The sequence below is a fragment of the Oncorhynchus clarkii genome, chromosome 12 (assembly GCF_045791955.1).
Source record: "Oncorhynchus clarkii lewisi isolate Uvic-CL-2024 chromosome 12, UVic_Ocla_1.0, whole genome shotgun sequence".
Classification (NCBI taxonomy): Eukaryota; Metazoa; Chordata; class Actinopteri; order Salmoniformes; family Salmonidae; genus Oncorhynchus; species Oncorhynchus clarkii.
In genome coordinates, this window is record NC_092158.1 from 62,127,723 (window position 1) to 62,199,811 (window position 72,089).

The 72,089-nt window shown below is 41.9% G+C and overlaps 2 protein-coding genes and 1 pseudogene across 2 annotated transcripts in view; 1 reads left to right on the forward strand and 2 right to left on the reverse strand.

The window, feature by feature from the left end:
* The first annotated feature begins 4,011 nt into the window (after positions 1-4,011).
* Positions 4,012-29,029, forward strand: LOC139422495 (transmembrane protease serine 9-like; annotated as a pseudogene).
* Positions 29,030-29,759: 730 nt separating this feature from the next.
* LOC139420977 (fructose-bisphosphate aldolase A-like) lies at positions 29,760-41,836 on the reverse strand. The gene is made up of 8 exons (XM_071171422.1): positions 41,672-41,836; positions 40,294-40,412; positions 36,111-36,374; positions 35,705-35,865; positions 35,259-35,342; positions 34,590-34,764; positions 32,214-32,413; positions 29,760-30,340 (listed from the first exon to the last, which is right to left on the reverse strand). The coding sequence occupies exons 2-8, from the start codon at positions 40,403-40,405 to the stop codon at positions 30,245-30,247; spliced, it is 1,092 nt and encodes a 363-aa protein (XP_071027523.1). The 5' UTR covers positions 40,406-40,412; positions 41,672-41,836; the 3' UTR covers positions 29,760-30,244.
* Positions 41,837-69,758: 27,922 nt separating this feature from the next.
* The window catches only part of LOC139422497 (zona pellucida sperm-binding protein 3-like), a 4,653-nt gene continuing 2,322 nt past the window's right edge, over positions 69,759-72,089 (reverse strand). The window contains exons 2-8 of the mRNA XM_071173657.1: positions 71,487-71,657; positions 71,307-71,410; positions 70,937-71,028; positions 70,602-70,780; positions 70,171-70,259; positions 69,995-70,086; positions 69,759-69,888 (exon numbers count right to left, since the gene is read on the reverse strand). Of these exons, the coding sequence (XP_071029758.1) occupies positions 69,773-69,888; positions 69,995-70,086; positions 70,171-70,259; positions 70,602-70,780; positions 70,937-71,028; positions 71,307-71,410; positions 71,487-71,657 (843 nt within the window). The 3' untranslated portion in view covers positions 69,759-69,772. The remainder of the gene's footprint in view (positions 69,889-69,994; positions 70,087-70,170; positions 70,260-70,601; positions 70,781-70,936; positions 71,029-71,306; positions 71,411-71,486; positions 71,658-72,089) is intronic.

The following is a 72,089-nucleotide window of genomic DNA, read 5'->3' on the forward strand; positions in this document are numbered from 1 at the left end:
TCCTGGTTACTTTGACTGCATCCACTTCTCCCAGCGCCTTCTTTACCTAGTGACTTCAAAAGGGTTTCCCAAAGGAACTTCAATTTTAGCACTTTTTGTTTCATTCTTGGTCTTCACTGTTCACTCATCTTTCTCACTAACTGTTGTCGACGTGCTTTCAGCTTCAAATAACACTTCTGATTCCACCATGTCAACTTCCTCCATCCGGCTCAAAGTTACATTCCTTCATCAATCAAAATCGACACAAAACACAACAACAGCCCACTTTCTAGGACTAAATTAAATAAATTACATTGTTAAATACATGTGAGAATTGCTTTAGGAAATGCAGTTCAAATGTACAGTTTTGAATTGAGTGAAGTCTGACGGTAGTCACATTTGGATTTGGTCCTTTCTAATTTGCCCATCTAGCGACTATTACCCCCTGGCCTCCACCTAAAGCAACCATTAACATACAAAATGGAGGTGAAAAGAATAGTGTGTGTGTGTGTGCAAATTGTAAGCTACACACAAGTCATTGTGTCTGTCATTTGGTTGGATGGTAACTGGAAGAGCTATGGGTTGTTGGTGACTACTGTCTGTAGTTCTGCTGGTCCGTGATGCTGCAGGTGAGGTCAGAACATTATTTATCAAAAGATAATAAATAATTATTTTGACTTACAGTACCAGTCAAAAGTTCGGACACACCTACTCATTCAAAGGTTTTTCTTTATTTGTACTATTTTCTACATTGTAGGATAATAGTGAAGACATCAAAACTATGATATAACACATTGTAACGGTTTTGACTTGAGGTTATTTTTTTTTATAGGGGTGCCAGGTAGGTTGTGCCTACCAGAGAAAACATTGGTCTCTCCTTTTAGTTTGGGAGGGAATGAGTCCCATCTGGTCCGTCAAGTCTACACCATACAAAGGACTTATGTAAACGTCAGAAGGGAAATCAACTTTTCATAAACCCTTAAAACATTGAAAGAACTTCAAAAACAACTATTCTTTTCCGTGGGTTGTATTAGCAACATCAATGGATTACACACACATAATAATATAACACAATGAGTTCTGGTTCCTCCAGAAATGTCCTGTACCTCGGGCCTAAAAAGAGTCCCGCCCGGTAAGGAGTTCAGTGAACTCAAGTGACTTGTCACGCAATGTTGGTCCGTTCATTCCGTGTAGCGTAAACCCAGTATTAAATCATACAATCAATATAACCATTTTACCACAGAACTTTAAAGCGTATCTGCTCTTACTAATTCCTCAACTACATCTAACTACATAAATCATCACCGTATATATCATATCAAAACAAATGAAATACCGTATACAAAAAAGGTGGTAGTCAGTCGGTCAGTCAGACAATCCAATCCGCCAACAGATCTCCAGCGGAGAAAGGCCACGAAGAATAGAGAGGAGTAGTCCACGGACGCAAAGAGTGGATCCGATCCTGGGTAAACTCTCAGGCTACAAAACACACGTTTAACAGCAACAAAACAACCGGAATAGAGAAGCTTCGGGAACACATCCTCAGTCACGTCTCCATCACAAACGCCACTTTTGCGCAGCTGATGCTGGCTATTTAATTGGGAATTAAAGGGCAAGCACCCTATTGGAAGGAGAAGCACTGAGACGGCTCAAAATAATTCAGGGCCGTCACAACATGGAATAATGTAGTAACCTAAAATATGTTATACAAATCAAAATATATTTTATATTTGTCACGACTATCACCGAAGGTGGCTCCCCTTCCCGTTCGGGTGGCACTCGGGTGGTCGTCGTCACCGGTCTACTAGCTGCTACCGATCCCTTGTCCCCTTTTCGTTTTGTTTGGTCTAATTGGTTTCACCTGTTCCTTGTTTTGGGTTGGGGTTATTTAAGTTCAGTTAGCCCGCCTGTGTTCGTGCGTGCTTGTTTGCTGAGTGTCCTGTCATTGATTTTCCGCTGTGCAGCGTATGTACCGGTGTTGTACATTTTGGAGTGTTTTACGCCTGTGTTCGGCGTTACCCTCTTTTGTTCGCTGTGATTGTTCCGGAATAAATGGTTTGTCCTGAATCCTCTGCTCTCTGCGCCTGATTCCACACCCATCACTCTTCGAAGCCTGACAATATTTGAGATTCTTCAAAGTAGCCACCCTTTGCCTTGACGACAGCTTTGCACACTCTTGGCATTCTCTCAACCAGCTTCACCTGGAAGGCTTTTCCAACTGTATTGAAGGATTTCCCACATATGCTGAGCACTTGTTGGTTGCTTTTCCTTCACTCTGCGGTCCAACTTATCCCAAATGATCTCAATTTGGTTGAGGTCAGGTGATTGTGGAGGCCAGGTCATCTGATACAGCACTCCATCTCTCCCCTTCTTGGTCAAATAGCCCTTACACAGCCTAGAGGTGTGTTGGTTCATTGTCCTATTATTTGTTTTTCAACCAGATGGGATGGCGTATAGCTGCAGACTGTTGTGGTAGCCATGCTGGTTAAGTGTGCCTTGAACTCTAAATACATCACAGACAGTGTCACCAGCAAAGCACCCCCACACCATAACACCTCCTCCTCCATGGTGAACGGTGGGAACTACACATGCGGAGATCATCCATTCACCTACTCTGCGTCTCACAAAGACACGGCGGTTGGAACCAAAAATCTCAAATTTGGACTCATCAGACCAAACGACAGATTTCCACTGGTCTAATGTCCATTGCTCGTGTTTCTTGGCCCAAGCAAGTCTCTTCTTCTTATTGGCTTCGTTCAGTCGTGGTTTCTTTTCAGCACATAAGGCTCCAAAGTGGTGCAGTGGTCTAAGGCACTGAATCTCAGTCCAAGAGGTGTCACTACAGACACCCAGGTTCGAATCCAGGCTGTGTCACAACTAGCCGTGATTGGGAGTCCCATAGGGAGGCGCACAATTGGCCCAGTGTCGTCCAGGTATGGCGAGTGTAGGCCGTCATTGTAAATAAGAATTTGTTCTCAACTGACTTGCCTAGTTAAAATAAAGGTTACATTTGACCATGAAGCCCTGATTCACAGTGTCCTCTGAACATCTGATGTTGACATGTGTCTGTTACTTGACTCTGTGAAGCATTTATTTGGGCTGCAAATTCTGCGGCTGGTAACTCTAATGAATTTATCCTCTGCCGTAGAGGTAACTCTGGGTCTTCCTTTCCTGTGGCGGTCCTCATGAGAGCCAGTTTCATCATAGCACTTGAAGAAACTTTCAAAGTTCTTGAAATTGTCCAGACTGACTGACCTTCGTGTCTTCAAGTAATGATGGACTGTCGTTTCCCTTTGCTTATTTGAGCTGTTCTTGCCATGGATTTGGTCTTTTACCAAATAGGGCTATCTTCTGTATACCACCCCTACCTTGTCACAACACAACTGATTGGCTCAAATGCATTAAGAAGGAAAGAAATTCCACAAATTAACTTTTAACAAGGCACACCTGTTAATGGATATGCATTCCAGGTGACAACCTCATGAAGCTGGTTGAGAGAATGCCAAGAGTTTGCAAAGCTGTCATCAATGTAAAGGGTGGCTACTTTGAGGAATCTACAACAATAAAATATATTTGGATTTGTTTAACACTTTTTTGGTTACTACATGATTCCATGTGTGTTATATCACAGTTTTGATGTCTTCACTATTATAGTAAATAGTAAAAATAAAGAAAAACCCTGGAATGAGTAGGTGTGTCCAAACTTTTGACTGATAATGTACATATAATAATGCAGGTTAATTGTTCTTAGGCCGGGATTCAGTCCATGGAGCGCTGAGCCATTTAAAGGTAATTTCTGCCTTGCCTGGTTCCTCTATATAGTAAACACAAACTCTGGTTGAAAACTAGAAATGTCAGTGGACACTGTTTCTTTAATTGAATAGCTTGAAATATCACCTCATCTCTCTTTTTGAGAATTTGCATTCTGAAAATAAAAGAAAACATGATTTTATCAGCAACCCAGATGAGCAGCCTGCTATCATTGGAACTGTTAATCAGATTGCACATGTGTAACATTGATGTAATCTAAGCATGGACGTCTATGAAGCTGGACATCAGTCAGTCAGTGTCTATCCATCAAACAGCCGTCTGGTTGGTTGGATACTGACAGGAAAAGCTATTAGTTTTTGGGGACTACTGTCTGTACTTTTGCTGGTCCAAGATGCTGCAGGTGAGGTCAACAGAAATGTATTAATTAAAAGAGCATAAAATCGTTTTTAGCTTGCTTGGTCCACAGTAACTATTACATTCATCAGATAGTGACAACATTTTTTTTACTGGTGTTTTAATTTGAGCATCATTAGCCTACATATTTGGGCATGTACATAATTGTTTTGCCATCCACTAGAACAAAGAACTTCAAGCATATCTCTCTGTTTTGGCATTAGTGACCACTAAGGGCTCGATTCAAACCATATGCATAGCTCAGATTTAAATGTAAATGTATTTCCAACTGAGACGACATATGTAGCATTTACCGTGGCATGAATGCAGCTTCTGCTAACGCGGGAACATTGCCTTAAAATGTATTGCACTTTTGTGCAGCTCTTCAGCGCTACGAATATCACCACTAAATATAAATACATATCACCACTATATCCTCTTAAAGGGGAAATCTGCAGTTGCTACATCCAATTAGGACTTATAAATTAAGCGGATTCTTGAGTTTGTAACCCATCAGAACCCAAAGCTTATTTTACTCCAATGTTTTGCAAAGTAAATGTAAACAAACATTATATAGCCTCAAAACATGTTTAAAACTGTAATTGTGATATCATGGATGGTCAGTCCTTGCATCCAGAGCTCTGCCTGTGAATTTGAAAGTGGTTACAATCCTCCAGCCCAATCCCTCCACTTTTTACCGAGACAGGGGTGGGGAGGATCACTTTGTTATTATTTCAACTGCTCAGATGTTCTGGTGCGGTGGCACTAATTTCAGAGTTCTGACAGGAGCAGAGTATCAAATGCAGAGTGTTTGTACATGAAACAGTGTCACAGTCTGGCATTCTTTCCACCCTCCATCACCTCCCTCTCTAGAATCGTTTGTGCCCCAGGCTCGGAGCTCTATCGTGGGGGGAAAGGATGCTCAAAAGGGCAGCTGGCTGTGGATAGTCTACCTTTTAATCACGGATAATACAGGCTCCTTTAGCTGTGGCGGATCCCTCCTTACTGAGGAATGGGTGCTCACCGCTGCACACTGTGTTGACCCTTAAGTGTGTTTGTGTGTGAAGGAGGTTTGCATGTTGAACTCATTATCGTGTCTGCAACCAAAATGACGTTTTTTCCATGGTTGTAATTTTCTTAACGTGTCTACAAGCAGAAAAACAGTTTACCAACTAGAATGACATCATTATAATTTCAAAGGCCAAATTTGCTTGCTAGAATAGAACCGAAAGATCTGTATGAAATATATCAATGTCTGTGTAATGTTTCTATCCAACCTGGACTCAGGGGTAGACATAACAGAGTAAACGTAAATCTGAACCATGCCGATTAGTATGTTACGTTTCGTATGGTATCTATTCATTTGTGGATGTCCATCATCCATTTCGTATGATATGATACAAATGACAATTCATATGATATGTTAGGAATTGCAATTCGTACAATATGTTACGAATTGCAAGTCCTACAATATGTTATGAATTTTCTAAATGTTTAGTAGCAAGGTAGTTAAAAAAAGTAGTAACTAGTTGCAGAGTTGCTAATATGATAAAATGCTAAAGTTGTCCGTTATAAGATTCAAACACACCTTTGGGTTAATAGACATTCACATTACAACCATCCTACTTTCGTTTTTTACCTTAAGTAACCCATCTTATGTAACCATATCAAATGTAACATATTCTAATTTCAGTGTCCTGGATTTAAATGTACTATGTTACACCTAGTCTATGAGACCAGGCTGTTTTATCTTTCTGCATGTGTATTAGGAATGACAACCCTATTCCAGACCAATCCTTAATTCGTCTGGGGACACACAGCCTGAATGAGCCATCAGTGTTTTATCGAACCATCTCACGCATCGTCAGTCACCCACAGTACCAGAAACAGCGTTTGGCCCTGCTGCACGACATCGCTTTGGTGAAGATGAGTGAAAAGGTGTCCTTTTCCTCCCTGGTGAAGCCCATGTCCCTGCCCAAACCGAGTGATGCCTTTGGCTCAAAGTGCTTGATCGCTGGCTGGGGCGATGTCGGGAACAATGGTGAGCAAACACACAGCAACACCGATATATACAAACACTCACAGTGCCAGGTTCTAAAGCATAGCTTTGGTTGGTTTGGTCTTGACTGAATGTCAGCATTCAATTCTGTGGGCGACATTTTAGTAGTGTAAAATGATTTACCACAAACCTCATTATAAAGCTGATGGTTCCAGCATTGAATGCTGACTGGCTGAAATGCTGATTGGTTATGACCCCCCAAAATGTTTTACCTTTCTAATTATGTTGGTAACCAGTTTATAATAGCAATAAGGCACCTCTGGGGTTTGAGGTATATGGCTAATATACCACAGCTAATGGCTGTATCCCAGCACTCCACGTTGTGCATGGCCGGGGTATATTGGCCATATATCACACCCCTTCGTGCTTTATTGCTTAATTATAATCTGGCAGTGTGATTTTATAAACTTTTATTTACTCAGAGGAACTCAATTGAGACCAGTTTCTTATTTACAGTGGTGCCCTGAGGACCCCCAAAAAACACAATCAATACAACAACAAAAAAGATAAAAACAAGTTATAATTAAGTTATAATAAGCAATTGCAACATTTGCACATTGTTAAAGAAAGATTTCCAAATTAAATCAGAATGCCAGATTATAATAAGATATACTGTATTTTGTGCACTTTACACAATGTATTTTGTTTTCATCCAGCTTCTGTTTGTAGTTAGTGAGTATTTCTCCCATAAATTCTCCCTCTCCCTGCCCGTTCACTTCCTCCCCCACCAGTTTCTATCCTACATTTTACTCTTCTTCTTTTTCCCTCCCTCCAGTGGAATTGTCTGGTAATAGGACCCTCCAGGAGCTGAAGTTGCCCATCGTGAAACAGAGCACCTGTAAGAAAAAGTTTCCGGGCCTCACTGACAACATGCTGTGTGCTGGCTCCATGAAAAAAGGGAAAGGCTCCTGTCAGGTGAGTCTTCTTTCCTGGTCTCCTGATTGGTACATATACATGTTTTATACAAACACGGACCCTCCCTCTCACACACTAGTGATGTGCCAGTCCCCGTGGGGCGGGTGGGTTTAGGGTCATGAAATATTGTTAATTGTTCAATAAATGTTCAAGAGGGGAAAAAAAGGAACTGTACAGAGCATTTTCTATATTTTTGGGTAAGAGTCAGGTAAGGGTCTTAGATTTTCGCTTTATCACATAATCAGCTGGTTGTGGATGGGTTATTAGCAATTGTGGGTGGGTGCAGGTGAACAAACAGCTGACCCACACACACTCTCTTTCTCTCTATCGTTCTCTCTCACGTACACACACAATTACTTGAATGTTGTAAATGTATTTTTGTGTTGTTTTTCTTTGTTCTACAGGGGGACTCTGGTGGGCCATTGGTTTGTCGCTCATCTGGTGAGATTGTCCAGGTGGGAATCATGAGTTTTGGGAATACCAATGGCGGTGCTTTGGAAGGCTTCCCTGGAGTCTACACCAGTGTGAAATGCTACATGGACTTCATCAGCGAGACTATAACCTCAGACAGACAGGCTTCTGCTGAGGCTTAGGTCACCATGAAACACTGTCTGTTTTACAGTCCATATCCCCCTCTCGCTCTGTCTTCCCTTTCTCTTCAGTTCCCTATTGAGCCAAAGTCCTTACTTGAGATGCAGATGGAAGTGATTTAAAATGACAAGATATTGGTATTGATTGTGAATTACTTAGTGGTTTTATTCTTTACCAGACCTTTAAATTATTTTCCAATATATTTCGAAGTATTTAGTCAACTCTTCCTTGAAAATACAAGATGTTGAATCTGTATTTGAAATATTTATTTGAAATATTTAAGTACTCTATGCATTTGAAACCAGGTCTGTTTGAACACAGGGGTATTTGGAAATGATTTGGAAACAAGTAATTGAAAATAGTTTAAAATATAATGTATAGAAAATGATTAGAAAATATACAGAAAATACATCTTTAAAATATAAATACTTTAATAAACATGTATTTGAACCCAGGTCTGTTGTAAAAAAAAAAATGTTCAATGACTTACTGGCTATGTCCTTTTCAATAGTAGCTCCTTAGTAAACTGCAAGCATCAAAACCTTCTGTTTTAATTTTTGTGTGAGAGTGTCACAAAATAGAAAGTGACTGGTTCTAGAATCTAGGTTGAGCGGTGTGAAGCAGCGACCAGAGCTAAGGTCCTCTCTTATCATCTGGGCCAGGGATTTCGATATCAAAGTATACAGCAGGAGAGACAGGGGACATCCTTGTCTGACATCCATGATCTCTACATGCCAGGCATGTGCACAGATAGGGCTCCACCAGTGCTCAAGCCTTTTGCCCATACTATGAGTAAGGGCCCTTTTGCCCTTCTCTCAGCTCGTTAATTTTTTTTAGTTGATTAATTACTTTATAGTGTCTTTAAAAATATAGATTTTATATGTAACGAATTGCACAAACTATCGCATTTAATATTTGTGAATCTTCAAAAATATCTCCTCCCCCACACTCCCACCTCAAGTGTGCACTTGCCTGACTTCTGCATGTAGTGCGATGTACAGTAATTGGCTACCGGTGGTGAGTTTGAATACTGGTAGGTTACTTTTGAGTTGGACCTGTCATATACAGTGCCTTGCGAAAGTATTCGGGGTATGTCTCTATCAGTTTTGCACATGATGGAATTGATGTAGGAAACACTACTGTCAAGTGTGCTACTGTTTGGGTGTTAGAATCTGCAGGAGTTCGTAAATTTGATGAGAAAGGTTTGTAAGAGAATAGGAAAGGTTTGTGTGGGCACATAACTCACAGCTCACAACTCACATCTCTCACTATGTTGAAAAATCAGGACAGACGTATTGCTGATAGATTTGCATGTGTGGGAAAAACAGTCTTGAATGTTTTACCGGAAGGTTGGACTGGTATTTGTGCTTTAGTCAGAGCAATTCAACAGGTTACCATTATTAAATCACAACAGGATGACTATGTTAAAACTAGAGTTAGAAGGGCTTATGAATCATATCCTAAAGTATACCTTGATGCAATTGGACAACCTAGAGGAGTACCTAATGAGTTCATGGCCAGAGATGAGATTAGATCAGTATTTGAATCTATATTCTTGTGGATAACACCTAACAAGAATTTAGAGTGGATTAATTATATTTACTATAATCAACAGAGATTCATTAACTATACTGACTCTGCTTTAACTGCATTGGAGTAGCGAGAAGGATCGGAGGATCAATGCGCAGCGTGGTAAGTGTCCATAATGTTTAATAAAAAATGAACACTGAAATACAAAAACAATAATCGTGACTAAACGACACAAACGAAACAGTCCCGTGTGGCACAAACACTGACACGGAAAAGAAACACCCACAACTCAAAAGTGAAACCAGGCTACCTAAGTATGATTCTCAATCAGGGACAACGATTGACTGCTGCCTCTGATTGAGAACCATACTAGTCCGAACACAGAAATCCCAAATTATAGAAAAACGAACATAGACAACCCACCCAACTCACGTCCTGAACATACTAAAACAAAGATATAATAACAGAACTAAGGTCAGAACGTCACAGTACCCCCCCCCCCCCCCCCCCCCCCACCCAAAGGTGCGGACTCCGGCCGCAAAACCTAAACCTATAGGCGACGGTCTGGGTGGGTGTCTGTCCGCGGTGGCGGCTCTGGCGCATGACGTGGACCCCACTGCACCATAGTCCTTCTCCGCCTCTTCAACCACCTCCGTGGCCTCTTTAGAGCGGCGAACCTTGCTGCCGACCTCGGACTGTGGACCCAAGCCACGGGTCCCGAATGGACGGGAAATTCCGGCAGCGCCGGACAGGCGGGAGGCTCCGGCAGCGCCGGACAGGCGGGAGGCTCCGGCAGTTCCAGAGTGAAGGGCAATTCTGGCAGCTCCTGGCTGACTGGCGGCTCTGGCAGCTCAGGACAGACGGGCGGCTCTGGCAGCTCAGGACAGACGGGCGACTCTGGCAGCTCAGGACAGACGGGCGACTCTGGCAGCTCAGGACAGACGGGCGACTCTGGCAGCTCAGGACAGACGGGCGACTCTGGCAGCTCAGGACAGACGGGCGACTCTGGCAGCTCAGGACAGACGGGCGACTCTGGCAGCTCAGGACAGACGGGCGACTCTGGCAGCTCAGGACAGACGGGCGACTCTGGCAGCTCAGGACAGACGGGCGACTCTGGCAGCTCAGGACAGACGGGCGACTCTGGCAGCTCAGGACAGACGGGAGACTCTGGCAGCTCAGGACAGACGGGAGACTCTGGCAGCTCAGGACAGACGGGAGACTCTGGCAGCTCAGGACAGACGGGAGACTCTGGCAGCTCAGGACAGACGGGAGACTCTGGCAGCTCAGGACAGACGGGAGACTCTGGCAGCTCAGGACAGACGGGAGACTCTGGCAGCTCAGGACAGACGGGAGCACCTGTTGGGAGGAGACGGAGAGACAGCCTGTTGCGGGGGGCTGCCACCGGAGGGCTGGTGCGTGGAGGTGGCACCGGATAGATCAGACCGTGAAGGCACATTGGAGGTCTCGAGCACCGAGCCTGCCCACCCCTACCTGGCTGAATGCTCCCCGTAGCCAGGCCAGTGCGGGCTATTCCACCTCTCCGCACTGGCCTGGCTACGGGGAGTATTCAGCCAGGTAGGGCTGGGCTGTGCTGGCGAACCAGGGACACCATGCCTAGGGATGGTGCCATGTGCCCCGGCCCAAGGAGATGCACTGGAGACCAGATGCGCTGAGCCGGCTTCATGGCACCTGGCTTGATGCCCACTCTAGCCCGGCCGATACGAGGCGCTGCTATGTACCGCACCGGGCTATGCCTGTGCACCGGGGACACCGTGCGCCTCACGGCATAACACGGTGCCTGCCCGGTCCCCCTCTCTCCACGGTAAGCATGGGGAGTTGGCTCAGGTCTCCTACCTGACTTAGCCACACTTCCCGTGTGCCACCCCCCAATACATTTTTGGGGCTGCCTCTTGGGCTTCCAACCGCGCTGCCGTGCTGCCTCCTCATACCACCGCCTCTCGGCTTTCGCTGCCTCCAGCTCTGCCTTGGGGCGGCGATACTCTCCAGCCTGTGCCCAGGGTCCCTTGCCGTCCAGAATCTCCTCCCATGTCCAGGAGTCCTGAGATCGCTGCTGCTGTCTGTTACCACGCTGCTTGGTCCTTTGGTGGTGGGTGATTCTGTAACGATTGTCCTCTTCTTCTGACGAGGAGTAAGAGAGGTCGGACCCATGTGCAGCGTGGTAAGTGTCCATTTTAATATATAAAACTGAACATTACAAAAATAAAAAATAACAACGTGAATGAACAAACGAAAATCGAAACAGTCCCATATGGTACAGACACAGGAAATAATCACCCACAAATCTCAAACGTGAAACCAGGCTACCTAAGTATGGTTCTCAATCAGGGACAACGATTGACAGCTGCCTCTGATTGATAACCATACCAGGCCAAACACAGAAATCCCAAATCATAGAAAAAGGAACATAGACAACCCACCCAACTCACACCCTGACCATACTAAACAAAGACATAACAAAAGAACTAAGGTCAGAAAGTGACATGAAGTATGATTCCCAATCAGAGACAACGATTGACAGCTGCCTCTGATTGGGCACCACACTCGGCCATAAACAAAGAAATAGACAACATAAAATGCCCACCCCAAATCACACCCTGACCTAACCAAATAGAGAAAAACATCTCTCTACGGTCAGGGCGTGACAGTACCCTCCCCCCAAAGGTGCGGACTCCCGGCCGCAAACCTGAACCTATAGGGGAGGGTCCGGGTGGACCGTGTATCATTGCCGGAGACTCCGGACCATGAATCGTTGCCAGAGGAACTGGGCCGTGGATCATAGCTGGAGACCCCGGACTGGGGACCGTCACTGGAGACCCCGGACAAGGGACCGTCGTTGGAGACCCCGGATTGTGGACCGTCGCTGGAGGCCCCGGACTGGGGACCGTTCTGGAGGCCCCGGAGATGGAAGGAGATGGTCGAAACTCATTTACATGCATACTTTGAGGTTCTTATCCTTACTGGGGTTTTCAGATCCAATGGGGAATCCACAGAATCCCTGTGTGATGCAGAAACTGTCAGAGAACTTTTCTGTGCAACAATGTCTCTGGAAAACTTCCCCATTCTTTCCAGGATCATCCGCTTTGATAACCGAGACACCAGACCAGCTCTGCAGCAAAGAGACAAGCTTGCTGCAATCAGGTCTGTGTGGGACAAGTGGCTTGACCTCCTTCCCCTGTTTTACAACCCTGGGCCCAATGTTACTGTTGATGAGCAGCTTATACAATTTATGGGCCGCTGCCCCTTCAGGCAGTAAATACTGTCTAAACCCTCAAAATATGAATGCTGCTGCTTCATCATATGCGTGGAACTTGCAAGTGTATACGTGGATGCCAGGAGGAGGAGCCCCTGAGAAGAACCAAGGAATGCGGGTTGTCCTGGACGCGGTCACAACATCACATGCGCTAACTTTTTTACTTCGCACAAGCTGGGACAGGAGCTGCTCAAGAGGAAGCTGACGATGGTAGGAACAGTACAAGAGCTCCCACCCCAGCTGATGAAGACACAGAACAGGCCTATCAACTTCTCTAAGTTTGTGACCACGGCTGACACATCCCTAGTGTCCTACATGCCAAAGAAAGGCAAAAATGTGCTACTCATGAGTACACTGCATAGGGATGGGAGAATCTGTGGCCAGGAATATCAGAAACCCGAAATTATAATGGGTTACAATGCCACAGAAAGGGGGATGGACAATTTAGACAAGCTGGTGATTGGCTACAAAAGGGGAACCCTACGCTGGCTACTGATGTTCTTCAATATTTTGGACATCTCAGCGTACAACACATATGTCATCTGGATGGCGTTGAACACAGATTGGAACAGAGGGATTCTCCAGAGTAGACAGCTCTTTCTCGAGGAGCTATGCAAGGTATTGCAGACCTAAGACCTCAAATCCAGACGAGGCAACATATCACAAGGACCCCAACTTCTGCAGCGATTGTGATTTGTTAAAGATAAACATGATTTATTCCACCTATATCTTCATTATAATAAAAAAAATCTACAAAAACACATTTTATTAAAAAAAAACGAATAGCCCTTTTATTGATGAACGTGACATAGCAGAGGTAAATGGCAAATATTAACCATGTATGCTGTCTGCATTGCTTGTAATTGATATAAGTCAACATCTAAGTTTTGAGTATTTTTACGTAAATTGTTATGGCTGTATTGTTTAAAAAACCCAATAATGTTGTGGGTCCATCAGACCAGCGAACATTGGGTGAATAACAAAAACATGAACACCACACAAGGGTTAATAAACCCTGTCTGGTCGTGATGCACGAGTGTAGTCATGTAGGATTCTTAATGGGCTGAGAGAACTTTAGCATACAATTTAACCTCAGAGCACAACAACGACAAAGGTCTATAGTGACCAGTTTACATTATGAAAACATTCAACAGAAGTCCGAATTATATTGTGTAAACATATTATGTGATTCTTCATTGGAAACGTAAGGAAGATCTAGGTTCTGAAAAAATTCAGCTGAGGCAGAATTATCCAAAGTAAAATCAGATTTATATAATATAGAGTAAAAAGAACCAAGCCGCATTGATTTCCAAAGGATTAGTTAACAGGTGTGCCTTGTTAATAGTTCATTTTGGAATTTCGTTCCTTCTTAATGTGTTTGAGCCAATCAGTTGAGTTATGACAAGGTAGGGGTGGTATACAGAAGATAGCCTTATAGAGGTTAGAGCGTTGGGCTAGTAATCGAAAGATTGCTGGATCGAATCCCTGAGCTGACAAGATAAACATTTATTTTTCTGCTGCTGAATAAGGCAGTTAACTCACTGTTCCCCAGTAGGCTGTCATTGTAAATAACAATTTGTCCTTAACTGACTTGCCTTGCTAAATTAAGGTTAAAAAAAACAATTATGGCTAGAACAGTTCAAATAAGGATAGAGAAACGGCAGTCCATCATTACTTTTAGACAAGAAAGTCAGTCATTATGGAACATTCAAAGTTTCATCAAGTGCAGTCGCAAAAACCATCAAGTGCTATGATGAAACTGGCTCTCATGAGGATCCTCACAGGAAAAGAAGACGTACATCTGCTGCACAGGATAAGTTCATTAGAGTTATCTGCACCTCAGATTGCAGGCCCAAAAAAATTATTCACAGAGTTCAAGTAACAGACACGTCTTAAAAGCAACTGTTCAGAGGAGACTGTGTGAATCAGGCCTTAATGGTCGAATTGCTGCAAAGAAACCACTACTAAAGGACACCAATAAGAAGAAGAGACATGCTTATGCCAAGAAACACGAGCAATGGACATTAGACCGGTGGAAATCTGTCCTTGGGTCTGATGAGTCCAAATTTAAGATTTGGTTCCAACCACTGTGTCTTTGTGAGACTCAGAGCAGGTGAACTGATGATCTCTGCATGTGTGGTTCCCACCGTGAAGCATGGATGAAGAGGTGTGATGGTTGTTACCAACACGTGAGGTAACTAACTACAAGGCCCAGTACATGAACACACATGTTTTATAATTGTAATCATCTATGGATTATGCCGAGAGACCAAGGATTAAGCTGTCAAAAGCGGACCATCTTCAGTTATTTGTGTAAATTTGGTAAGTTAAACAACTAAATGAATTAGTTTATCTTTCTTCATTATTCCAATTCAAAAATCACTCCTTTTCATATTCAGATTTGACAAATACGTACCCTTGTTTTTTAATATTTCATTTATTCTACTTTCCTGCACTAGTAACACATCTGACAGAATGATTTAGATGAGTATTTGGATTGGATTTTATTGATGTGTTTTATACAGGTGTTTCTGGAGATTTGAGGAACTGCTGAACACTTGGTTTAGACGTTTCTGGATACAATACTGCCTCCTAGTAGTACTGCCTCTTATTGGAACCCTCACAGATTCCAAGGTAAAAGTCCTAATTTGGGCAGCAGGTGGTTTACCAGTCGCTGTATGTCTGTCTGTTCAATACAAAATACAAAAGAGTGACCGACTCTCAGGTCCCTTGGTGCATCACACCACTGATCACTTCACGTAGCCAGCCAGTACAGTGCCTTTGAGCCGGTGCTTGGTGGAGTCATAGACCCCGCGTCTAGAGCTCTTGGAGGAGAGCCTGGCACAGATCTCACTGTGTTTCTCCAGGCGACTAGGATCAAAGCACCGGCCGCAGTGCTCACACTGCTTCAGCTTGGAGTTGGCTGCACTCATCCCAAATTGACGTTTCAACACCACCTGAATGAATGGATGTTATCAGATGGGCCAAATAATGGGCAGCTGGGCAACAGAGACAAGATATACAATATGTACAAACCAGATGAGGCTGGTGGGAGGAGCTCATTGTAATGGCTGGAATAGAATTAAAGGAACGGTATCACACACATCAATCACATGGAAACCACGTTTGTTTTGAACAATTCATTTAATTCCAGCCATTACAACGATCCTATCCTCCTATAACTCGTCCCATCAGCCTCATCTGATACAAATGCACGTGATCACCAACACTATACTAGATCAGCAGTTAGCATGGCTTTGGAATGTCAAGCTACTTTACCTGTCTGTCCTCCTTTTTCTCTTCCATGTTCAAACCCTTCTTGACTTCCTTTGGCTTGATCACAGTATATCTCATGGCTGTCTGCTTTGGCTTACTTGCCACACTGCTTTGTTCTTCATTTCTCCTCAACTCTTTACTCCTTTCTTCCTCTTCTTCGTTATCTCTTATCATCTCCCATAGGTCAGAATCCACCTTCATTAGGCAAATCTCCTGGATGAACTTCTCCGCCTTTTTTCTCAACCGCTCTTTTGCGTTTTTCTCCTCTAAAGCCTGAGCATCCAACTTGGCCCCACTCTTAATCAGTTTCAATTATTGGGTGACACTGATCAGCTTGGCCTTCATATATGCCATCACCTGCTCAGCCTCTGAGTTAAAGACGTCCCATACCATCTCATCGTGGCATGGCGGTAGATCCTGTACAGTTAGGGTCTGAGGATTGAACTGAACGTGTTTCTTCACAACCTGCCTTCTGTACTTTGAAGCAGCAGGACGAGGGCTGCCCTCTGGTCTGACTGGCTGGAATGGCTTCTTCTTGGCATCATTGTTTGGCACAGTGACTCTGGCTCTAATGGGAGGCAGTGGCATCTTGGTGACCATATTGGCTCCATGGACTGCCTTCAATGGCTTGGCACTATGGGGGTAGATGTCTTTCACCACGCAGGTTTGATCCCTCTTGGTACGGATGGGTTGCAGTGGAATCTGGATGGGAGGAACAGTAGCCTTCCCTGACTGCTGAGATGTTGGAGCTACATGCAGTCCTTGACTCCTCCCATTGCAGATGGACCTCTTTTTCTGCAGTACTGGGATTCTGGAGGGAGAATGTGGTTTCTTTTCCACAGCCACATCTGGAGGTGTTTAAACTGTTTTGTTTGAGCGCTGGAAGCTTCTCAGTGGCCTTGGGTTGAGATGGCAGGGCAGGCTGAACGGAGTTGCTACTGGCAGCTCCAAGGTTCCCTGTTAAAGCATTATCTTCCTGTAGCGGCCGCAAGAATCTCCTCATCATCAAGGAGATTGACAGTGGCATTCTTCTAACCTAGTTCTGCAACTAAGTTTTCGTCTAGTAGCACTTTCTATATTTTATGGTGATCTACTGTGTTAACTATATCTCAGGAGGAATCTGCTAGATTGTCTTAGATACTGGTGTTCTATTTTCAGCAACCAGACACCAGAATGTTCAAACAGAACATTTGGAATTTATTGATCAGTTGTGACATCATAATTAAAAGAATCCTTATTTTAAGTGTTTCTAAAATTCCCTATGGGAAGAAATGAATGGTGGAAATACGGTTGGAACCATTTCCTTATTTGACCGCTATGTTTTATGGCTATTATGACTCATACTGTGGTACTCTATTGTACTTACACAAATAACTGGAGTTGGTCAGCTTTTGACAGCTTACTCCTTTGTCTCTGCATGATCATTTGCCTCCAACTACTCACTAGCATGAGAAATCTGCAGATTATTTTGTACTGGCCTTAGATTTTAATCAAATGTGGGTGTTAGCAGCTGTAGATGTTGCACCAGTTTCTTTCATACCCCTCAAGAAATAAACACCTGGGGGTTTTAGTTTTAGCTCACCTTTTTCTGTTATGGGTCAGGATGGATGTCCAGAAGGGTAAGATTGAGGACACGGTGTTAGAGGCCGCATCTTTCGAATCCGGTATCAGGAAGTATAAAAGTCAGAATATGTCGTTAATTATCTTTAATTAAATTCAAGCAATAAATGGTAAATGCAATTTTCGTATATACGGGTTCACTGTAAAACCACGCAGGGCAAGCAGAGAACTGACAGGATGTACGTAAACAGCTGTTCTTATACTGTGATAGACATAGTTCCAACCCGTCTGTTGGCCTATCGCAGTAGAGGCTAAGCGTGGTTTAGACTTGCTCAGCCTATTGCAGGCACTCAGACTAGTCCTAGCCTCTTGGCGCTTCTTGGAGTCCACCCTCTGTCAATGTATAGATTCTCACTGTTCTGGTTTCACACCCTAGTTGTAACAGTTGCTCAGTTCCTGCTATTGTGTTGTTCAGTATTTTTCCATCTCAGTTAAACCTCGTGATGACCACCCCTTCCTGTACCTGATTAACCACAACTTTGTAACATGCAGCAAGTCACATCATGTGCTCAATATTGTCACACACACAGACAGGCAAGGCAAATGTAGCAAACAGTACACCGCTTTGCAACATGCAAGTCACACCATGTTACTCAGTTCTTGTCACACACACACACACACACACACACACACACACACACACACACACACACACACACACACACACACACACACACACACACACACACACACACACACACACACACACACACACAGATAAAGACAAAGCAGCTGTTGTTCAAACAATTCAATCTTAAGTAATATGGTAGCGGGTTTAAAATGCATTAATCCTAAATCCTTACAACGGGAGGCAGCGGCGGCTCCTACTCCATCAAGAGGAGTAGGAGCAGAGGAGCAGTGGACCAAGGCGCTCAAGTTCATGTTGACCAACCTCAAGTGGGGCTTGGTGTGGATGTCGTCTCAGTTTTACAACCGATTGAGGAGGAAGATGAGGACTCACCCTGGGTGTGCCCCTTGACCCTTCTAAAACCACCTTTTTGTCACAAAACTCTCAAAAGTTATTCTTCTACAATGTGCTCCTTCATGTTTGTTTTTTTTTATATTTTATTTTTGCATTTTCCAATTAAGAACATTCAAAGCAAAAGTGAAAAGATATTAGACAACGATAGGACAAAGTGACAGTAACAGACGAGCGTAAAATAAAAATAAAACAATCTAATTATATATACAAACATACAATAAGAAAAAAATAATAACGAGACATTGGATCGGCTACATATTATACATTACGTGTGAAAAATTATGTGAGGATTATATATAGATTCAATCAATGAGATGTGGGGGGAGATTCTCCACATAGTCAATAAAAGGTTGCCAAATTCTGTAAAATGTCTTTAACTTATTCCTCAAGAAGTAACTGATTTTCTCCAAAGGGATACAACTATTAACTTCCGATTTGCAACTGGCAGGGAGGAATCCAATTTCCATTTCAAGGCAATTCATTTCTTGGCAATCGCTAGCAATATTTCTGTTAGCTTTATAGTATGGCTTTGCCTAAGATTGGTGTTAGTAAAGTTACCCAGTAGACAGACCTCCGGGTCTAAAGGCAATGCAAACCCGTGAATTGAGGATATGGTATCGCAAACCCCCTGCCAGAAACCATGTAGTTTTGAACACTGCCAAGTGGAATGGAGGAATGTTCCTTCATCTGAGCCACATCTAAAACATAGGTAGCTATCAAGTAAACACAATGACCCTAGGGGTTTTGCCGTGCCAGATAAACCGTCTGGTCAGCATGTCGAGAGAGGAAAACAAATGCTGCGGGAACAGGGATAGGGAGAGATTGAAAAAGATGTAGAAATCTGGGCAGGACATTCATTTTAATTACATTGATTCTACCCAGTAGAGTGAGCGGTAAGTCCATCCATTTACAAAGGTCAACCTCCACCTTTTGCAACAAACTGGCCAGATTGAGTTCATAGAGGTTGTTCAGATTACCATCCACCATTATGCCCATAGGCGTCCATCTAAAAGGAAACTTGTATGGTATGATGGTCAAAGACAGACAACGGTAAGATTTCGCTTTTATCAAAATTGACCTTATATCCAGAGAAATAACTATAACACTGTAGTAGGATCTGCAAGTGAGAGAGGGAGTGTTCTGGGTTTGTTAGAAATAAGATAAGGTCATCCGCAAAGAGTGATAATTTATGGGTATGAGGGCCCACCTCAAAGCCATGTATGTCAGGGCACGTTCTAATAGCCCCAGCCAACGGTTCGATGGCGAGGGCAAAGAGGTGGGGGCTAATTGGGCAACCTTGTCTGTTCCCCCTATAAAGAGGGAAAGAGGAGGAAGTAATCCCATTGGTAGCAATCCTGGCTTTAGGAGATTTGTAGAGTGATTTTATCAAATTTACAAACACGGTACCTAAACCAAACTTTTCCAAGACGCGAAAGAGGTATGGCCATTCAACCCTATCAAAGGCCTTTTCAGCGTCGAGGGAGACTGCGACACTAGGTATTTTGTTTTTGTTAGCAAGGTGAATTATATCAAAGAACCTTCGGAGATTATTGGAGGACAATCTATTAATTATGAAGCCAGTCTGATCTGGGTTGACCAACAGGGGAAGACATGACTCCAGTCTCTTAGATAGCATCTTGGTGACCAGTTTACAATCTGTGTTAAGGAGAGAGATTGGTCTATAGGAGGCAGGTCTGAACTGCTTGCGACGTCTGGCGAGATCCGCGCTCATATCTGGGAAAAGGCTGACCCTCTTTCCATTGATGGTGATGTCCCCTTTGGCTCTTGCAAGTTGCAGTATCTTCTCTCTGTCTTGGAAACGGAGGAACCTGATCAGGACGGCTCGTGGGGGCTCATCTGGCCGGGGTTTTCGGCGCTGATGTTCTGTGGGCACGTTCGATTTCCAGCGGCTTGGTGAAGTGGATTATGCCTAGGACCTCCGGGATCCATTGAGTGAAGAAACGGACCGGGTCACAGCCCTCGCTGTCCTCTTTCAATCCCACCACACGGATATTACTACGTCTACTCTGGTTCTCCATCTGATCTACCTTGTTTTTGAGGTATGCATTGTCCTTTTGCAGTTGTATCAAGACCTGGTCATGTCTAGCGATGGTATCTTCAACTGTGCTAATGCGCAACTCTGCCTCAGTCGTTCTCAAAAGGAGATCATTCATGGAGGATTTCAGGTCGTCACTGGAAGAATGGAGTTCAGCCGATTTCTTATAAATTTTCATAGAAAGACCTCTGTTACCATCCTGAATTTCCCGGAGGAGGGTAGCCAGTTGTCGGCAGGCTCGCAAGAGGCTGCTGAGAGCAACAGTCTGGAACTGTCGTCTGAGTTATGAGGGCTAATGCTAATCTTGCTAGCTGTAGTGTTATCGTTATCTTGGGAATCAACAACGTTTTGGTCATCCTTCTTGCCTCTCGGTCGGAGGTCCATGGCTCTTTGGGAAGGTAAGTACTTGAGAATTTATCAGCCGATGTTAGAATATTGTTTCAACGTTGTTATTTAGGTAAAAATAGAATAACTTTGAAGAGCTCGGTTTGCCAACGTATGCTCAGCTCCGCGGCATTACGTGCTCCCTCCTTCATGTTTTGAGAGGGTGGGGAGAAGACTGGAGGAAGGACTTTTGAGATTTTGGTGTGAGTACCAATCCAATAAGTCTTGTTTAGTTGTTTGATTTCCATATTGACCAATTGAAAGGACAAGATAAAACCTGTTAAATTGTACACATTCAAGTCCTCCTGGACTTGTAGGTGTTATTGAAGGGAGCTATCTGAGACTTTTGGAGCACATTCCAGGATTGAGTCCTAATAGTAGCTAAGTGTCTTCTGGTTGTGTCTTTTCCTTCATATGCACATATTTTATGGCACTGGATAGATGAAAGCTGTTGTTTCCAATTTTCTTGTTGAGTTCTTAAAGATCAGTACACATGATGGGAAGGAGAGAAGGACATGTTGAACTATTGAGATGCAGTACTGGAATGGGTTCTTATGTATCACATGCTTCTTACTTTGCTCCAGAAGGAAAACTAGAGAGTCACAAATCTGGTTTTCTGCCTATTTCTCTTCAATTGGTCTGTGCCTTGTCTGTTCTGTCTCCACACTCGCAGGGCGCACCAAGGGTCTACCGAAAGCTTTGGCGTCGGGATTATGCTGTGCTTTTGTTCATTGGCAAATTCAACAAGACAATCCTTTTACTACAAGTGACTTCTTGGTGTAGATTTAAATGTAGACAAGGAGTCTTGTGGCTGTGTTTAATGCCCATTTCACTGTATGATTTGGTTTTTCAAGTTCATTACGATAATGGACCCACACAGAACACCTTATGTAAAAGGATATTTCCAATTCTAACATTTGTATAAAAAAGGTCTTCAAAATGTATAGATAGATGGATTGATTGATTACGTAAGTATTCAACCTCCTGAGTCAATACATGTTTAAATCACATTTGGCAGCGATTACAGCTGAGAGTCTTTCTGGGTCAGTCTTTAAATGCTTTTAACACCAGGATTGCATGTCCGTCTTCATGCTCTGTCAAGTTGGTTGTTGATCATTGCTACAAAGCCATTTAAGTCTTGCCATAGAATTTCAAGCCAATTTAAGTGAAAACTAAGTAGGGTGCTCTGGAACATTCAATGTCGTCTTGGTAAGCAACTCCAGTGTATATTTGGCCTTGTGTTTTAGGTTATTGCCCTGCTAAAAGTTGAATATCTCCCAGTGTCTGTAAAGCAGACTGAACCAGGTTTCACTCTAAGATTTTGCCTGTGCCTAGCGCTATTCGGTTTATTTTCATCATAAACATCCTTGCCGATGACAGGGATGTAGCCACCACTATGCTTGAAAATTTGAAGAGTGGTAGTCAGTTATTTGTTGTTGGATTTGCTCCCAATATAATGCTTTGTGTTGACAATCTTCCATGTGCTTAAATAGCTAATATTAGAGCATTTGTCACTGTTTCTGGGTCTCAATGTGAAAAGATAACTAGGTTCAGCTGGTTTGACGAATTAAGAATTCTGCCTTGTGTCTGAGCAAAGAATGAAGTTCTAACTTGTCTACATCTATCCTCTTCTTTTTGTCATCAGTTTTTTTGTTCTTGTTCCTGATTATCCAAAGATGTTTGTAGTTCATTAATTGCTCTCATTGTGGTTTTATTAAGGTGAGATGTAAATGTATTCATTGTTTTACCTTTTATTTTAACAGTAGAGACCCAACACCTTACATGTCACACCCTGATCTGTTTCACCTGTCATTGTGCTTGTCTCCACCCCCTCCAGGTGTTGCCCATCTTCCCCATTATCCCCTGTGTATTTGTACCTGTGTTCTCTGTTTGTCTGTTGCCAGTTCGTTTTGTTCGTGAAACCTACCAGCGTTTGTTCCCCTGCTCCTGCCTGATTCTTGCTCCTGTTTTCTAGTCCTTCCCGGTTTTGACCGTTCTGCCTGCCCTGACCCTGAGACTGCCTGCCGTTCTGGCCCCTTTGCACCCTCTCTAGATTATTGACCCCTGTATTCTTTGACACTGTCTGTATCTGGGTCATACCTGAAACGTGACATTACCACTGTTACACCTGGCTATCAGCCAACCCTTGTCTGGCAGGAAACAGCTCATTCAGCCTCATCTACAGCCTTTTAAAAAACATAACTGATATGGTTGACTTGCTTAAACAAATGTGGTTTCTATTGAGATGTACAAAGTATGGCATAAGGGCGGATAAGAGACCATGCGTAATTTAAATTAAGACATTAATGAGCGAGCCAGGACGAACGTAGTCAATATACAGTGCCTTAGAAAAGTATTCATCCCCCTTGGCATTTGACCTATTTTGTTGCATTACAACCAATTTGGACAGAATAGTCCAAATTGGTGAAGTGAAAAAATTAAACAAAAAAAAAAACGGAAAGGTGGTGCATGCATGTGTATTCACCCCCTTTGTTATGATGCCCCTAAATTAAATCTGGTTCAAACAATTACCTTCAGAAGTCTCATAATTAGTTAGATTGCACACAGGTGGACTTTATTTAAGTGTCACATGATCTGTCACATTATCTCAGTATATATACACCTGTTCCGAAAGGACCCAGAATCTGCAACACCACTAAGAAAGCGGCACCACGAAGACCAAGGAGCTCTCCAAACAGGTCAGGGACAAAATTGTGGAGAAGTACAGATCAGGGTTGGGTTACAAAAAAATATCTGAAACTTTGAAAATCCCACGGAGTACCGTTAAATCCATTATTACAATTCTTTAAGAATATAGCAGCATAACAAACCTGCCAAGAGAGGGCCGCCCACCAAAACTCAAGGACCAGGCAAGGAGGGCATTAATCAGAGAGGCGACAAAGAGACCAAAGATAACCCTGAAGGAGCTGCAGAGCTCCACAGCGGTGATTGGAGTATCTGTCCATAGGACCACTTTAAGCTGTACAATCCAGAGAGCTGAGCTTTACTGTGTCCAGAAAAAAAGCCATTGCTAAAAGAAAAAAATAAGCAATACGTTTTGTGTTCGCCAAAAGGCATGTGGGAGACTCCCCAAACATATGGAAGAAGGTACTCTGGTCAAATGAGACTAAAATTTAGCTTTTTGGCCATCAAGGAAAACAATTTGTCTGGGCTCAAACCCAACACCTCTCATCACCCAGAGAACACTAACACTAATGTGTTTTTCATCGGCAGGGACTGGGAAACTGGTCAGAATTGAAGGAATGATGGATGGCACTAAATACAGGGAAATTCTTGAGGGAAACCTGTTTCAGTCTTCCAGAGATTTGAGAATGGGAAGGAGGTTCACCTTCCAGCAGGACAACGACTCTAAGCATACTGCTAAAGCAACACTCAAGTGGTTTAAGGGGAAACATTTAAATGTCTTGGAATGGCCTATGTCAAAGCCCAGACCACAATCGAATTGAGAATCTTTGGCATACCAAAGATTGCTGTACACCAGCGGAACCCATCCAACTTGAAGGAGCTGGAGCAGTTACGCCTTGAAGAATGGGCAAAAATCCCAGTGGCTAGATGTGCCAAGCTTATAGAGACATACCCCAAGAGACTTGCAGCTGTAATTGCTGCAAAAGGTGGCTCTACAAAGTATTGACTTGGGGGGGGGGGGGGGGGTGAATAGTTATGCACGCTCAAGTTGTCTGTTTTTTTTCGTCTTATTTCTTTTTACAATAAAAAACATTTTGCATCTTCAAAGTGGTAGGCGTGTTGTGTAAATCAAATGATACAAACTCCCCCAAAATCTATTTTAATTCCAGGTTGTAAGGCAACAAAATAGGAAAAATGCCAAGGGGGGTGAATACTTTCGCAAGCCACTGTAACTATTTGTTTAGCACTTTTGAAATGTACAGTGACAGAATTCCTAACAAAGGCCGTTCTTACAGTCTTTTCCCAATTCAGATACACAAATTCAGATCTGTATGATAAACAAAGGGGACATATACAGTGCATTCGGAAAGTATTCAGACTCCTTGACTTTTGTTGCAGTATGTTACAGCCTTATTCTAAAATGGGTAAAAACAACAACAAAATCATACAATATCACATAATAACAAAGCGTAAACAGCTTTTTAGAATTTATTTTGCGAATTTCATTAAAAACAATTAATTAATTAATTTACTTTAATACAGCGCCTTTGCTATTAGACTTTAAATTGATCTCAGGTTCACACTGTTTCCATTGATCAAGCCATGCGGTCGAAGGAATTGCCAGTAGAGCTCGAGACAGGATTGTGTCGAGGCACAGATCAGGGGAAGTGTCTTGGAGAATTTGGTGCCATCAAGGCCAGTTTTCCAAATGTATTATTTAAATGGTGATTTTGTGGGATTTGTCTGTGCATGGTATTGCACTTCAAACCAGAACCTTCTTGTCCCAAGGCCAGCCCGCTAACCAAAGTAGAGATTTGGAATTGTCATAACACTAGTATATACTGTATATTTATGAATGTATTAAAATGGAACTAATAGCATTTAAGCAACATGAAATCTTTACATTTAAAATCTGCTCTTATTCACCCCAGGAAGAATATTTCGCTTTTTTTCCCTGACAAGCGAGTACTTAGATATGGTAATTTTCACATTTTGTAAGGCATTTGTGAAAATTATATATCAATATAGAGTAGGAAAGTGGCTGTGCATTTGGACAATTAATAGACACTGCAGTAAATAAATCCTAATAAAATCATCTGTCTTGTCCAGGACCAGGGTCTACACAGACAAGTGTGCCATAGCCAATCACATCTATGGTAGGCCTTTATGCAAATAAGCCATTTGACACACAGGCCTGTCATCATTCACTTTGAACTGGACTGTGTGTTTACAGGCAGTTGCAACAGCGTGGCTTTAGATCATAAGAGCGCATTCAGCATATGCCATAAAACTCACCTGAATGGTGTTACGTTACAGCCTTAATCTAAAATTGATTTAATCTATGTTTTTCCTCATCTGTCTCCACATATAACAACAAAGCGAAAACAGGTTTGTAGAAATGTTTGCAAATATGTTAAAAATAAAAAACAGAAATACCTTATTTACATAAGTATTCAGACACGTTGCTATGAAACTCGAAATTGAGTGCATCCTGTTTCCATTGATCATCCTTGAGATTTTTCTACAACTTGATTGGAGCACCTGTGGTAAATTCAATTGATTGGACATGATTTGAAAGGCACACACCCGTCTATATAAGGTCCCACAGTTGACAGTGCAGGTCAGAGCAAAAACCAACAAATGAGGTTGAAGGAATTGTCTGTAGCTCCGAGACAGGATTGTGTCGAGGCACAGATCTGGGAAGGGTACCAAAAAATATCTGCAGCATTGAAGGTCCCCAAGAACACAGTGGCCTTCGTTATTCTTAAATGGAAGACGTTTGGAACCACCAAGACTCTTCCTAGAGCTGGCCGCCCAGCCAAACTGTCTGGGGCAAAGGTTCACCTTCCAACAGGACAACGACCCTAAGCACACAGCCAAGACAATGCAGGATTGGCTTTGGGGCAAGTCTCTGAATGTACTTACGTGGCCAGAGCCCGTTCTGAACCTGATTGAACATCTCTGGAGAGAGCTGAAAATAGCTGTGCAGCGACGCTCCCGATCCAACCTGACAGAACCTGAGAGGATCTGCAGAGAAGAATGGGAGAAACTCCCCAAATACAGGTGTCCCAAGCTTGTAGCGTCATACTCAAGAAGACTCAAGGCTGAAATCGCTGCCAAAAAAGTGCTTCAACAAAGTACTGAGTAACGAGTCTGAATACTTATGTAAATGTGATATTTCCGTATTTGCAAAAACATTTTATTTACCTGTTTTTGCTTTGTCGTTATGGGGTATTGTGTCTAGATTGATGAGAAGGATTTTTTAAAATACATTCAAGAATAAGGCTGTAATGTAACAAAATGTGGAAAAGTCAAGGGGTCTGAATACTTTCCGAATGCACTGTAATCAGACAATGAAACCTCTAACAATGTTCAATGATGACATTTCTCTAAAACAGGTGCGCCACCAAGTCAGACCAGTAGGCTAAGTGTGTGCACAGCCCCCTCTTGTATTCCCTGTTCACCCATGACTGCGTGGCCACGCACGGTTCCAACAAAATAAACAAGTTTGCAGACAACACAATAGTAGAAGGCTTGATTACCAACAATGACGAGACAACCTACAGGGAGGAGGTGAGGGCTCTGGTGGAGTGGTGTCAGGAAAATAACCTCTTCTTCAACATCAACAAAACGAAGGAGCCGATCGTGGACTTCAGGAAACAGCAGAAGGATCAAGTCCCTATCCACATTGACGGGACTGCAGTGGAGAAGGTGGAAAGCTTCAAGTTCCTTGGCGTACACAACACTTACAATCTGAAATGGTCCACCCACACAGTGTGGTGAAGAAGGTGCAACTTCACCTCTTCAACCTCAGGAGGCTGAAGAAATTTGGCTTGGCCCCTAAGACCCTCAGAATCTTTTACAGATGCACAATTGACAGCCTCTGAGTTCTTCCCTTCCCTCCACCGTACGGCTGGACCAATCAGCGTCCTCTGATAATCTGTGAGGGTGGTTTAGTTGATGATGACAACAAGAGGCGCCTGTACTGGGGGCAAAGTCGAAAATCCTAATAACAATGATTTCTCTTGAGGAGGTTGGTGTTGGTTATGCTATAGCAGCAGTTATATCAGAACTGGAAGGCATACCTTAATTGAAAGAACAGCTATAACTGCATTCAAGGCTTTTCTTGGGAGAGAAGATGTTTTCACTCCTCTTCCGACTTGGTTGGCAAGAGATAGCTTGATTTACCAGCTAGCTCCACTAGTAGTCAAGAAAATTAGACATATCGATAACCTAGTTTCTCGCAGTTCGTCACCCTCATGGAGGACCAGATCAGAGAGAATGCAAAGCTGGGGATCACTAACTTGCAGCCTCCATGGACATTGACAAATTGTTTTTTCGGTAGCCCAGAGTCTTGGTTGCTGAACGACTATGTTGAACATTAATTGGAGTCCTAGATAGCATCTAACTGCTGGGGGCCTCAGAATAAACCAGCATCCCCTCTCACACATACATATTTTTCTGCATCATTTTTGCACCATTATGGACAATTGTATACAATATATCAAACTTTGTCTCCATCTAGTGTATATTATTTGTAATTGTTTTGTGTCCCCACAGTCACAATTAGGGTCTGGTGTAGACGACAGGTTGGTTGTTTAGCAACAAGACCGATGCATGTGCAACTATGGAGCAAAACAGATGGGGTTGCCAAAATGTTAACTATATTTCATCGCCAAATGTTAATTGAAAACATAAATACAATGGATACTATGGATGAATACTTTTTCAAGGCACTGTAACATTCTGTTGGTGGCAAGAATTAATCATTTAAATTGAAACACCAAGTTTGAATCAAGCATTGTTTTGGGTATCAGTTCATAAACCATGTGCCATGGAATCGGCACATCGAAAATACTATTTTATAACCTGTATGGCACCGCTGTCAACATTTTGTTCGTCAAATGAAAATGGTTCCATTTTCAATTAACCGAAAGTGAAAGGTTGTAATCTGGAGAAAGGGAAAAGGCAAGGGGTGAGCCATTCTTACTAATCTACTGGATAACCAGTAGATGTTGTGCCCAGGTTCTTTTAGCTTGCCTTCATCCCCCTATTCGTATTCTCCTCCCACTCTCCCTTCTTTATTTCTTGAACTCTAGATCCCATCCTATATATTTTAACTCAATGTTTGTCCCCCTCTCTTGCGCTCTCTCTCATGTTCTCCAGGACCGTTGTCTGCCGAGAAGATCCTGCAGCAGCTGAGAGTGCCCCTCATTAAGTAGTGTGCTTGCCTGGAAGCGTATCCTGTTCTCACCTTCGACATGTGTGCTGGGTTCTGGGAGGGTGGAAAGGACACCTGTCAGGTACTGCATCACTTGAAGTAAAACACAGTCTTACTTGTGGTTTATCTTGTCCACTTGTCAGGGGGACTCTGGTGGGCCGTTGGTATGTCTCTCTACTGGTCAGTTTGTCCAGGTAGGAATCACGGGTTTCGGGAAAGGCTGCAGTAGAGAAGGCATCCCTGGAGTCTACACCCAGGTGGCCCGCTACATGGTTTTCATCCAGAAAATTATTAACTCTGACACCAGGCTTCTGCTGAGGCCTAGGTCATCCTGACTGTTTATGAGACAGTAGTCCATCCCTCTTTTTATATTCTTCTTTATCTCAGATTAACCAAAATCTCTGGCTTGTGACTTTTGTTTAAAGGGATAGTACGCAGTCTATGGACAAGGTATGACAGCAAGCCATACTTTGTTTTTGTTTACTTTGTGTAGCTCAAAGAAGTTACTGATGAATGATATTGGGACTATTGACTTGGATTGAATGTGTGCCAGAAATGTAGAAACAGTGGCCAGGTAAACAAAACCAAAGCATGATCGCTGTCATACATATTGGTTTCCTTAAAGGGTAAGGAAACCAATATGTCATTTTGTAATTAAGGTGAACTACCCCTTTAAATAATGCATTGACGTCCTTTTAAGGCTGCATATTGCTATTGATTGTGAGTGATCTACTCGTCGATTCTTGACTGTGACAATTCATGCTGCAATAATTAGCTAGTCAACCTGTGTGTGAGTCTGTTGTTTTAACTGCTATCAGAGATTGATATTGTGACTGTTCAAATGTGTTACTCATTGCCGGTCGGTTGGCATCTACAATACTGTACTCCTTACACGAATGTGTATCTTCCTTTTTCATGTTTTTACAGCTACAGCATGACATGCTGTGAATCCCCAAGCATTTTCTGACCCTGTTGTCACTGATAATGGTAGTTACACCCCCATCTAGCAGTCTCATTAGAGCAGGCAGTCTGCCCAAACCCAAAACATGATAGCACAAAAGTGCATTTAGTGAATATGATTCTTTATTTTCTATTTCCAGTGTATAGAATCTCATACATTAATAATATACTCTACAAGGTCTTCCTCCAGGGTTTTTTTCAGTCAAGAGAAGAAGGCACATGTACTTAGGAATCATCAAGAAGACAACACTGAATCACGAGGGATAGTCACAGGGGAGGATATTGTAAGCAGAGGGGGGGGTGGGGGCAAAGAGCTGGAGCTCTCAAGCTCAGCAGCGAACGGGGAGTGACTAGGGGCAAAGGATCACAGAGGGGCGTTTGAGTGCTAAAATGTTAAAATAACTGACGAGACACACTTAACTTTCCTGCACTAGACAATAACATAACAGTGACATCACAAGCCCAAAGAAAAAAGAAAAGAAAAATGGAAGAGGGAAATAGTTTTGCAAAAAAAAAAAAAGGGTAACAGCTGAGTGGATAATGTGGGGAAATGTGGGTGTGGTTTGATATTGAAAGGGGTGGGTCCATACTTAATAGGCATGGTTGGCCACATAGAGGGATTCTCCACCGGCGGCGCCCTTGTCTCCAGAGGAAACATACTTGCCCTGACAGGCCTTGCTGTTGTTCTGTAAATGAGAGAGATAGAGAGGGAGAGAGAGAAAGAAAGAGTGAGAGAGGGTTTGGGAAAGAGAGAAGAATGTAAGCCGGAGAGAGAGAGAAAGTGGAAGAAAGATAAAAGACAACAATTAGTACAGACCCTCTGTCTCCCCACTTCCTCTTGCTATCTCATTGCTGTAGGAACATTAGGTACGCACCCAATGGCCTTCCTTTATTAGGTTTATACAGTGTGTCTAGGACTGTCTAGGACATTATCCTAGAGACTGTAGTCCAGGGCTATCCAACACGCCTTCTGTACAATATACAGTAGTGTACATGTGATGGCAGATTTTGAAAAAACAAATGGCCAACACATTTATAGACTCCAAACCATCATGATATCATTCTGTCAAGTAGGCCTACTTTGGAGTCAATATTTAATTGGGAAGGTTTTTGAGAAAAGACTTGTTTTGGCATTGTAACTGGCTACACAACACATGGGCGCACACAAACAAGCATTACTTCTTCAGAGAGTTACAGGAAATACGAATCAGCGATGCATTCTTTTTATGAATTATGAAAAACTTGTTTCATTTAACTAATCTACCGCTGTCGTTCATCTGTACGCTGCTCCATGGGACAACCAGTTATTTGAGCTGCACACTTTCGGTGCCCGACAGACGACATTCTGCTCAATTCGAGCCGAGTGTAGGAAAATTTAGCATTTTGTTTGGGCTAAAAATCAGGAGAAAATAACACATTTCTTTTGAAAAGCAGTATTTTTTTCAATCATGTCATTAACGGTTTCATCCCTCCCCTATAATACCACATTAAGTCAATTCAAGTGATTGAACTGAAAAACAAACCTCTGCTACGAACTCCCTATCAAGCATTTTTGCTTGATTTGTGTTGGCTTTCTTGTGGCGGTAATCACAGAAAAAAGAAACTCTCTCCTTCCTAAGCTCACATACATGCTTGAGAGCATTACCTTTGCTTAGCCACCTAACATCATTATGTAAAAGTAGATCATGATGACTATGAAACAAGTGATGTTCATGCGGTGGCGCCGCCAGATGTTTGCAGCTGCGATTGGCTGATGTTAGCAGCTCTGATTGGCTGTATGTTGAAGGATATTAATTGACAGCACTTCATGGGCAGGACTACAGGAAAACAGATTCTCCTACTGGAGAATATTGACTAGAATATTGAGGGCTCATTTTGGCACAAAACATATATTTTTGTCAGATTTTTAAAACTTAATGTTCAGAATTTATCCAGGGGGTGGACTGAGATGGTCTAGCAGTTAGGGCCACATATATACTGTGTTGACGTGGATCCAAATCCAGCCCACGCCCTTCTGGCACAAACTTCTCTCCAATCTTTCCAGTCTTTCTCTCACCGTCTCTAACCCCCCCCTGTTTTATTTCTATTTTTAAATTTATCAAAAGCACATTATAAATGTATAAACTGGCAGCTAGTTGAATAGCCCTGCTGTAGTTTGTTATCACAGAGGGTCACAATAATTCTAAGAACCTTGTGATGTAATGCCCATGTATTCACTGCTTTTGTTGAACTGTTGAACTATGCACAAAGTACCATCACGCTTACTATATAAATGCCTTAACCTGACTCTGAGAATGTTGACAGCTGTGCTGCATTAGGGTCACTTGATAAATTAGTAATATCTTTGGGAAGTTATTATAGTTAAAAGTTCATCTTGGAATACTTTACTTGCCCCATGCAAGGGAACAAATTGAATAATTCCGAAAGTGCAAAGCCCGCCCATCTAACACTCAAGGTAGGCAGGCTCAATGAAACGTTAGAAAGAAAACAAATACTACTATTTGAATGCCACCCTTCGTATCTCCCTTCCTCATGTTCTTCTCTCTGTGTGGGTCATACCAGGGCTCTCTTGATGAACTCCTCCTGGCAGGCCTTGCCGTTCTCTGGCTTGCCTCCCCAGGCCTTGAGGGCGGAGGCCTGCAGGGCGCGGCCATAGGAGAACGTGATGGCCCAGGGCCGGTGAAGGGGACACTGGTTCATGGCATTCAGGTTGATGGAGGCTTCTTCCTCAGACTGGCCGCCAGACAGGAAGGTGATGCCTGGGGAAGGACGGAGGGAGGGAGACAGGGAGAGGAAGGGTAAGATAAGAGGAGATGTGTGTGGGGGAGAAGGGTTTGTGTGTGTGTGTGTGTGGAAAGTAGAGTGAGTGTGTGTGCATGTAAAGGATGTCATGTTGCTTGCTTAGTGAGTACCACTTCCTCCCAATTCGGAACATACCTGGCTCGAAACCGGGACCTCTGCTTCACAAACACACATGACCTTTCTCCCTCAAGCATCTCTGCGGGTTGCGCCACTCAAAAGCTAGCTCTTGAGCGGCAAAAGCGTGGACACTTAAGGCTGAGGAGTAAGTTTCACACATGCATGCACGTGTGTGTGTGTGTGTGTGTGTGTGTGTGTGTGTGTGTGTGTGTGTGTGTGTGTGTGTGTGTGTGTGTGTGTGTGTGTGTGTGTATCTCCATATTTATATATGTATAGTATATGTATTTTTTTTATTTTTGTAACTATTTTCTACATTGTAGAATAATAGTGAAGACATCAAAACTGTGAAATAACACATATGGAATCAGGTAGTAACCAAAAAAGTGTTAAAAAAATATTTTATATTTGAGATTCTTCAAAGTAGCCACCCGTTGCCTTGATGACAGCTTTGCACACTCTTGGTATTCTCTCATGAGGTAAAACATTTCAACTAACAGGTGTGCCTTCTTAAAAGTTAATTTGTGGAATGTCTTTCCATCTGAATGCATTTCAGCCAATCAGTTGTGTTGTTATAAGGTAGGGAAGGTATACAGAAGATAGCCCTATTTGGTAAAAGACCAAGTCCATATTATGGCAAGAACAGCTCAAATAAGCAAAGAGAAACAACAGTCCATCATTACTTCAAGACATGAAGGTCAGTCAATAGGGAAAATGTCAAGAACTTTTAAACTTTCTTCAGGTGCAGTCACAAAAACCATCGAGCGCTATGATGAACCTGGCTCTCATGAGGACCGCCACAGGAAGATCCAAAGTTACCTCTGCTGCAGAGGATAAGTCCAATAGAGTTACCAGCCTCAGAAATTGCAGCCCAAATAAATGCATCAAAGTTCAAGTAACAGACACATCTCAACATCAACTGTTCAGAGGAGACTGCGTGAATCAGGCCTTCATGGTCGAATTGCTGCAAAGAAAACACTACTAAAGGACACCAATAAGAAAAAAAGCCAAGAAACACGAGCAATGGACATTAGACCGGTGGAAATCTGTCCTTTGGTCTGATGAGTCCAAATTTGAGATTTCTGGTTCCAACCGCCGTGTCTTTGTGAGATGCAGAGTAGGTGAACGGATGATCTCCGCATGTGATCTTCGTGAAGCATGGAGGAGGTGTGATGGTGCTTTGCTGGTGACACTGTCAGTGATTTATTTAGAAATCAAGGCACACTTAACCAGCATGGCATCCACAGCATTTTGCAGCGATACGCCGTCCCATCTGGTTTGTGCTTACTGGGACTATTATTTGTTTTACAACAGGACAATGATCCAACACACCTCCAGGCTGTGTAAGGGCTATTTGACCAAGAAGGAGAGTGATGGAGTGCTGCATCAGATGACCTGGCCTCCACAATCACCTGACCTCAACCCAATTGAAATGGTTTGGGATGTGTTGGACCGCAGAGTGAAGGAAAAGCAGCCAACAAGTGCTCAGCATATGTGGGAACTCCTTCAAGACTGTTGGAAAAGCATTCCAGGTGAAGCTGGTTGAGAGAATACCAAGTGTGCAAAGCTGTTATCAAGGCAAAGGGTGATTACTTTGAAGAATCTCAAATATAAAATATATCTAGATTTGTTTAACACTTTTTTATGTTACTACATCATTCCATGTGATATTTCATAGTTTTGATGTCTTCACTATTATTCTACAATGTAGAAAATAGTCCAAATTAAGAAAAACCCTTGAATGAGTAGGTGTTATAAAACTTTGACCGGTAGTGTATGTGCTGTATATAACGTCAGTGGAGTTTGTTAGTGAGATCTTCGAGATTTCTTCTTCATTCTTGGAAAATGACTAGTTCTGAAACCTAACGTTTCTCTGTCTCGTCATTTGACCCTATTAATTCAGGTACGTAATGTGCAAAAGTGCAATATGACTTTTTTATAATATTGAGGTAGGTGTGTCCAAGCGAGTAGGTGTGTCCAAACGTTTTGACTGTTCCTGTGTATGTCTCTCCTTCTCACCAGGCACGGCTGGGGGCACGGTGCGGCGCAGGGCGGTGACAGTTGCCATGGCTATCTCCTGGTTGCTAAACTTTTGGGAACAGGAGTGTCCAGGGGTGACCATGTTGGGCTTCAGCAGGGTGCCCTCCAGGTACACATGGTGGTCAGAGAGAGCCTTATACACTGCAGCCAGAACCTGGGGGGGAGGAGGGGGAGAGAGAAAGAGAGAGCGACCGGAAAAAGACAGGGGACAGAGAGCGGGAGAGAAAAAGACAAGGGGACAGAGAGTGAGAGACAAAGGAAACAGAAGAAATAGGGATGAGACCGACAGAAATAGTTAGAGGTGTTGAAATTGATTGAATGACTGATTGATCTAATGAGTGTTCCTATCCTACCCAGACTTAGCACGCTCTATTCCAATACCCACACTAAGGTTGCATTTACACATCAGACCAATTCTGATATTTTTTTCACTAGATTTTCACTCTTTTTACCAATCAGACCAGATCTGAACAGGATCCAATGTGAAAAAATCTAATGTGATTGGTAAAAAAATCAACTTGGTCAGAATTATGCTGCCTGTTTAAATGCAGCCAACTAGAATGAAGCTGACATGCATTTTAAGTGGCAAGCTAGAATGGCTATTGGAAGGTAGCCACTATTTTTCTGTTAGTCGGAGCGATCCCACACCTTCTCTGTGACATACTGGCAGCGCTTCAGGTCATGGTCTCCGTCTGGCAGGATCTCAGGCTCCACGATGGGCACGATGCCATGCTAGGGAAGGGCAAAGGAGCATGGCAACCAGCGTCATGACTACAGAACAGACAATACAACTTTTCAATGGCACCGGAGTTCGCAACTTGGCACCCGAGCTAATTTGATTAACTTGGTGGTTAACTCTACAGAGCAGGCTAAAATAACTACAACTCCTTGATAAGTAATTATAGTGGTCATATTGTTTTTCGAAGCCCAGATGTGAAACATTTACAATAAATAGATATTGTTTTGTGGAGATTGATGAAGAGTGGGTAATGATGTAACGTAAGCGTGAACTGTAGGGGCCAAGTGTGTGCCAACTCATTATATGTGTGCCAATATGTTCACACATGTTCAATGCGTGTTTCTGTGTGTCTCACCATCTGGCAGATGCTGGCGTAGCGCGCCAGGACGTTGGCGTTCTCCTTGATGGCCAGCTCTGAGGGGGTGGTGTCAGTGATCTTCAGCACACAACGCCACTTAGCAAAGTCAGCTCCGTCCTTTTTGTACTGGGCACACCGCTCGTACAGACCATCCAGACCTGAGGGAGAGAGACAGAGAGAGCGAGAGACAGACAGACAGCGAGGGAGAGAGATAGACAGACAGACAGACAGACAGAGAGGGGGAGGTGGATATGTGTAACATTATGAAATAAACATGACTTGACACTTTGTTCCAGTTTCACTCTTCAAACCATCCCCTGAATACAATCTGCATATGTAGCAAAGTTGAGCTCAATTCTAGAGGTGAAAGGTCACCTAGACCCGGCCTGCCGTTGTCGCTCACCCTGAGTGGTGGTCTCTCCGTTGGTCCCGGCCAGGGGGACGACACCTTTGTCCACCTTGATGCCCACCACCATGTCCCTCTCCTTGATGAGCTGGGGGAACAGCTTGCCGTCGTCTGTCTTCTGGTACAGGGTCTCATGGAAGAAGATGACCCCGCCGATGCATGGCTCTACGCGGTCGGCCGTGAAGAGGAGCTGGCGGTAAAGACGGCGGTTCTCCTCAGTGTTCTCAGCGTTGATGCTTTGGAAACGCTTGGCGACGCTGCCTGTTGGAATGAGGTTAAAAATGAATACGATAAATATAAAATATATACAGTGCATTCAGAAAGTATTCAGACCCTTTTCCTTTGTCCAAATGTTGTTACGTTACAGCCTTCTTCTAAAATGTATTAAACAAAATAAAAATACCCATCAATCTACACACAATACACCATAATGACAAAGCAAAAACAGTTTTTTTTTTAAAAATACCTTATTTACATAAGTATTTAGACCCTATGCTATGAGACTCGAAATTGAGCTCAGGTGCATCCTGTTTCCATGGATCATTCTTGAGATGTTTCTACAACTTGATTGAAGTCCAGCGGTGATAAATTCAATTGATTGGACATTACTTGGAAAGGAACACATCTGTCTATAAAAGGACCCACAGCTGACAGTGAATGTCAGAGCAAAAACCAAGCCATGAGGTCGAAGGAATTGTCCGTAGAGCTCCGTGACAGGATTGTGTCAAGGCACAGATCTGGGGAAGGGTACCAAAAAATGTCTGCCGCATTGAAGGTCCCTAAGAACACAGCGGCCTCCATCAGTCTTAAATGGACAAAATTTGGAACCATCAAGACTCTTCCTAGAGCTGGACACCCAGCCAAACTGAGCAATCAGGGGAGAGGGATCTTGGTCAGGGAGGTGACCAAGAACCCGATGGTCACTCTGACAGCGCTCCAGAGTTCCTCTTTGGAGATGGGAGAACCTTCCAGAAGGACAACCATCTCTGCAGCACTCCATCAATCAGGCCTTTATGGTAGAGTGGCCAGATGGAAGTCACTCCTCAGTAAAAGGCACATGACAGCCCGCTTAGAGTTTGCAAAAATGCACCTAAAGGACTTTCAGTCTATGAGAAACAAGATTCTCTGATCTGATAAAACCAAGATTTAACTGTTTGGCCTGAATGCCAAGCGTCACATCTGGAGGAAACCTGGCACCATCCTTATGGTGAAGCATGGTAGTGGCTGCATCATGATGTAGGCATGTTTTTCAACGGCAGGGACTGGGAGACTAATCAGGATTGAGAGAAAGGTGAATGGAGCAAAGTACAGAGAGAACGGTAGTGTATAAATATATATATTTTTTAAGTATTCAGACCATTTACTCAGTACTTTGTTGAAGCACCTTTGGCAGCGATTACAGCCTTTAGTCTTCTTAGGTATGACGCTACAAGCTTGGCACACCTGTATTTGGGGAGTTTCTCCCATTCTTCTCTGCAGATCCTCTCAAGCTCTGTCAGGTTGGATGGGGAGCATCGCTGTACAGCTATTTTCAGGTCTCTCCAGAGATGTTTGATCAGGTTCAAGTCTGGGCTCTGGCTGGGCCACTTAAGGACATTCAGAGACTTGTCCCGAAGCCACTCCTGCATTGTCTTGGCTGTGTGCTTAGTGTCATTGTCCTGTTGGAAGGTGAACCTTCACCCAGTCTGAGGTCCTGAGTGCTCTGGAGAAGGTTTTCATCAAGGATTTCTCTGTACTTTTCTCCGTTCATCTATCTCTCGATCCTGAAAATTCTCCCAGTCCCTGCTGCTGAAAACATCCCCCCAGCATGATGCTGCCACCACAATGCTTCCCCGTAGGGATGGTATTGGCCAGGCGATGAGCAGTGCCTGGTTTCCTCCAGACGTGACGTTTGGCATTCTGGCCAAAGAGTTCAATCTTGGTTTCATCATACCAGATCATCTTGTTTCTCATCGTTTGAGAGTCCTTTAAGTGCATTTTGGCAAACTCTAAGCGGGCTGTCATGTGCCTAATACTGAGGAGTGGTTTCCGTCTGGCCACTCTACCATAAAGGCCTGATTGGTGGAGTGCTGCAGAGATGGTTGTCCTTCTGGAAGATTCTCCAATCTCGACAGAGGAACTCTGGAGATCTGTCAGAGTGACCATTGGGTTATTGGTCATCTCCACCTCCCCGATTGCTCAGTTTGGCCGGGTGTTCAGCTCTCGGAAGAGTCTTGGTGGTTCCAAACTTCTTTGATTGAAGAATAATGGAGGCCACTGTGTTATCGAGGACCTTTATTGCTGCAGACATTTTTTGGTAACCTTCCCCAGATCTGTGACTCGACACAATCCTGTCTCGGAGCTACTGACAATTCCTTTGACCTCATGGCTTTTGCTCAGACATGCACTGTCAACTGTGGGACCTTATATAGACAGGTGTGTGCCTTTCCAAATCATGTCCAATCAATTGAATTTACCACAGGTGGACTCCAATCAAGTTGTAGAAAGATCTCAAGGATGAGCAATGGAAACAGGATGCACTCAATTTTGAGTCTCATAGCAAAGGTTCTGAATTACTTATGTAAATAAGGTATTTCAGTTTTTTTATTTGTAATAAATTTGCAAACATTTCTACAAACCTGTTTTCGCTTTCTCATTATGTGTGGAGATTGATGAGGGAAAAAAATGTAATTTAATACATTTTAGAATAAGGCTGTGACGTAACAAAAAAGTGGAGAAATCCATTCAGGTGTATTTTGTGGCTTTTGCCGAATGCGTTCTAATGATCTAAAGTCAAGCTGTTGCAACTGCCTGTAAACACACAGTCCAGTTCAAAGTGAATGATGGCAGGCCCGTGTGACAAATGGCTTGTTTACATAAAGATCTACAGTAGCTATGATTGGCTATGGCACACTTGTCTATGTAGACCCTGGTCCTGGACAAGACAGATGTTTTAAATGAGGTTTTATTTACTGCAGTGTCTATTAATTGTCCAAATGCACAGCCGCTTTCCTACTCTATATTGCTATAGAATTATCACAAATGCCTTTTATTTTTATTTAACCTTTATTTAACTAGGCAAGTCAGTTAAGAATAAATTCATATTTACAATGACGGACTGCCCCAGCCAAACTCTAACCTGGACGACGCTGGTCCAATTGTGAGTTGCCCTATGAGACTCCCAATCATGGCCAGTTGTGATACAGCCTGGAATCCAACCAGGGTCTGTAGTGACGCCTCTAGCACTGAGATGCAGTGCCTTAGACCTCTGTGCCACTCGGGAGCCTTACTATATGTAATTCCCAAACATTGTAAGAATTTATGAAAATGTCAAAATTACCATATTTAAGTGCTCGCTTGTCAGAATAAATAAATAAATAAAAGTGGAATATTCTTCCTGGGGTGAATAAGTGCAGATTTTAAATAAGATTTCATGTTGGTAAAATGCTATTAGTTCCATTTTAATACATTCATAGATATGCAGTATATACTAGTGTTATAGCAATTCCAAATCTCTACTTCCGTTAACAGGCTGGCCTTGTGACAAGAAGGTTCTTGTTTGAAGTGCAATACCATGCACAGACAAATCCCACAAAATCACCACTTAATAAATACAACATTTGGAAAACTGGCCTTGATGGCACCAAATTCTCCAAGACATCTGTATTGTAATTTGAATGGGAGGTTTAGTGCCAACATGAAGGACAGTTTGCCAAGCCTTGTATTTCCGAGGCTCTCGGAAGGATGGAAGAACGTCACCATAGTAACAGCAGTGTGAACTTGGATGTTGTCATTCTCCCTTTCAGGGATTGGCACATTTTTCTATGTGTTATGTAAGTAGCCTACAGTGCCACTTGGGCAAGACTCTCTCAGTGGTAGGTTACAGCTGAAGATGTGGTTTTGCTTGCAGACATTGTGAAATGTGATGGTAAGCGTTCAAATTGTGTTTAATACATTCTTATACCCTTCTCTCTCAGATAATAAACTGTTTTTACATGTAGGCCTTGTTATGTAGGGTAGGTTGAGTTATGTAATAGTGCAATCTCTCTGTCTCTCTCTCTCGCTCTTTTGCTCTGCCCGTCTGGCAGTGTCAGTTATAGCCCCATTATAGGCCACCGTACACCATCTGTGATATGCCATGAATGAGTGTGTTTAGTGGGTGATCTGATCCGTGTGTGTGGACTCATCAGCAGTCCCCTACCAGTAGACTCATCGGCAGCAAGGATTCCCTTGCCGGGAGCAACGATCTTCTGAGCAATATCACTGAGCTCCTTCTTCTGCTCCGTAGAGAGGAATGGGAATGAGTGAGGCATCGTGTCTCTGAGAGAGAGAGAGAGAGAGAGAGAGAGCAAAAGCAAGAGGGAGAGGGGAGGTGGGAGTGAGGGAGAGAGGGGAGGGGTGAGGGAGAGAGGGGAGGGGTGAGGGAGATGAATGAGGGAGACATGGAGAGAAATCATTGTTATGAATCTTTATGTTGAAAGGATTATAGATTCAGTGTTTGTAGCAAGGATGGTTAATCCCCACTGACGCAATCAACTGTCATAGCAGCATCATACGGCTGTAATACACTCCAATGGCGACCGGGTTCGTACATTAAACATTCTCCATGCAAGCTGCAAATACTTCAATTTCCTCCTTAAGTAGATTTAATGGCGAGACGGCAAAAATGGGCGAAATATACGCACTACGAACCTGTTGCCGGGGGACACGAGTGTATATTACCTACCGTCTGTGTACATCAAGCCCAGACGATACAGTAGATATACGCCACTAGCAACTGCACAGGCTAGTTATCATGCTGAGACTCCCAATATAACCTTGGTCTGCCTATGTGCGCCATCAGAGGAGTCCGTCCGATTTCTCAAACAAAAGCATCTCACAAATTCTGGTGAGCATTTCAACAGTGAAAAACAACATGACGCTAGCTTCAAATCGCATTATACATACAAATCTTCCCTTATAGCCGGTGCGTGGAGATTTCACATACCGTGCGTACGTGAGGGATTCGCTTTTGGCATCCGTTGATGTAGGCGTGTACACGATGTTCTGAATGTCTTTTGGGGAGTGCTTGTGTGATACTTCTGGATTTATTTGCCCGCTATGAACAGTTTACATAATATGCGCGTTATTTCATACTAGGTCCCGGCAAGTATTACAGGCAGGTAGCCTAGTGGTTAGAGCATTGGGCCAATAACCGAAAGGTTGCCAGATCGAATCCCCGAGCCGACAAGGTAAAACTCTTGTCGTTCTGTCTCTGAACAAGACAGTTAACCCACTGTTCTTTGGCCGTTATTGTAAATATGAATTTGTTCTTAACTGACTTGCCTAGTTAAATAAATACAATTAAAATACTTCCGCGTCTGTCCTTGCCATTGCATCCGTATGACCTTGTAATACATTGGGAGTTGCCGGATAGGAAGAGTCACACGTAAGAGTCATATTTCAACTACAGACATGAAATACGACATCATATATATTACATATTTAGCTTGAGGCTTATACATACATCAATACAATAATGTCTGATGGAAACGACAACATTTTAAGTAACAAATGATTAGTGGATGAAAAAAACTTACCAGTTTATCTGCGCAAAAGATAATAGAGCAAAAGCTGTAACTTTACGGTTTTAAGGGGGAAGCGATGCGTTCTGTAGCAATATCAGGCAATGAAGAAGGATGTCTAGTACTGTTAAATGTCAAGTGACCAGGGAAGGCCAGTGACGAAAAAGAGGGCCTTGCCCCAGGCCACGTACGGAGACTGTCCAATCAAAACTCACGATGAAAGATTGACATATCATTCCATCCATTGTCTGGAGAAAACGTTTTTTCTGTGACAGTGGTTGGCTCACTTGCATCCAAGTGCCGTTCTTTTGAATGACGGAAGAGAAAGAAGGCGTGTTTTAGGAATAAAGGGGTGGAAAAATTTGCGATCATGTACGTGACAGATCTCACGTGCATAATACATTCTCTATACGTGCCTGTGATATACTGCCACAGCAGAAAGGCACTACTTTGTGGTGGTGCCGCATTGAAGCCAGACTGCACCACAGAAGCGGCACTATCCTTAATCTAGACCTACTATGAATTAATAAGCCTTTTCAATTGAAACCTCAGGGATGTTATGTTGCTGCAGATTTGTCTCGAGACTATTCATAATGATAGTTTACATGGAATAAGAATACACCTTGGTCATAATAATCAATTCAATTACTAGACCTACTATATATTATAAATACAATATGATGACAAGATGTACAGAACACTACTGGCAGCAAAGCTATTCAAAATACATTATATTATAGACACTGTAGGCAGCGCTAAACTATAGCATTGTCATGTTCAATGTGCATCATCATCATCACCATTCATTACTTCATTGTCTCCCTCTTTCAAATTTGGTTTCTAATTCTGCTCTCCTTCACTTCCTTTACCCATACCTCCATCCACGTCACCCATCCCTCCCTCCATGTTACTGGTGTGAAACATGATGTGCTGGTTTAGTTTGTCCATGTTGATGTTCAGCCATAGCCTCCATTGGTACGACTTGGAACACAGCAAGGGTTCACATTCAGCCCTATCATCACACATTGTAAGTACATTTCCTAAACATTTCAGAAACTCTGCCTTGATTTCAGTCTTTGTGTGATATGACCTTCCTCTGGCGCAGTCAGACCACCATATTACATAATACACCCTGGCTCGCTGTGCTACCCAGGGGACCACAGACTGACCAATGCTCTTTCCACAGGGGGACACTCTTTTCAAGGCATTTCGATACAAAGTTAATTTAGTAGCAGGTTAGGAGAGTATTTTCGATAACCCTGACCCCTTTCCTTATTTTAACCTGTCTCCTAACCTTCTATGTTAATTCTCCCAACCTGCTGTGTAAGTTCTCCTAACCTGATACAAAAAAGTAACTTTGAAATCAAAGTGCTGTGAAGAGTGTTTCCTGTTTCCACAGAGGCCGAAAGGTGGAGTGTGTATCAATCCTGTGTGTGTGTGTGTGTGTGTGTGTGTGTGTGTGTGTGTGTGTGTGTGTGTGTGTGTGTGTGTGTGTGTGTGTGTGTGTGTGTGTGTGTGTGTGTGTGTGCGTGTGTGCGTGTGTGTGTGTGTGTAATTGTGGGGAGTTGGCACTGCAGTGATAAGTCTGTGTGAATAGTACTGTTATTCATTGCTAACCTTCACCTCTTCAGGATGAGTTGGATTCACCGCATGTCTGTCTACAATGGTCACGGCATCCAGTTTACAAGGCTGCCCCTTTTCTCGCATCCTTCGGACACCGTGTCAAACACCAGAGGCAGATATATATATATATAGCAGATTTAGTAGTAGCATAATGGGAATCCTTGGGAGTATCACTGTTCCTCATAGAATGTACTATGTAGAACCCAAAATGTACACTACTGTTCCAATGGAAGGTCAGGTGGTTTGTCAAACATCCGCTTGGTCTATTGAATATGGACACCATAAGCCTGACTAAACAGTTTTCCTGTTTCAGGTTGACTCAGTAAAAGCAGGAACTTAATCTCAATACCTATTAAATGGAGTTGTCCCAAATTACTTGAAGTTGCCCCAAATACTACATAGAACATGGGATTTTAACCCCTTTGGGAGAAATATCTTAATTACATGTAACAATTCAAAGTTAGTTCCTTAATGCTACCAAAGTACATGTTTTTGTCACAATTAAATGCAAAGTGTTGCTAAATATTGGGAAACAACATCCGGATAACCAACATGTCTTAGCTTGCATGGATTGCATGCACCATCCAAAATACATTTGATAGTGTTGTATCATGTTGTCATTTGGTTGGCAGGTTCTCAACTTTTCAACACATATATAAATCACTGTTGTTTATAAACATGGCAGCATTAAACATGGCATACATGAGCTCAAAAGATGGCATAGCCTCAGTAACACAATACAGCTTCTAGCCCGGTCCCACTGCATGTGCTGTAACGTCAGCGTAACTATACATCAAAAGACTATATGATTGGCTATAGAAGAGTAGTATGCATGGGACGAGGCTACAATACCATTCACATTCTGTATAGTCTGCAGAGTGACACAAAATACACAGAGAGGGCTATGGTCAATGCCTCCTACATTTTCTGAGGTGGAAGAATAAGAAGACTTGTGAGAGAGGGAAAGCAGACGATCTGTAGAACGTCTGCAATGCCCCTCTAGGCCCACATGGCTAGTATTTATTCTCTGTTCATGACCTTTGACATTTGGCCAGCATAGCTAATCTTAGTAGGCGATGGAAACACACACAGCAACTAGAGAAGGCCTTCACAAACACAGAACAAAGAGAATGCATGAGAGGCAGCGTTGAAAAGGAGGGAAAGGTTATAGATACAGAGTCCGAGAGAAACAGAAAGAGAGATGGTGTGTCAAACGCACATCACTTAGACTACATAGAAAAGTTCTGCAAAGGGAATGACAATAACATGCCCTAGAAAGAAGTCTCAATCCAGTCACTCTACCCTTTGACAAACTAAACCTAAACCTGGTGACCTTAGAGGATGGGTAAACCCAGCTCTACTGCTGAAAGAAGAATTCAACATCTGTTCCCCTGTACTATCCTCCACCTGCTACACTCATGTCACCTGGAACAACCCAGTCAATGGCATTTGGTTGCCTTTCTCCACAAACCAAAGCTATGTCACTTGACTTACAGGCAACATAAGTGGGACTGGTGGTAAACCTATTGTAGTAATTCTTGCCTCAAATTAACTTTCTGCTGTAACTGAGCCAAAAGATACAATCTAGAGTGTAGGTTCAGGCAAGTCAGCTGACTGCAACACATTTTCTTTCCTGTGTTGGTACTTTGGAATGTATTGACCGTTGAATTGGGACAGTGGTCATTGTCAAGTGACAGGGCTCATGTGACAGTTGTTATTAGAAAAACAATGATGGGACTGACAGTATTATGTTGCTTGAGGCTGGGAGAGGACCGTACTGAGGAAATGTCACAATATTGCGCATATTTTGAGAACCGCACAATATATTTCATCAGGAAAAAAAGGTTTATTCCTTTCCGTGGATTTACTTTTCTAAAGCACACATTTGTCAAATCCCCAAACATGAGATATACAGGCCATTGACACGTTTAAAAATAGTTATCTTTAATTGACATTGGTCAATAACTTAAAAAGTACAAGTCCACAGCGTCAAAGCTACAGTATATACATATGTAATGTGTAACAACTTGAGTGTAAATGTGATAAAAATAACTGATTAATGAATTAAGGAACAGTTAAAACCATCATGGAAGTATTACATCAGCTACAAGTGTACAAAACATTAAGGACACCTGCTCTTTCCATGACATACACTGACCAGGTGAAGCCAGGTGAAAGCTATGATCACTTATTGATGTCACTTGTTAAATCCACTTCAAATCAGTGTAGATCAAGGGTAGGAGAAAGGTTGAAGAAGGATGTTTAAGCTTTGAGACAATTGAGACGTTAATTGTGTGTGCCATTCAGAGGGTAAATGGGCAAGACAAAAGATTGAACTACCTTTGAACGGGGTATCGTAGTAGATGCCAGGCGCACCAGTTTGTGTCAAGAACTCTAACAATGCTGGGTTTTTCACGCTCAACAGTTTCCAGTGTGCATCAAGAATGGTCCACCACCCAAAGGACATCCAGCCAACTTGACACAATCTGTGGGAAGCATTGGAGTCAACATGGGCCAGCATCCCTGTGGAACGATTTTGACACCGTATAGAGACCATGCCCTGACGAATTTAGGGTTTTCTCTGAGGGCAAAAGGGGAGGGGATGGGGGGTGCAACTCGATATTAGGCAGGTGAGCTTAATGTTTTGTACAATGAGTGTATTGGATTGCTGCAGAGGCACAGAATTGTACTTGTGCTGTAATGAAAGTAGATGCCCTATATTGTAATAGCACTCTGATAATGTTGGTCTCCCTTGGACACATATGGCACAACTATCCATAAACTGGTTGTAGACTTTCACTTTAAGGCTGTGTGTTAGAAGGATTCAGATTGTATTTTCATATTGATACATAAACACAGTCTTCCCTTTCCATTTCTCTAGGGATGAATGGATAACTCCTTCCTCTTGCACAAATTGTCCATTAACATCAATGTGTGAATATGCAAACATGCTGTGCGTCTTGAGTTAGGATTCATCATTCATCCTACCACTCCTCCGTTTCTCCCTCTATCTGAACTTGATCTCGAAGCAGAGGCAGTTGAAGGACTCACATGCTGGGGGTTGGCAGGTGCAAGCACAGTCCCACATGTTACACTGTGGGGAAACAAAGCATGGGGTAAGAACAAGTGGTTCAAACCCTGATCGGTCGCACACTCAGGGGTTTTACTCACATTAGGAAGAGAGGGGCAGGTAGAGGGGCAGGTCTGGTCAAGGCACGAGCGCAGTGATGGCATGCGACAGTTGCACGACTCTGCACATGCTAAACAGTAATCGAATGGGGCGATATTTGGACAGCAGTCACCACACTCAGGAGAACACTGTTCCTGTAGGGCAAGAGGCCATGAATGAATTTACATCCCTCTCACCAGTCAAACCATATCTCTATTTGCTGCTGGAGCTTATGGTGAAGACAGTTTGCTATGGTCAAGTAGGGTTTGAGGCCCACGTTAAAAAAAGGCAACGTCAGCCGACCCTATCTGCAGCATCGGTGCCTCTCACTTGAAGTATTAAAAAAATATATATTTGATTCAAGGTTCATCTTCCTGGCTTTGTTGAACTGCACTCTTTTTAAGCTACATTTGCAAGGTATCTGTGCACAACAGCATATAGGGAAAGGATAGGATAGGGAAGTAAATGCTGTACCTTGAGGCATTGGCGGAACCATAATGCCATTGCAAGGAAAATCATGTAAAGACCAACAACAATCATCAGTACAGCGGGAAGAGGGAGTGTGAGGCCCCACACAGGCAACACCTGAAGAAGAATAGAAACAAGTTTACTGTGTGCAGGAGATGGCATGTTCAAGATTATACTAATATAAATACAATGCACACTTTAATTTGTTATAACGTTAGCTAGATAGCTATGCCTAGCAAATAATGTAAAAATATATATTTTACATCTGCAAACAAGCACACACACCGGACACGATGCGTTTACAATGCTGCGTTGGTAAAAGATGGGTTGGGTGACAACATCACAAAAATTATGTGCGCACATCCATAGGGCAGAAGAATGACAAGAAACTGCCATGTTGGGAATCGTGTGGCTCCTTTCAGCTTGTTATTGATACCATAGCTGTGTTAGAATACTCATATTAATTGCACTAACCATACTATTTGTGACGTAAATTGATTATGTAGTATGCTTATTGGTCATAGTATGGATATAGTTAGTATGCCAAAAGTTCCCGGATGTCGTACTAAATTCACCAAAATACGAAAATACAAGCAGTGGACACTATTTACGTGCTTTTAGAGTCCATAATGCAATTCTTCAAAAATGGGCGTGGCTTCACAACTTTTACAGATTTGAAGTAAATGGTGGAAAATATGCAGCCAAAGTCCCGACGAGAGTGGATACAAATTCATTGCTTTAATTAATTATGACAAATGTTAAGAAAATGTTGAGCAATGTAATAAAGTAATGACTTTTCAAATAAGTTACGTTATGTTGGCTGACAATTTGTTAGCTACGTTATCCTTACGAACCCCATAGCATATCATTACAGCAGTATGTTAGCTAGTTACTTAACGTAATGTTAGTTGGCTACTAATACATCGGACTTTCCAGTAATGTTATATTAACTAAATGCTATCTAACTACCCAATGTTTATTGCATTGATTATTCACTTCATTCTTAGCTTAGCTGAGGTATAGTCGTTGTGCGTTCTCAATGGCCATTGTTAATTCGCTCTGGCTATCTACTCCGATTTCAGAGCACTCTCCTCTGAGTGTTCCAGAGCGCAGAATAACTGATTACTTACGAACGCCCAACACCTGCTGAAAATAACCGTTGTCAGTAAACGGTGGCACACAAAAAAATTGATTAAATTGTTGCCAGCAGCACAGTTACAGTCAACAATGCTCTGGATAACATAAATACAGCCTAACCAGCTGTCTAGGGCGAGTAAAATGGTCAGAGTGAGGTGTTCTTATTTGTGTCTGGAAGTAGCTAGCAAGCTTGCCAATGTTAGCCAGTTAGGTTGGGTGCTTGACTGCTGTTAGGTCAGAACGCAACGCTCGGATCAAGCCTACTCCTGAACGCTCCGAGAGCGAAACGCTATTAATTTACAAATGGACAATCTGGCATACGAACGCCCAGAACGCACTCTAGCACTCCAGATTGAATTCACGAACACACCTGAAATCATATGATGTCTAGCTAGTAATTTGTTATACTAGCAAGGGGTTCCATAGCAACAAATTCAACTTCCAGTAGAAAGCACTAGTATGCTTAACTGGAAGGATACCGTTCGTTTAAAGTATACTAAAATGAACTAATAGTATATAGTGCATACTCATTAAGCATGTAATATACAGTATGTTAGTATGGGTATTCGAACACAGCTCGTGTCTTGTTTTGAGGTGTTTTGACTGATTTACTGTCAATGCTAATATGGCAAAAAATTCACTACCCAGCTAACCACTTTAACAATGTATTTAAGAGACAACAAATGGTCATTGTGCACATTTATGTTTTCAATAAACATTGATGACGAAATATAGCTTACATGTTGTCCACAATCTAAGCCAACCTCATCTGTTTTGCCCCATGGTTGCACCCACTTCAATTTTGTTGTTGAACAACCAACACATCTTGTTCAACCGAATGGAAAAACGTCTGTGTGAGCATTTGAAATAAGATCAGGATAAAAAAAAATGATAGCTCGGTAGTCCAACATTCTCCCCTACATGCAACCATCACAGAGGCAGGGGAGAAAGTATGGTGATCCTGATCCTGCGGCTGCTGCATGCCAGCCTGCCGTAACCCAAGCAGTTGCACCTGATTCATCCTAGCCAGATATTTGTATTGTTCTATCTGTGTCCTAGTCAAAATAAAGAAAAATAATCAAGCATTTTGTCAACATTGATGACAGTTTGTAAACTGGAGGTAGGCTGTCTCCCCAATAGGTTGACTTCGGTTTGCAATATGACAGCTACTCACAAATACCTCTGATATACAGTACCAGTCAAAAGTTTGGACACACCTACTCATTCAATTTTCTTCATCGTAGAATAACAGTGAAGACATCAAAACTATGATATAAAACATATGGAATCATGTAGTAACTAAAAAAAGTGTTAATAAAATGTTAGATTCTTCAAAGTAGCCACCCTTTGCCTTGATGACAGCTCTGCACACTCTTGGCATTTTCTTAATAAGGCTAGGGTAAGTATTCGGAAGTTCGGATGACTGACGTGCCCAAAGTAAACTGGCTGTTACTCAGGCCCAGAAGCTAAGATATGCATATGGATAGAAAACACTCTGAGGTTTCCAAAACGGTTAAAATAATGTCTGTGAGTATAACAGAACTGATATGGCAGGCAAAAACACGAGGAGAATCCATCCGGAATTATTATTTTTTTGGTCACAGGCCATTCAAATGCTTGTCTATGGAATATTCAAAGGAATTCCTCCCATATTGCAGTTCCTATTGCTTCCACTAGATGTCAACAGTCTTTAGAAAGGGTTTCAGGCTTGTTTTTTGAAAAATGAATTAGTAGTTGTAGTTTTTCAAGGTAGCTCTCATTTTGACTGTAGTCTTCGGGCACGCACTTCGTTATTTATCTCTGGTATTGAACATACTACATTCCGTCTTAAATTGTATTGTTTATTTACATAGTAGGGTACCTGAGGATTGATTAGAAACATTTGTAATGGTTTCGACTTGAGGTTATTGTTTATAGGGGTGCCAGGTAGGTTGTGCCTACCTGAGAAAATATTGGTATCTTTTTTTGGTTTGGGAGGGAATGAGTCCCATCTGGTCCGTCAAATCTACACCAATACAAAGGACTCATGTAAAAGTCAGGATGGACATACACTTTTCATAAACCCTTAAAACTTAAAACTGTATTCTTTTGCGTGGGTTGTATTACCAACATATATGATCACACACACATAATAATATAACAAATAATGAGCTCTGGTTCCTCCAGAAAAGTTCTGTATCTTGGGCCTAAAAGAGTCCAGCCCGGTAAAGGAGTTCAGGGAACTCAAGTGACCTTAGTCACGCAATATTTGTCCGTTCATACAAGTGTAGCGTAAACCCAGTCTCAATCATACAATCAAAATATCAACTCTTTTAACACACAACCAGAAAGCATATAAAATCTCAATAAGTCTTCAACTACAACTAACCACATAAATCATCACGGTATACATCACACCAAAACAAATGAAATAACGTATACAAAAAGGTTGTAGTCAGACAATTCAATCCGCCAGCAGATCTCCAGCAGAGAAAGGCCACATAGGAACATTGGAGATGTGTAATCCAACGGCAGCAATGAGTGGATCCTATTCTGGGTAAACTTACGATTAGGCTACAAAGCACACTTTTAAATACAACAAAACAAACGGAACAGAGAAGCTTCGGAACTGAGGGTTGAACACATCCTCATTCGCGTCTCCATCACAACCCCACTTTTGCGCAGCTGATGCTGGCAATTTAATTAGGGAATTAAAGGGGAAGCGCCCTATTGGATGGAGAAGTACTGAGACGGTTCAGACAAATCCAGGGCCGTCACAAATTGTTTGACTTGTTTGGACGAAGTTTACCGGTTACTTTTGGGATTGCTTTGTCTGCATGTTGAACGACTGGAACGGGTGGATTACTGAATCAAACGCGCCAACTAAACTGACTTTTTTGGGATATAAAGAAGAACTTTATTGAGCAAAACGACCATTTGTTGTGTAGCTGGGACCTTTGGGATTGCAAACAGAGGAAGATCTTCAAAGGTAAGTGATTTATTTTATTGCTATTTCTGATTTTTGTGACGCCTCTGCTGGTTTGGACAATGTTTTTAATGCTGGTGTATGCGGGGCGCTATCCTCAGATAATCACATGGTATGCTTTCACCGTAAAGCCTTTTTGAAATCTGACAAAGCGGCTGGATTAACAAGAAGTTTTTAAACGATGTAAGACACTTGTATTTTCATGAATGTTTAATATTATGATTTTGGTATTTTGAATTTCTCGCTCTGCAATTTCACCAGGTGTTGTCAAGGTGGGGCGCTAGCGTCCCAAAAGGACACCAATAGTAAGAAGAGACTTGCTTGGGCCAAGAAACATGAGCAATGGACATTAGACCGGTGGAAATCTGTCCTATGGTCTGATGAGTCCAAATTTGAGATTTTTGGTTCCAACTGCTGTGTCTTTGTGAGACGCAGAGTAGGTGAACAGATGATCTCCACATGTGTGGTTCTCACCGTGAAGCATGGAGGAGGAGGTGTGATGGTGCTTTGCTGGTGACACTGTCTGTGATTTATTTAGAATTCAAGGCACACTTAACCAGCATGGCTACCACAGCATTCTGCAGCAACACACCATCCCATCTGGTTTGTGCTTAGTGGAACTATCATTTGTTCTTCAACAGGACATTGACCCAAAACACAAAATACATTTTATTGGTCACATACACGTGTTTAGCAGATGTTACTGCGGGTGTAGCGAAATGCTTGTGAAGGACCGCAGAGTGAAGGAAAAGCAGCCAACAAGTGCTCAGCATATGTGGGAACTCCTTCCAAGACTGTTGGAAATGTGTTCCAAGTGAAGCTGGTTGAGGAAATGCCAAGCATGTGCAAAGCTGTCATCAAGGCAAAGGGTGGCTACTTTGAAGAATCTAAAATATATTTGGATTTGCTTAACACTTTTTTGGCCACTACATGATTCCATATGTGCTATTTCATAGTTTGAGTCTTCACTATTATTCTACAATGTAGAAAATAGTACAAATAAAGCAAAACAATAGGTGTGTCCAAACTTTTGACTGGTACTTCTGGGTTAGCTAGCTTTAGCTTCGTACTTAGCTAACACCAATGCAACCAGCCTGAAAACAATGACCAGTATCTGCAATCATTTTCAATATTCTTAGCAATGATTTGGGAATCCATCTGACTAAGTATTAGCTAGGCAGACCCTTGTTGTTCTCCTATTGAAATCGACCTTCAGTTCATGAAAATAACTAGATAACGTTAGCTAGATAACGAACTAAACAAGCAAGCCTGCTACTGTTACCCAGCCCTGTTGCCCCAAGCTAACGCTATAAGCGTGGCTCGTAAGGCTTAACCGGACCGGGTGAGACCATCATCAACCAAATATAGATGATGAGTATTTTAGATGATAAAACCTATCTAACTATAGCTACTGAAACTGTGTCGTTTTTGAGGGATACAAAATGTTTGCATGCAACAGTTAACTTAGATAGCTTTTTTCTGACCAACACTGTCCCAGAGCTTGGGGAAGTATGTCTGCTTCATGCCGCATTTTATTTTATTTTAACTAGGCAAATCAGTTAACACATTCTTATTTACAATGATGGCCTACCCTGGCCAAACCCGGACAACGCTGGGCCGATTGTGTGCCGCCCTATGGGACTCCCAATCACGGCCGGGTGTGATTCAGCCTGGATTCGAATCAGGGACTGTAGTAACGCCTCCTGCACTGAGATGCAGTGCCTTAGACCACTGCGCCACATGGGAGTCCAACATAGGAAATACTAGTGAGTGTAATCAATGTGTAATAACTACGTAAACATGTTACGAACGTGTTAAATGATTATTATGTGATGTGCAGGCATATTCGGGTCCTGATTGGTCAACAAGCTTATTTGATGCGTCAAATAGTGTTATGTGAGATGTGTATTTCAACCACGCAAAGCAAAAACCCAAACGGCGTTCCATAATATGGTGATTAGCTAAAACGAGAGTAGTCTGTAAAACATAGAGTGGGCATACCATCATCATTTCCACTCCTTCTTGCTCCTGGTGCGTTTAAGGTGCTCCCATTTCTGTCGTCTGGTGGATGAAAACAGCAAAGAAGCAACGTTAACAGTACCAAGCTAACTAGCTAACTTAGTTAGCTAACGCGTTAGTTAAGTCAGGATTGGCCATGGCTGGGATACAATCTTGTTAACTTTAGCTAGCTAGCTTGCAAAGAAAGGAACCCAAGCTAGTAACGTAACTTAAGCGATTTCACACATCGTATAATTTTAGTAACTAGCTAGCTATCAAAGTCGAACAGCTGGCTATACACGTTTGTAAACGGACGTGCCTAGCTAGCGACGCGTTACTAACGTTCGCGTTAGCTAGACAACCTAGCCTCATCCCACAATATATGAATACATAACTTCTACCGGTATGTTAAATGAAGAATTTCATTTCTTAACATTTAGCCTGTGTGCTTTCTTAAAACACATTCTAAAAACCATTATTCGTTTACTACATTACGTTAGCTTTTCATAGCCAACTATCTAGCTAGCTTCACACGGTTACAAACGTTGCTGTTGAAGTTGCCGTTGAAGTTGCCATAGAAACAGACGGCTACCTGGGAGGGTCATATTATGATTCCAAATCAAAGTATGCGAAACGGAGCGGCGCTTCACAAATGCGTACTCCGTTTGCACATAAGTACACAAATAAATATTATAAAAATGTATTGAAATCAATGGCGGCCATTATTTCTGCTTGAATCGATGGAAAATACTTTCCGATTTCGGAATAAAATGTGGCATGTGTATATCTTGTTTCGTCTCTATTGCAATTGTCCTACCGGGAAGATGATTCAGTGAATGGATAAATCCATAGTCAATAGGGCTAGATAGCTAGCCACTAAGACTTAGTAGCTACCCACGAAACACATACATATACCTAGTCATAGTCAAATCCATATTGTATTGGTCACATACACATGGTTAGCAGATGTTATTGCAAGTGTAGCGACATGGTTGCATCTAGTTCTGACAGTGCAGTAATATCTAACAAGTAATCTCACAATTTCACAACTACCTAATACACACAAATGTAAAGGGATGGAATAAGAATATGTACATATAAATAGATGGATGAGCGAAGTTTACATACACTCAATTAGTATTTGGTAGGATTGCCTTTAAATTTTTTAACTTGGGTCAAACGTTTCCGGTAGCCTTCCACAAGCTTCCCATAATAAATTGGGTGAATTTTGGCCCATTCCTCCTGACAGATATGGTGTAACTGAGTCAGGTTTTTTGGCCTCCTTGCTCGCATACACTTTTTCAGTTCTGCCCACAAATGTTCTATGGGATTTTGAGGTCAGGGCTTTCTGATGGCCACTCCAATACCTTGACTTTGTTGTCCTTAAGATAGTCAGAAATACTATGAAACATCCCCACTTCTAGCACACATTTGCAAGCAGGCAAATTAACATTCTATGTGTGCTGAGGCATGTGTGATCACTCAACATTGACAGGACCATCAAAGAAGACATGCCCACATCCAAACAAAAGATAACACTGTCTAACTTGCACCGTTATGCAATTATTAGGAGACTAGATACAAATATCTAATCCTGGCTACCAATGTTCTAGCATTAATTTATTGAGGCAAGGAGATGTCAAGGTGGCACCCAAGCATATGCAATGTGTATATGTGACAAACAAATATGTATGGGCATATATTTGATGTTTTTTTTTGTTGTTGTTTTTATTTTACGGAGCCATCCCTTTATGGAGCCATTTTCTAGGCCTCCCAGGTATTTACATTTAATGTACAGTACCGGTCAAAAGTGTAGAACACCTACTCATTCAAGTTTTTAAAAGTTTTTTTTATAACTATTTTCTACATTGTAGAGTAATAGTGAAGACATCAGAACTATGAAATAATACATATGGAATCATGTAGTAACCAAAGAAGTGTTAAACAAATCAAATTATAATTTATATTTGTGATTCTTCAAATAGCCACCCTTTGCCTTGATGACAGCTTTGCACACTCTTGGCTCCATACATTATGTATAATGTGAATGTGTAGAGATGCATGGTGACTCCAACAGGACTGCCATGGGCGTCCCTTGACGTGTACCAGGAATGGTGGAAGGACAATCTGAAGGTACAGTGGTTACTCAACTAAAACTAAAAGTTTTGCGATTATGCTGCGTGATTCAGAGATAATTTGTGGTTTAGTATGGTACCCAGTGTCACTACTTCATTGCTCCAGACCAGCGCAAGGGGGGAGTTAGAGCACTGATTATGCTTTTGGGTCCCAAGGCGCTACTGTGTCTCTAACTGACAATGAATGGGCGACATAAACCAAATAGAAACGGATAATTGTGCACGACTTCAAAATGTAATTTCAATGAACTGAATGATGAGGATGAAGAAGGTGATTGAATTTAGAACAATAGTGTAAGAATTACTATTCCTCTGTCCTGCAGACCCAGAAAAATACACTTGTTTTGTTTGTTACTACTCATCAGTATTACTTACTAAAACTGTTATTACACTAAGAAACTTAGACTACAATTAGGGTGTGGAAATGGATTATTCCGCTCTTACTGTAGTACTGTAGTCTACGTGACTGAGTGGCACAGTAGTCTAAGACACTGCATCACAGTACAAACTGCATTGCTACAGATGCTGGTTCAAAACCCGGGCCGGTTGTGACCAGGAGACCCATGAGGTGACGGCAGGTTTTCTTTCCCTCTAAAAACAGAAATAAAAAAGTGTTAATAACAAACTGACTTTATTTACAAATTAGTAACAATGTCTCACCCCATGTTCAAGAATTGCCTTTTTCTCGCTCAATTTTTTAAACAAGCCATAGAAAGTTGTTTGCAATTTCAGTTTAATCCACCAGAAAAGACAGAACAAATAATACAACAAATATTGTGGTTAAACTCAAATATACTAATTGAAGAAAAAAAATCTGTTCCTCCTGAAATCCCTAATCTGCTCACTTAAATGAATAGAGATCCTGGTCATGGTGCTACAGTTAGTTGTTACAGCATAATGAAAGTGTGGATAATCGGCGATCTGCTGTATACTTATGGCCTATTGTCAGGTGAAAGTCACACCTTTCCAGTACTCATCTCCCCGCCCCAAACTCCACCCTTACCACAGTTACCATTCAAAAACAAGCTGTTTATAAAAAAAAAAAATGGCATTGCGACCAAAGGGAACATCAAGCCAGCTTCTTTCTATGGCGCTACCTGTTCCAGGGTAAGGACCATACCCACCAGAGGACTTCAAAATGAGCCGGAGCTTAGAGGATCCCCAAACTAATTTTATTTTGGTATCAGTGCATTTTCTTAAAAAAATATATGTATATAGCCTATTAATGTGTAGTCATACTGTGTAATAAAATCTATAATTAAATACAAGTAAAATAAAAAATTATAATCATAATTGTGTACTAAAAACGTGAATGTGTTTTTGCAGAGCAGAGCATACAACCAACAGAGCATACAACCAACCATGTTGGCAATGAATGGTTGCCGAGAAAGCGGTTAGTTTTGCTAAATTCTTATGATGTGTACGCAGCATTTATGTTTTGAAGTCACTTTTCATTCTTAATTGATCTTTCGTTTCTATCATAGGCAGTGGAGGTTCTAGCTTGTATGGCTTTCTGGGCGAACCCCCCCTTCAGCCCCACCCCCATCACCATTCTGCACTAACTGTAATTTTTATTCAGACATTTGGAACAACACAAATAAATGATCATAACATTTAAAACTATATAAATATAAAAATATATATACAAAAAATAAGACCAATAAATATCCAAAAGAAGTAACAAAGACAAATAGAAACAAATTTGTGTTGATTTGGCACTCGAGCATCAATACATTATCCATCCCCCCAACACTGTCAACCAAGAGTCAAGACTACATTACCCATCCCCCCAACACTGTCAACCAAGAGTCAAGACTACATTACCCATCCCCCCAATACTGTCAACCAAGATTCAAGACTAAACCTTGGTGGTGAGCAGACTGGTTTTATATTATTCTTAACGATTTTACACAAATCAGAAAAAATGCAACAATATGTCTGTGGAACTAGATATTCACAGTATTATGAATGAATTGTGGTTATTTAGCATTTCGTAGTGTGACTGATTTTACTAATTACATTACCTGTATATGGGAAGTAGTCTGACTAAGAAAAGTAGCAGATAGATATATTGAAACAGGTGAGGATAAATTAGGCTTGGTGAGAAGGCAGGGCAATTCTAGGCGAACATAATAGCTGAACCCATTCAATACTGAAATAGATTAATATCTAAGGGGAGGAGAGGGAAGCCTATTCTAGAGTAGTGAGATATGAGATATTAACGTTGAAAGTCCCAAGGAACAATAGTTTATAATGAGCTTATAATTGTATACGGGTGAAATGTAATGTCCAATCAAAAGTCATCTATAGTTGAGGTTTCCAGAAAGGAGAAATACATACTGATTAACATTAAAGAGACACACACATAGTCAGACAGAAAAGCAACTAAAGTAACTAAGTAACGGTAAATAGCAGATTCATAGAAATACACGCACATAGAAAATTAAATATAGAAAGGCATAGATAAGTGATTAAATACCATAGCTACTAGTAACGGTAAGGATTAAAGATGGGTAGAAATTCCTCAAAGGAGGTGCCGGAACTAACGGGAGACGAGAGTTATAAAGTCGAGAAAAGTGGATAAGGTGAGTCAAAAGAAAAAGATAAAATGTTTTAATTGTAACGAAATTGGACATTTCGCCCGGGAGTGTAACACTCCCTGCAAACGTCACCATCAATATTGTAATTTAACTGAGGGGAAGGTCAGAGGCGACAATCGGGTAAAAAAAAGAAGGGTCAGATACAAAGAGAGCGAGATTAATGAGAATCCTAACTGAGGGAAAACTTTGGGTTGTTAAATTAGGGCTATTTTCTGTTGTCTAGATGCCGGAGCTAGAAATATAGACAACTGTAAAATGGGTCTATTTGCGGAGAATCTCAGTCAGTTCCATAGTGTTGGTGGTATAGTGGTGAGCGTAGCAGTCTTACAAACTGCAGGGTTCGGTTCCCAGCCGAGGCATTAACTAAAATAATATATATATCTGAGTTTTTGGTTGTAATTAAACTAATTGTTTTGCAGAGAAAGTTATAGTCACTAGTATTGGTATAAGATATAAACTGAACGTTTTAAATAGTTTGTTTGGGTCAAATTGAAAGACTAATTCATTCAACTTAAAATAAGGACGAAGCGAATTTTGATGCAAGACGATGTCTGTTCACTAAATTATCTGTTTGAATAATGTATTGGGAATAGAGTCGTAATTAAAATGCTAAATCAAAGACGAGATAGTAACTTAAATCAAATGAATTCTGAATAATAACGGGGAAACAATTACGATAGATTTGTGCCCATCGAAATGTTCTTAGAAATTTAGCGAATTGGGAGATGAGAGATGTTGATTGATGTTGTAAAGTCTAATTCAGGATTCAACAGATGTGATAAATTAGGTTTGGTTTATCGAACCCGAACTACTGTTGCTGCAGACAGCCAACAATTATTTACAATTCATTGAAAGTCGTTGCGGATAGGGTCGAGGTTGAGCGCTTGTTGATGACATCACTCGCAAGGCACTTTTGTCACCACGGAAATGATGTCGTGACTGGGGGTAACGGAGAAAATTGTTTGTGTCTTTTAAAAGGAAAATGCGTGCATTATTGTTTTGAGTCACTTTTCAGAAGTTGATAAAAATGTCCAAATACATTTTTAAAAGGAGTATGTAAGTCGTCAGGAAAGATGCTAAAATCTAGCAGCTGATTCGCTAGGTGGGCATCATTGATTTGTGGCGTTTATTTGGACTGTATTAGGCTATGAGAAAGGGAGATTGAATGTCTGAATCGTAAAACATTGTGATAATGGATTCTGATGGTTATTGATTCCTGGTTTGATTGTTTATGTAACACCAGTGAATTTGAGCACTGTTTCCTTTATGTGGAACAATGTTAGGGTATTAATGTTGAATAGCAACCTCTATAGTAAAACATAATTGCATATGTTTCGGAAACCTAGCTAGGTTGAATTTGGTTATTTGAGCTTTTCCCCTGATACGTAGACATCTGTAACAGGGGCAAGTTGTTTATTCTTGAGAAACATGCAGATGGTGTTTTGTTTTATTGAGATGTAAACGTGAGTCTCTGAGTAATTTTGTCATCTGAAGCATTATAGTAGTGAGTTTTTGTATAGTTTGTTTTTTGCTGATAAAAGTGGTTTGTTTATTTGGTTACTGAGGATTGTTTATTCTAGGAGTTGATTTAACTTAATTAAGCATTTGTTCTGGTATGTTTAAGTAGGATTCTTTATACCGGGACGGATGGAAGTTATCTAAAATATGTGATTTGAAGGAGCCAAGGGAAAATACGTTTATATTTTTATTAAATATCTGGGATTAAATTACGGATTTCTTACACTGAGAAATGTACGACATTTGCGGCAGAGGGAAAAAGTAATACATTGGATAATAATGTTATCAGGTTAATTGTATCTAAGGGTAGCATGTTCATTTAAGTAAACATATACATTGACGTTGTTTAAAACTTATGATTAATGATTTGAGTTAAAGGGGAATTATCATTAGGATTAGTTTATAGTTCACTTTTGAGTTTCTGAATCGAAGTAGAATAGTGAATGCTAGTTAGGCGTGTTGTGTTCTTCTGGGAAAATTGATGTTTAGGTGTCTCAGTTTTAGAGTTCTTAGGGGTGATAAATTACTGTAGATAAGGTATTCCACACTTTGCAACATATATTAAATTCATGTTATTGTCAGATAGAATACTGAGGGTCCCTGAAGGAAATAACTTGTTAGTATAGGAAGGATTTTGATATGGTTAGCATTTGTTTAGACTTTGTTTGACTATTAGGAGGTTTTTTAAATAGTATTACATTTAACAGGAATATAGGACATCTGTGATGATTTAGGATTATTGTTAGGATTAAGATAGATTGATTAAGGAAATGTAAGGACTTTAGAGATTGCCACTCATGTTTTTTCTAAAATCAATGACTTTAGATAAAGTCAAACAGTTAGAAGCTTAGTGGTATTTGAGAGATATGAGAGAAAAGGGTTACGGTTTAAATCGGTAAATATATATATTTAAGAAAATGTATAAGTAGCACAGATACTTCTTAGAGTAGATAAGAAACTTGACAGAGAATTGGTACAGGATTGACATGAATGGACGCCCAAGGGAGAATTGGACATGTGGAAAATTAAAGGGGCTCCTACATGATGATGTCAGACATAAGGATAATTTACTAATCTTACCTAAGTCATTGTTTAGAGTAGGCAAGGTTGTTACCTGGGCAGAGCCAGGTAACAAAGGGGGGATGGGTAAATTGTGTTCTAGGATAGGATGTGACCTACGGGATAATTAACTGATAAAAAATAAATAGCTAACAAGTAGGTATAGAAGTTAAAGATATAATCAGATAGAACAAATGAGAAACTGTTTGTTAACCAAACCTGTATGTCCAAGATTGTATGCACTACAGGTGAATTACAGGTGAAGTCACTCACTCCAGTCCCTGAGGCCTGTTGGAGTCCATACCAAGGACTCCTGGTGACAGCTAGCTGAAAGAACTACCCGGATTCATATCACACTGCGGGAGGGTAGGACACACTGCCACTGTCGAACAATAACAGAGTTTGAGAGGAGAACTGGAATTAACAGAATTCTGGGGGCCATCTCTCGAATGAAGAACACCTTACCTGTTACCTTACCTTACTGTTCTTGTTCATAGAAGTGAAAATGTGTCTGACTCTTGCTAATCATGTGTTTTCTGGAAGAGGGTGGGGCTTTATAGGTGAGCTGTCCCTCCTAAGCTGTATGGTTGGTAGACCTTATTACTACACCATGAACCCGAGAAGGCCAGAGGGTAATATTGACATAGTTAAACAAGGAGAAATTAGTATTAACCAAGCATAAGAGATCACTTGATCTGGATAAACAGGAAGTGAGAGTAGGATAGGGAGGGATGTCTCAGTGGAGTTCTATGTAGACCAAGTGGTGTCTCTGACTCCTTGGCAGTTCAGGACTAAGAGTAGCTATTATGGAGGACATCTATGCAAGTCTCTGTGTAGTTCATGGAAACATGTTATAGCTCACATCATGTGAGAAGGCTACATAAATCTACATACCCAGCATGGAAGGAGACGAGCAGCTGATTGCTCTATAGTCAGTAGAATACAAGCAGAGTCCCTGACAAAGCAGATACTGACTGTGGAGTTGTCCAGAGCCAAGAGCCGGTGTGGATAGTTCAGAAATGGAATTATTCACCTAAGGGAACAGCCTGTATAGTAAAGCTATTCATGGAAGCAGGAAAGCCAGATAATAAGTTGTATGGATTTGCACTATTTATATCCACATGTTCGTCTGAAATCTGAGCTTCCTCCTTTCACAGAGGCAACTGGAGACTGTTTACTGTTTGATTCAGTATAGTACTCCTGGGAAATATGTGGGGCAAAATCAGTATTGCAATAGGACAGATAATGTTACTTCTGATGCGACAAATGAGTGATTAGGCAGGCTGGTTGAGATCTGGGGATTTCAGTAAGATAAGGAGGCCCAGGGCTCACATCTGTTGGTTGTGTGGGAGAATGACATGATGGCCGAGTAATACTGGCTAATTGAACAGAGGTATGTGTACTGGTACATTTGAGAATGCCCTTCACACTCATTCAACACCATGACATGATGTTGACTAAACGGGAGAAAAGAAGTACTCTGACTGGGTCTTTTGATGATAGGGTTTGTATTAATAACATTGTGGTTCCAAGGGTGGCAGATGACATCAAAGCTATAAATTAGATCCTGGCAGGATTAGAGTCAAGTATTTTTTGGTGGTCCACTCTCAATGAGAATGTGGATTGGATCAATTATATCTATTAAAAATCCACAGCGCTTCACCAATTATATTGGAGATGTAATGAATGACTTGGCAGAATAGAATAGTCTTGGATGTTTGCTGGCTGAAGAGGGTGGGAGTGTATGGAGGTAATTTGACTCCGGGGATATACAGTTAGGATGGATCAGTGACCAAGGCCTTGTCTGGTTTACACACCCTAGTTCACGAGTTGGAAATAAACTCAGGGGTGGATACTTCTCTGACTAATTGGGTTGACAGTGTGTTTGGAAGATGGAAAAATGTTATGATTACTGTGTTATGGGCTACCTTCACCTGTGTGACTGTGTTAGTTTTGTTCGGATGTGGTTGATTGCGTGTATGAAAGTTATCATTTCCAGGACTCTGGAGAAATCGATGACACTTCAGATGGTGATATATGGACCAATCCTAAGCTCTGACCAGTGGAATACAAAATACATGGCTTGGACGTAATAGAAGAATCCGGATCCTTTCACTCGCGAGGAGACCATATTTGATGTTTAGGAAATTTAGATGTTTTATTGTTTCAATGTCTAGACTGTTTTTTCATGAAGATTAACAGAAAATCCTGATCAGTAGAATTAAGATTCTGATGTAGGTTAGAACAGTCATTGAAGTTGATTATGTACATGCATGTATTGGTTGTCTTCTTCTAGTATATCATTGATATTTCCATGTGGTGTTTAATGATGGCATGAGTTGTTAAGTCATTTTGAGGGTGGATTGTTGGGAAATTATGATTAAAATGACTGAACAAATCATTTTAAATGGAACTGTAACTAAGTAAACTTATACTCTGTTTTATTATATCTGATTAACTATATGAGTTCATAAGGTGGGATTGTGATACACGGACAAGGAGTAATAAAAGTTAATGAACACCATTCCAACTAGGAATAAAACAAATGGGTTGTGGACTGTGAAAACAAATAAGGTCGTTAGCCTATGGTTGACCCTACAGAAACTTAGCTCTTAGCTCTTTTAGATAAGACGGTGAGTGCATTCCTAAGTTTTCTGTTAATTAGAACTGTCAGTTCAGTGGTGATCGATGATGTTGAGGGGTCAAAAGTTATCTGGGAGTGTGTTAGTAAGTTAGAATGAACTTTTCACCTCACTTTGTCCCGGTCGAGAGGAGGGGATTCTGTTAAAGCAATGAAATGACGTCATGATCTGTATATAAACTGCTGCTCGTAATTAAGTGGGAGCGCGCTCCGAGAATAAATTCTATTACCTATTATTGAAAGACTGGTCTGCGTCTATTTTATGCAAACAAGAAATCTTAGAAATTCTCAGAAAATAGATTAAGGGCTTTCAATTGATGAAAGCACATTGGCATAATTAAATTACAGTAACAGAAGAACATTCTGATATGAGTCTCAAGTACTCGTCAGTACCCTTCATTTGATGCATAAGGTGTTTTATCAAGTTTGTACCGAGAATGAGATCATCATACTGACCTGGGACTATGAGCACAGGGACTAAACAACTAATTCCATACACATTAAGGTCAACTTCATACATGCATTTTGTTTTCCCCCCTACACCAACGAGAATGACTGGCTCTGATAGTGGCTTCTTCTCTAGACTAATATTTTCCGCCAGCATTCTTTGTTCTGCTGCTTCGCTTAAAGTACAGGCCATGGAGCCAGTGTCAAGCATCCCTTTCAATTGGAACTGGTCATTTACAGTGACTGGGGCATAAAACAGTTCATCAAATGGCGCTACTCTTTGTATATTCTGCGCTATGACCCGAACCCCTTCTGGTGCTGTACTACATGCGTTCACATATCGTCGTTCTAAATCTTCATCACACTCAAGGGTTTGTTTCTCTTCACCCGCATATCCCCCCTCCAAATGCGGGCCCGCTAGTTTAACGGCTCCGCTCCATTGGTTGCTCGTGTGTCCTCCTCACTGTATCTAGGCCCAGACTTCGGACAGTTTTTCTTCCAGTGACCCGACTCAAAGAATGACCAACACAGACCCTCCCTTCTACAGTGTGCAAGTGTAGAGTGGTTTGAACCGTTACACACCTTGCAATATTTCCTGTAAGAGTACCCTTGGTTAGGTGGGTGCTGCGGTCTTACTGTTGTCTGAGTGTTCTGCGTTTGCACACGATCAAGTAAGCTTATCAAGGTTTGCATGCAGTTTCCTTCAGTTTGATTAGAGGGTGTGACAATTACCTCACTCTGGTTAGGAGACACTGGACAAGATGTCACTTCATCTTCAAGTACAGGCATCTGGACATGTGTGACCACCTGTCTCATAGCAGCAGGGTGCTTTGACCTGGTCAACATTTGGGCTTTCATTTCAGACTGATACTCGTCTAGACGTTCTTGTATCTCAGCTGCTGTCCACCTATCAGCTTTTTTGAACTTTAAAACCGCAGAAAGAGAAGGATCTGGGCAGTGTTTCGCAAACATCATCATTACCTCTCGGCTGGAGTCCTCGTGCTCCGACCCTGCCTCCTCAAACACTCGTCGGCCACATCTACTGCCTTGTTCATCCGGATCCAGTACTCCATGGCATTTTCTCCTAGTACTGGCAAAGTGTTATAAAAATCGTCAAGAGGCATGGATGAATATGTCAACTCACTGAAATGTTGTTTCAGTATATCTATTATCACTTTGGGGTTCTCGTGAGGTTTCAGAGATGGATTGCTGCTGAGTGTTATCTTTATGATGTCTCTAGCGCTCCCCATAAGCTTGGACATGATCTCCTGTGACTGTTCTATGACCGGCAAGCCCCTCTTTCTCAGGGAAACGTCCATGAGTTCCTCCCATTCATGTACTGAGTACTTGTCAGACCCATCCCCTCTGAAACATGGAGGCTCTCTCACGTCAGACTGCATGACCAAGTTCATACCGGATAAATTAAGGGAGGGTGTGTCAGTGAATGTCTGGCCTGCACTGGAGCTCTGAGCATGTCCTCCTTCTTCTCACCTTCCTTCCTAATTTGAGATGATATAGACTGTCCTATCTGATGGGCTACCTGGTGACCAAGCTGGTGTTGATCAACGGCGATTCACAATGATCCATGTTGATCCGGGCCACGGCACCAATGTAACCGGTTCTGCACCGGTACCTTTCTGCGTTGGGTTCTGGTAAGGTGTAGGTGGAAGATAAGGCTTTGGACACAATTCAGCCAGTTGTCTCTCTTTTAATGACTGCATGGAATGAATACAAATACAAGGCAAAAGTTACTGCTGCAGTCTGGACTCCATACAAGTATATTTGCCTCTCCTCATCACGCTCAGAGCAAACTGAGGAGTAAGAGCATGGCTCCCGTTGATGACAACATTTGAATAATACATTAAAAGAAATAAGAGGGATTTTTGGTGAGATACATCAAGTACATTTTACACCTGTTACACAGGAAATCAATCACTGATCTGGAAATCATTAGTATGAACTCATTCCAGGCTTGCAATTAATTATCAGATACTTATGCTGCGTTTGTAACCAAGTGGGAGATTTGAATTTACCAGTTGTGAAGTCGTAACTAGTTGGATGCATTCCTGTGCTTTGAACTCGTTGAGAAACGCCAAGCTGCATGAACAATAAACTAAAAGTACTGCTATCATGCTTGTAAACAAACTATAGTGTTCAAAAAACATATTAATAGATTGCTTTTTTATAAATAATGTTTTGTTGTTGCATTTAACTGAAAAAAATGCAATTATTGAGGTAATTTTCGTAGTAGATGACATCAGAGGTCAGCATGTGGGAGCTCAGGATGATAGACAAGTTTCCCACTAGAAATTACCAGTTAGAGGGCCATTCAAGTGGAATTTTCCCAGTCATATATGGTGAATTACCACTTGGTTACTGAACACAGCATTAGGTTGCGATCCCTTGCTCAGACAGTACATGCATCAACCAATGAGTGTGTCAGGAACCAGATTGCTATAACATATGTGGTTAGCTGATATTTTGTTGTAAGATCTGGCATGCCTCAACAAAGCCCGGACAGAGGAACACACCCTTAATCTTGTGCCAATAAAACTGAATGTGGTTTCTATGGCTGCGTTTACACAAACATCCCAATTATGATATTTTGCCCAAAATCTGATCTGATTGAGCAAAAGACCAATGAGTGGGAAAATACCAGAATTGGGCTGCCTGTTTAAACACAGTCATATCTGTCTTATCAGATCAGCAGGCAGGTTTCCATTGACCCAGGCTTATTCGACAAAAGCAATGTTGCAAAAAATATAATTGCTACAAGTGTAGAAATGGCAGATATAGGAGACATTTTCTGAAGATTGACACATTTTTTATCCATTTGACATGGGGCGATTTTTATTTGGTCAAACTTTCTTGCATGATGGAAACTGTGTTTTTTCTAATAAATGATGATTGCCAAATAATTTTGAAGGTAGAACATCATCCAGTAGGTCTAACTATAAAGTTCCACTGCATTTAATTATAAATGCCTACTGCTTGCAAAATCGTTTATTTTCTAAACAAAAAAAAAATATTTGTAGGACAAGGATTGTCCAGACTTTCAAGAATGCCTGAATTGCTTTGGCTTGCTTTCATGGTTGACTGGGTGGATGCAAGCTTCACCATTCAATTATTTCAGATCTAGAGGAGTGCAATTATAATATGGCATGAGACAATTATTGTATTCTGTCCATGCTGGCTTTCGAGGGCTACCTGAGACATGAAACAGATAGCCTGTATGCACTGCCACCTGTCTCAAATGTATTAATTCACATTTTTCCTAAATGGGTAATAAAAACACTTCAACCACTTAATTTATATTTGACACTGGGTTTTAGCAATTTTTTGTTGTTGTTGATGTGACGAGATTTAGGAGACAAGAAATGAAAGCGCATCAATAGCAGGCAATTCAATTGTCGGGAGTATTTTTTTATGCCAACTTTCTAAATGTACATTTTTTTTAAACAAAAAAATAACTGGAAAAGTAATGGAATAGCTAGTGATCTCATGGAAGAAAGACTTTCCAGAGTATTTGAACAGATACAGAAAGAGACTTAAGCTTGTTTGGAATTGGAACTTTCCCATTTCTTATTCATCGCTTAGAAGTGTTGTAAATTTACCATCAAATCAACTGGGACATAGGGTACTATGGGGCGAGACGCACCCTGGGGTAAGACGTGCCCTCCCCCCTGAAATTCTCACAACAACAACAAATGCGAATTAATGTGAATTAAATGCGTGCCAGCTAGTTAGCATAATATGTCTGTTATCATAGTCAGATAATCCCCCAGTTATCAGGATTAGGGGTCGGAAGTAGAATAGGAGCCAGGGTTAGGATTAGAATAAGGTTTGGGGTTAGGATAAAAGCATATGCTAAATGGCATATGAATAGGGTTTACGGTTAGGCTAGGTTCAGAATAGGAATTAGGTTACGGGTCAGTTGACCTGGCGGAGAGGATGGGAATCCAAAACACATTGAATAAGGAAAGGCAGTTGGCAGGCATAGACTGGTTTTAACAGTTTTATGAAGCAGCACCCAGGATTATCCATCCGTATATCCCACAAGCAACCAGTCTGGCTCGAGCTGTAGGCTTCACACCCACCATGACCTCTACCCCTGCCACATCAACCTCCAACACAACTTCCACCTGTTGTGTCAGAATCCGAATTCTTTAGATAACATTAATAAATAAGATGTTTTATCAATTTTCCTAAGTATGCTTATGTGGGGAAAGTTACTTGTGCCCCAGAGAGGGGAGAGGTCAGGCTTGTCTTCTTATGGGAATGTGTCAGTAACTATTACATGTCCCCTCTGAGGTTGTCCTTATCTTGATTTAGTGTAAAGCCTAGGAGGCTCACTGTCTTTTCTGATCTTGTCCAGGTGGGGGTGTATTTGAGATGGGAGTATCTCGAATTGACAATTGACATATGCCATTGGATGAGGTAATGTTTTGGTCCTAAGTGGTACCAAGAGGTGGATAAGAACTTCGTTTAGGAGACCAAACTGAACGATAATTTATAGTTAATGCTGTCTGGCTATGGGATACTCCTCTCTCAAGTAAAGTCTTCCTTTGTAATGTTCCTAAGATCTGTTATTTGTCATGTGAGTTGAGAGGGGTGTGTCTTCACTATAAATGATACTAAGAATTGTTTTGTAAGCACTCTGAGAATTAGTTTATAGATACTGAATTGATCTGAGAGTCACAGGGCTATGGCGAAGCTCATAATTAAATATGGACTTTATATAACCGACTTGCGTGGTTTGCTCTCATAATTTGGTAATACAGGAAATTTCCACGACACACCCCACAGGTCTCCAGTGACCTTCCTCCAAATGTTGGTAAGGGAAACATCAGCACACATTTAACTAGGCAAGTCAGTAAAGAACAAACTCTTATTTAAAATTACCGCCTACCCCGGAAAAACCCTAACAATGCTGGGCCAATCGGGCGCCGCCCTACCTACGGGACTCCCAATCACGGCCGGTCGATTCAGGGTCTGTAGTTACGCCTTCAGCACTGAAATGCAGTGCCTTAGACCTCTGCACCACTCGGGAGCCCATCATTATTGAACCAATAAGTTCCTGTTCAAAAGTACCAGGTCCACAAACAGCAGCCATATTGGAGTCGCCCCCCAGGCCAAGGAAAAGGCCAAGTCAGCTACAGTCGACATCTTCACCCCACAAGAGGTTCCTGGAGGACAACGCAAATCAATAATTTTAAAAAGGGAGAAAGAAACCTGTGACGCTTGGTCTGTAATGAGTTCTGTTACCAGATACAGTGCAAGTACTGGGCTCATGAGCTATGCTGAAATTTAACTGGGGTGGAATTCATTCGTGACCTGTCAGAGGGGAAATGCCAGTGCTATTAAATGTTGAATCAGTTATATGTCAATGAATGTGCCAAAACCAATTTGCTCTTGAACTGCTGGGATTTTAAATCTTGCCTTAGGCGAATGATAGTCTAGTTAAACTGTTAGAAAAGTAGATGTTTTTGCCAGTGAGGTATGAAAGACACTGAAACCAAGATAATCTTTGGGGTAAATTCCCCTGATGGGCACTCCTAAATTTAAAAAAAAAAAAATAAATCCTGAATTGTTACCTAAGCATGGCCATCAACCACCTACAATCCCTAAACTTGGCTTGTCAATTTGATATTGGGGTGGGCTACTGCTGAAAAAGTATAGCCAACAATAAGCAGGTTCACTTATGACAATCTTTCAAATAGCGTTAGCATTGCATGAACACCTGCTGTGGCTATCATTAGCAAACTAATTATGCCAAGAGAAGTGTTACAGTTCAAGAGTAATCAGGACACTGGAAAGTCCAGAACACGAAGTCGCAAAACACTGAGCACGCTCATTGAGATCATCTTCTTACAACCAGATGGTCACCTCTTGGCTATTTTGTGTAGATACCGGCGCCGCACTACTGGATTTAGGTTACATTTCATCAGGATCATAGCATTTTGACAACCATTACTTTACAATGGTATTTGTTTCTACTCATTTTATTGAAACATGCTCAAGTCAAAGGACTTCATATCCATACTGGGGATAGTGGAAAGTGAGGCACCCTTCAGGCCACCTACAATTAGACGGCTGTAGAGACAGAAAATACAGCCATCCCTGTAACAGGTTGAAGAATTGTTAGTAACATGCATCTCATTGCCGTTGGGGGATGTTACAGTAAAATAACCTGCACACACACACCTGACAAGCAAAGTGTTCCAGACCATTACACCAACCAGTCAAATGAATATAGAACACAATGACAGGTGAGTAGGTTACAGGTTCAAGTTAATTTGGCATCAAAGCTGATACAATTAAACGCCAAGTGTAAACTATAGTCTTCAATGCCAAAATCACCAACCTTGTTCTACAGTAGGATATTTTACAAATTCACTGGGGATCCGGGTTTCAGAGTTTTCCACTATTGTGAGCGGTCCAAGAACAGAGTTTTGAACCAGGCACTGGGGTTCTGAGAAAAAAAAAATACACATTACTTCAAGCTGCAGTCCCATCAGAACTCAAATGAATATGGAACTACAGTTTAGTCAGGCTTGAAATGAAGTAGCTCAAAATACCTGAATCCACACCCCTCTTCAACCGAAGCTTGCAACTCGAGTCACAGCACTTGCAGAGGTCACTTTGAGACGGGTCGTCCAGCAGCTCCCATCTATGAATAAAAAAAGTTGGCTGTTGCATTGGCACTAACGTCATTATGGTCCAATGTTAAAGAATGTGACCAATACATACTTACTCTCCAGTCTCTTTAATGTAGTGGCAGGCCTTCTTTTCTATATCAAAAACCTCAGGGTCCCATGCAACAAGCTTACAATGAATATACACCTGGGGTGAAATAAGAACAGTCAAGAGCTACAGTATGAACAACCCAGTCATACCGAGAACTTGTGGTCCACTCACTTCCTCACCTAAGGCAAACTTGAAGACTGCAGGTAAAGCAGAATAGCAGACGAGTGGTACCTAGGCAGGAACCTGGAGTTCCCAGTCTTCCCATCTGCAAGGCAACTGAAAATGCATTGTGCAATGAGCAGACAAACAGAACTTCCATCCAGCAAATAAGCTAACTTTAAAATGTATTCAATACTTTTCAACATTTGAGTAGGCTGTGTAGCGCTAGGCAGTCAAACCAAAACATGCACCCTACATGGCCATAGCCAGGTCTGGTACATACCCCTTGGTGATGGGGTACACCAGGCTCGCAGACTGCAGTTCTGGTGTTGTGGCCGCCACACACTCCTCCAAGAGCAGCAGCAAGGGCTGATGGTCCTTCTGATCCACTGCTGCCCAGATGGGGATGAAAGAGCCCAGGGGAAACAGGCTGCTCTTAGCCAGACCAGTAAGGTCTTCTACATGCAGAGAGGGGAAGGGGCGCAATGCTCATACGTACTGTACAGCCACAGGTTTCAACTAGCTTTGGGCAGTGTCCTCTGCTAGGAATTTCTTTACCAGGTAAGTTGACTGACCACATTCTTACAATAATTGATGTTGTATGAGTCACTCACCATTGAGGAGTGCCATGTGGAAAACCAATCCTCCATGACCCTCAGCACTACCATAGGCAGGGATAAGGAATGGGGGAATCCATCCCTCAGGTCTACATACAAGAGGGAATGTTTAGTTTAATAATGGTGGCAAAGGCTTAGGAAGATTTGATTCCAACACCATCGCTAGAGTACACTACACCCAATAGAGCCCTAAAACTCAACTCAGTGCCACTGCATTTTAAAAATGTCATTCCCCTCTAATTAGGGACTGATTTAGACCTGGGACACCAGGTGTGTGCAATTAATGATAAAGTAGAACCGAAAGACAGCAGGCGCCAGACCTCTTAAGGTAAGAGTTGAGTACCCCTGGCATAGATAGCCCGGTTACCTTATGTAAACACACTTAATATGGTGATTAATAGCAGCGGGTTTGGGCTTTCGGTTAGGTCTGTAAGTCAGGCTGGTTGAATAGATGTGTTTTTTGCCAGTCACCTGGGGAATAGAAGGAGAAGCATTAGTCGTCGCAGGATCCAAAATGGCATACATTGGGTCAAGAGTTAGACATTACCCGTTTCTTGATGGCACAGCCATTGAGGTTGTAGTGGAATGTCGCCATCCCTTCTCCTGTGGGAAGAACAGAAAATGTGGACGGAACACAGTGTCCAAGGAAAAGACGGGCAGCATGTTCAACCAACTCTGGACTGACCTTCCATGTCACTTTAATGGAGTGTTTCTCACAATCCACATTAAAATCAAAAAAATATCAAATTTGATAATGTCATCATTCTCATCTCAAGAGCCAACACCACAACTTGGCTAGTCTGTTAGGCGGTCAGCATGAGATAAGTAGCCTATTCAAGTTAACATGGTATCAGCGCTACATAATCATATTATGCGTTCATTATTAGACGTACCTTCATTGGCAGCGCTTGCTGCTACGACAGCCAATTGTTTTGAGAGACATGACTGAATGATCTAGGAGTGCCTACAAACTAGAAATATTTATGGACCAATTGATCCTAATCATCTTAATTCTGAACACCTGTGCGAGGTCAAGGAGCGATAATTATAGACCTAAAAACTTACCAACATCATCAGTTTTGGTATTTCCTGGTCTGAAAACATCCTTGAATTTTTATGGGTTTTAAAGGTAAAAATTGTAATAGTCACA

Coding starts and splice junctions, on each gene's coding strand:
- LOC139420977 (XM_071171422.1), bottom strand. CDS start 40,405: ATGCCTCACTCATTCCCATTCCTCTCTACGGAGCAGAAGAAGGAGCTC. Junction 35,866..36,110: donor CGGAGAGACCACCACTCAGG/GTGAGCGACAAC, acceptor TCTCTCCCTCAG/GTCTGGATGGTCTGTACGAG. Junction 34,765..35,258: donor GCCAGTATGTCACAGAGAAG/GTGTGGGATCGC, acceptor CCTCCCCCCCAG/GTTCTGGCTGCAGTGTATAA.